At 44.6% G+C, this 72,089-nt stretch overlaps 1 pseudogene; it reads right to left on the minus strand.

Moving 5' to 3' along the window:
• Positions 1-27,566: 27,566 nt before the first annotated feature.
• LOC147683660 (28S ribosomal RNA) lies at positions 27,567-29,403 on the minus strand (annotated as a pseudogene).
• Between the last annotated feature and the right edge of the window lie 42,686 nt (positions 29,404-72,089).

A 72,089-nucleotide genomic window follows, 5' to 3' on the forward strand; every position in this document is an offset into this window, starting at 1 on the left:
GGATGGTACTTTCTTATGATGAGCCAAGATCACTGGTCGATGGTGACTGAACAACCAAAGTGGCTGCCGCAGCAGCACTCATGTTCTTGGACCTAAGTTGGCGTGGTGGCACTGAGCCCAATGAAGTGGAGGTGCTGCTTCCAGCTTGGTCCCCGGCGGACACCGCTGCTGCTGCAGGCGTAGTTTTTTTTCTCCCAAAAAAGGTGTCGGTGGGCACACCAGACTCCTTGGTAGGTGGTGCCACTTGCTTCTTCTGCTCCTTCTTACTGGCAGTGGCACTGGCAACTTTTTTCACTGAGGCGCTACGGCCAACTTTCTTTGGGGCCATCTTCTTGAGATGTCAAAACAGCAAGTCTCAGTTGCACGAGTTGCAGAGTTGTCTTGTCTGTGGCCACACGTGACGTTGTGCTGCACACACCGCTGCAGGAATTCTTCCTGGCACTGGTGGTTATCTTGTGCACCTAAAAACAATGGAAGCCAGAGGAACATCAGTTATACACCCCAAAAAGTCAAAAAACACTAAAAAATCATCACAATCCCATACCATCCATGCCCTCAATGATGTTTAAATTCAAGACACCCCACAGAAAGACTAGGCCCATGCACCATTGAGTACCCCTGGGCATAATGGTTGAAAGCAAGGCAAACTGGGTGCAGACCTGAGCACACTGTCTGGCTTCAAAATGGCCCCTTGACCCCCACCACATGGCCAGGCCCTGCCTGTACCAGGCCTCAAAATGGCCCCCACCCACACATGGCCAGGCCCCAACAACACCCCAAAAAGTCGAAAAACACTCAAAACGCACCACAATCCCATGCCATCCATGCCCTCACAGATGTTTAAATTCAAGACACCCCACAGAAAAACTAGGCCCATGCACCACTGAGTACCCCTGGCCATAATGGCTGAAAGCAAGGCAAACTGGGTGCAGGCCTGAGCACACTGCCTGGCTTCAAAATGGCCCCTTGACCCCCAACACATGGCCAGGACCTGCCTGTACCAGGCCTCAAAATGGCCCCCACCCACATGGCCAGGCCCCAACAACACCCCAAAAAGTCAAAAAAACACAAAAAAACACCACAATCCCATGCCATGCATGCCCTCAATGATGTTTAAATTCAAGACACCCCACAGAAAGACTAGGCCCATGCACCACTGAGTACCCCTGGGCATAATAGTTGAAAGCAAGGCAAACAGAGTGCAGGCCTGAGCACACTGCCTGGCTTCAAAATGGCCCCTTGACTCCCACCACATGGCCAGGCCCTGCCTATACCAGGCCTCAAAATGCCCCCCACCCACATGGCCAGGCCCCAACAATACCCCAAAAAGTCGAAAAACACTCAAAAATCACCACAATCCCATGCCATCCATGCCCTCAATGATGTTTAAATTCATGACACCCCACAGAAGGACTAGGCCCATGCAGCACTGAGTACCCCTGGGCATAATGGTTGAACGCAAGGCAAACTGGGTGCAGGCCTGAGCACCCTGCCTGGCTTCAAAATGACCCCTTTACCCCCACCACATGGCCAGGCCCTGCCGGTACCAGGCCTCAAAATGGCCCCCTACCACATGGCCAGGCCCCAACAACACCTCAAAAAGTCGAAAAACACTCAAAAATCACCACAATCCCATGCCATCCATGCCCTCAATGATGTTTAAATTCAAGACACCCCACAGAAAGACTAGGCCCATGCACCACTGAGTACCCCTGGGCATAATGGTTGAAAGCAAGGCAAACTGGGTGCAGGCCTGAGCACACTGACTGGCTTCAAAATGGCCCCTTGACCCCCACCACATGGCCAGGCCCTGCCTGTACCAGGCCTCAAAATGGCCCCCACCCACATGGCCAGGCCCCAACAACACCCCCAAAAGTCGAAAAACACTCAAAAATCACCACAATCCCATGCCATCCATGCCCTCAATGATGTTTAAATTCAAGACACCCCACAGAAAGACTAGGGCCATGCACTACTGAGTACCCCTGGGCATAATGGTTGATAGCAAGGCAAACTGGGTGCAGGCCTGAGCACACTGCCTGGCTTCAAAATGGCCCCTTGACCCCCACCACATGGCCAAGCCCTCCCTGTGCCAGGCCTCAAAATGGCCCCCACCCACATGGCCAGGCCCCAACAACACCCCAAAAAGTCGAAAAACTCTCAAAAATCACCACAATCCCATGCCATTCATGCCCTCAATGATGTTTAAATTCAAGACACCCCACAGAAAGACTAGCCCATGCACCACTGAGTACCCCTGGGCATAATGGTTGAAAGCAAGGCAAACTGGGTGCAGGCCTGAGCACACTGCCTGGCTTCAAAATGGCCCCTTGACCCCCACCACACGGCCAGGCCCTGCCTGTACCAGGCCTCAAAATGGCCCCCACCCACATGGCCAGGCCCCAACAACACCCCAAAAAGTCGAAAAACACTCAAAACGCACCACAATCCCATGCCATCCATGCCCTCACAGATGTTTAAATTCAAGACACCCCACAGAAAAACTAGGCCCATGTACCACTGAGTACCCCTGGCCATAATGGCTGAAAGCAAGGCAAACTGGGTGCAGGCCTGATCACACTGCCTGGCTTCAAAATGGCCCCTTGACCCCCAACACATGGCCAGGACCTGCCTGTACCAGGCCTCAAAATGGCCCCCATCCACATGGCCAGGCCCCAACAACACCCCAAAAAGTCTAAAAAACACAAAAAAAACACCACAATCCCATGCCATGCATGCCCTCAATGATGTTTAAATTCAAGACACCCCACAGAAAGACTAGGCCCATGCACCACTGAGTACCCCTGGGCATAATAGTTGAAAGCAAGGCAAACTGGGTGCAGGCCTGAGCACACTGACTGGCTTCAAAATGGCCCCTTGACCCCCACCAAATGGCCAGGCCCTGCCTGTACCAGGCCTCAAAATGGCCCCCACCCACATGGCCAGGCCCCAACAACGCTCCAAAAAGTCGAAAAACACTCACAAATCACCACAATCCCATGCTATCCATGCCCTCAATGATGTTTAAAGTCAAGACACGCCACAGAAAGACTAGGCCCATGCACCACTGATTACCCCTGGGCATAATGGTTGAAAGCAAGGCAAACTGGGTGCAGGCCTGAGCACACTGCCTGGCTTCAAAATGGCCCCTAGACCCCCACCACATGGCCAGGCGCTGCCTGTACCAGGCCTCAAAATGGCCCCAACCCACATGGCCAGGCCCCAACAACACCCCAAAAAGTAAAAAAACACTCAAAAATTACCACAATCCCATGCCATCCATGCCCTCAATGATGATTAAATTCAAGACACCCCACAGAAAGACTAGGCCCATGCACCACTCACTACACCTGGGCCTACTGGCTAGTGAGGCTTTACAGGCACCCCAATTATTTTTTTAAAATCAACATATAACAGTGAACTAAAATTCGATGACATAAATGAGAATTAAGTTTAAAAAAAATCACAGAAACAGTTGTATCATGCACCCATGACTAACCCTGGGCCTACTGGATACTGTGGCTACCCACCACAATATATATTTTGTTAAAGTTGTGAAAAAAGTTTTAGAACTGTAGTTGCCTCAACTGCAATGCCCCAAACAAACAACACCAACTTACTTGTAAAATCTCAAGTCCAAAAGTGATCCAAACTCCAAAGTCCAAAAAATCCTCAAATACAAATATTCAGCAGCAGTCACAAAAAGTAATCCTTCCAGCTCCACAGTCAAATGAAAAGTGACCAGGACATGGACAAAGCACTGGGAGGAGCCTGCTGGACAGGAACAGGAAGTTGGAGACTCTGGGGCACTTCCTTCCTCCCACCTCACCCCAAAAAATGGACTTCTGCACCATAAAGTACAGCCAAATGTCAATCTGAGGAGTTATTATGATCAAAATCATCATTTTCACAAGGTTTATGCTTCCTGCGGTGGATTTCTTGTGCAGAATTGCAATTTTTGCAATTTCGGGAACGCGAGCTGTTCAAATCTCCCGCCGGAAGTCAGCTGCGCGCCGCATCTACGTGTTCGGCATTGTTTACTCCAGCAATGCGTGATCGCGGGCCTTTATGACGTACTCGCGTTGTGTAACTCTCGCTGTGCAAGATGGCAAGCCGCGATAACCTAATTGCGTTCGAAAAACTCTCGCGCGATCACGCAGCAAGATCGAAAAGGGCGCAGCACACGCAAAACCGGGAGCAAAACAACTTGCCGGACTCAGAATCACGGTAAGTCAATGCCGCCCGCGCAATATTGTATTTTTCAAGCGCGACCAAGCAAAATAATTCGTAGCTTGCGAATTTGCGGATTATTGGGTAAATTCGCGCGATTCGTGGATCGCGAAATCGTCAAAAATCCGCAAATTCGCCCGCGAAACGGATTTTACACCAACGCTTAATGGTTCTCCCGGTAAAGGGACATCCCATCGCTGGCAGCAAAGAGAGGTAGATCGGAGAGTAATCAGGGTCAGCAAAAGAGACAGGTTTTAGCCGCCCTTCTGAAAGATGGTTGGGATGCTTCTGATGGCAAGAGGCAAGGAATTCCATAGGGCCGGCGTTAGCACCTTGAAGGAGTGCCCTTCGGCTCTGACTCTGAGAAAACGAGGAACTTGCATCTGGTAGAGATTGGCTGAGCATACATCATGCATTGGAATGTAGGGAAGGCAAAGCTCACTCAATATCGCAGGGCCCGAACCAGAAAAAAAATCTTATGAGTGAGACATAGAGCTTTGCATTGGATTCTCTGCTCTATGGGCAGCCAATGAAGACGGCGCTGAAGGCCGAAGACTGGGCAATGCCTGGGTAGGACAAACATTGCATGGGCTGCAGCGTTCTGAGTGCGCTGTAGCATTTTAATTACTTACTTGTTGGGGCCAAGAAGCAGCACATTGCGGTAGTCCATCCTAGCTGGGATAGTGGCTTGAACTATTAGGCGGCCAGTATGGTGTCAAACAGACTCAGCATGTGCTTGAGGCCTCTCAACTAGCTGAAAAAGGTTCCTGTAACAGACTTAGCATGCTCTTCAAAGGGGAGGGCATTATTAACAGTTTTCAGCAGAGTGGGTGCTCCGAGCTTTGGAGGCCACCAATTTCGGCCCCAAAGGTGGGAATCTCTGCCTAATACGAGGATCTCAGATTTTGAAGAGTTTAAATGGAGACAGTTCTCTTCCATCCAGGCAGGAACTGCAGCTAGGTCCTCCTGAAATATGGGGGCATCTTGATTGGGGTTATTGGTAAAAGAAATCACCAGCTGCGTGTCATCAGTGTATTACACCAGGGAGGTGTTACAGTCCCTGGCCAGCAGGGCCAGCTCCGGACTGTAAACATTGAACAAGGTGGGATACAGTGCTGACCCCTGGGGAATGCTGCAGTGCAGGGAATGAATATGGGAGTGAAAAGGGGGGGGCAATAACCTGGAAGGTCCTGTAATCCAAAAACGAAGTAAGCAGGGCGAGGGCTTTATCAGTGATACAGATCTCCTGCAGCCGAAAAAGAAAGATGTTATGGGAGACTGTAATAAAGGCAGCATTGAGTGCTGATGTTCTGCCATCATTCAGGGCGCTTCTGAGTTGCTCTGTTACCGCCAGTAGAACGGGCTCTGTACTATGCCGGGGTCTAAAGCAATTTTGCGAGGGGTCTAAAATGGATCTGGATTCCAGGTATTGAGTGAGGGTAGCGTTCACATGAGATTCAGTGATTTTAGAGAGGGAGCAGAGAGATCGGGCAGTAATTCTCTGATCTAGAGGCATCTAATGACTTTTTTAAATATAGATGACTTTCACATGTTTCCAAGATTGTGGGGTGTCTGCTGAGGATAAGGAAAGGTTAATGAGTTCCAGGTAGCTGGGTAGAAGGCAGTCTAGGAACTTAATGAAGAGATCAGGTTTAAGAGGGTCATCTGGAGATCCAGATTTTATCTTAGTGAGCACGCCCTGAAGACCATTCATCCATTCGGCAACACTCTCTGAGCAGGGCCCGAATGATGATGAGAAGGAACCGTATATATATCAACTTGTTAAGATTCATATTGTTTCCTAATATTAGAAGCCACTCTTATAAATTCGGTACAAAAGGGGGGGGTGATGGACGGAGCATCTGAACCAATCAAACACTCACACCCAGTCAACAGATCTGGGTTTAATCCATCACTGTTCTTTTACCCACTCTGCCACCCCAGTTCAGACATGGCCATATGCAAATCAGTCTGACCCTGTGCCTCATGGGAACAGTCCAGCCCGAACTGCCAAGCCATGCCTTCCCTGGACCGGAAACTAGCTTCCTAGGACCGGTTTCTGGCATTACAGCCGTCTTTAGCCAGGCTTGCTTGAATCCAGTGGCAAAGTGAGCAAGGGACTCACGTCTGAGCGTACCCTGCCAACTTATGGTGAACAAAGTGGTACAAAAGGGGGTGGTGATGGATGGAACATCTGAACCAATCAAACAATCACACCCAGTCAACAGATCTGGGTTTAATCCATCACCGTTCTTTTGCCCACCATGCCACCCCAGTTCAGACATGGCCATACTCAAATCAGTCTGACCCTGTGCCGCATGGGAACAGTCCAGCCCGAACTGCCAAGCCATGCCTTCCCTGGACCGGAAACAGTTGTTTTTACTCTTATAAATTCAGCAATGCATAACGAATATCTGGCGATCCTAGACTCTGCAAAAACACAACCCCTTCCTTATAGTGTCTCACATTTATCTTTCACAAAAGGGGGGCCAAAAATAAAAGCCTCTGAGCTGAATGCAAGGTGCAAAAAGTATAACATGACTAGGTCTTTGCTTAGAAACATTGTCACAAAAACATGGAGGCCGGTCTTGCTACCAAACCCCTGACAAAGTGGAAGCAAATTTAAAGTAGTGTGCATGGTTTATAATCCATTCTAAATAGGACTTCATGATGTTTGTTGCTTGTCCCCTCTCACTCACTTGCAGTTACTTTTATTCTTACTTAGTCATTCTCACTCAACTAATTCATACTCACTTACTGACACCCAATCTCACTCATTCTTACTTACTTCCTGTCACTGGCTTTTACTCACCTTTACTTACAAACACATATGCTCACACATAGGCATATAAGCTCACACAAACACAAAATGTCTCTCTGACACAAGCTCACTCTCACCCATAAGCATGCACGCAAAGTACATCTAAACACATTTTTTTTACTAACCCAGATGCCAGTAATGGTCCCTTTGCAGCTCTTGGTGCTCCATTTTTACTACATTTTGTTCACATGGACACCTCCAGATCACAAAAGATACCTATCACATGTGGAGACCCTCAGGATTCCATACTGTCTCCTGTCATCTTTAACCTTTATTTGGGGGCACGAGCAGCTTTAATAAAAAATAACAGCATCAAGATTCACTAGTATGAAGATGATACACAACACTACTTGAAAGTCCCCTCTGCTTCAGACATTCATTGCTTCAAATACTGCGTACACATCAGCCAGACCTGGATGTCCAGCTCCCACCTGAAGCTCAATGGAACCAATACAGAATTCCTCTTATTTGCAAGATCAACAAACAAGAATGCTACAGATCTAGCTCAATGACAAAAACCTTGGTGGCTTCAACCACAACTCTCACTTAACTCCAAATCACTTAGATTCACCCTAGATACCAATCCTCATTAAAATATTGAGGAAAAGCAAAGATGGCCTTTTACCCACTTTCTGTTCTAAAGAATGTCAAACTTTTCTTCCAGAAAGCTACTTCAGAACTGATTTTCAATGCCTTGTACTCTTGCATCTGGATGGTGAAAATGATCTTCTTAATGGCATCCCAGATTCCACACGGGCATCCCCTTAGGGGCATGCTACATGCTGCAAAATGTCTCATGTACAGCCTCAAGTAGTATGATCACATTACCTCCATCCTGGAGGAACTCCATTGGCTGACTTTCCAGCCAGCCCCATCTTCAAAAGCAGTTGCATCATTTACAAAGCCATGAGAATGACCAACCTTGCTTATCGTACAGACAAGCTTGCCATTCCTGCTGATTTTCAGCATACCCACAGCCAGTATACCATCAGGCTACAAGGAAAGTGTACTAAAAGCCTCCATGAGATTTTCAATATGAATCAAGCATATTACAACTGAGGCAGAATTGTTGACATTTCAATCCCATCACAAATTGATAGGTCGCATCAGCATGAAGGCCATCTGTCTATGAACCTCTTTGTTGATTCTAGAGGCAGATGTGACCAGAATGAAGGAAAGTGACTATTACTTCATTAAATTTACTTCATACACATCTTCCCGTAATAAAAGCAATGGTGTGTTGGAACCCCCTCAATCGCCAAATTAGTTTGGTAGGAGTCATATTCCTCTCCACCCTGCCAAGTGTTAGTTAAGAATGAGGGTTCAGTACCATCTTTAGACAATCTCCAAAGCCCTTCTATGGTTGCCAATACTTTATATGTGTGTCCAGAAGAATCATTTGCTACAGCTGGTCAGAATATTCCTCTGTATTGTCAGTCTCAGTCTAAGGCCAGGGCTTGTGAAAGACACACCTGGATTTAAAAGGTGGCAAGCCATTGGCGGGAACTTTGGCCCCTGACTTCCCCTAAATGATGTCCATTTTGCCCGTGCAATGACTACTTCTGGAACCTTAAATGCAAAACATTAGAAGGATGAGACCTTCACTGCTGGAAGTAGAGGTGGCCATGACTGAGCTTCACCGACATCTTCAGATCTCTGCAACAGATTATTGCAATCAGGCTTTGAGTTTCAGTACAGCAAGTGCATATGTGTTGAGAAGAATTGCTGGCGTAGTCAGTCAATTTTTTAAAAATTTAGACATAGGTCCTTAAATAAATAAAACATCTCTACATTTCATAAATACAATCCCTTATATAATCTATATAAAAATATAAAACATTGCATAAAATGTAACAAATGCAAAATACATTAATTTCCACACTCTTTTTACAACCGCGCTATGCAGAATAACTTTCATCATAAATTATCTAAAAGCTCAATTCTATACACTTTAAAAAACTTTTTACTGTAAGCATAAATCTTCAGATGGCGCATGCTATATAAAGAAAGCACATTTAGATGAACAGATCTACATCTTGTCCACGATTTTCAATGACATATATTAAGAAAATTGGACATAACAGCATTTCCGTACAGCAATGACCTTTGAACGATCTAATATTATATAGAAAATATCACATTTTGTGCTTAAATTACAGGTACACTTCCTTTAGAGTCAATCATAGCCCCTTTTATGTAGCTGTTGACATAGCAAGGATTGGTTCCAATCCTTAACTCCATGTGTGCCATTATACCCCATGAGTTACAACAGCAAAGTGCCTCTCAGACCATGGAACAATGGTTGTTTCATTAGTGGAGGGCTCCAAAAATTGTCTCCACTTATGAATAGTTAATGAACTTAAATTACTTGTAGAAACTTAATGAAAAAATGGATAGCTTTTACTCTATCCTACATTGATATGTGCAGCTCACGTATTTGAAACATAATCATTACTCATAAAACAGGTAGGTTGACGGTGTCAAACATTTATCTTTGAATGAAACAACAAAATGAAACAATGACACACATAACTACATTTTGGACAAAATCTATACTTTAATCAAGACAGAACACAAATGGAAATCTCATTAAAAAAAATTGTTGATGAATTCTACACAGTGGACATACTAGACGTTACATACATTTCGACAAAAAACATACTATGCAATAGATATGCCCTATTGGAATGATGTGCCGATTATTCTGTACAGTGAATCATGTGCGCCGTAATTTATTCCAAAGTCTGGACCTACCTGCTTTTTATACTCGATCTTATACTAATATGGGGTCCTAGATGAGGTCAGAGTGAAGGTATGAATGTTCATGACTGAGCCATCTGAAATGAGCTTAGATGTTTGGTGCTTTTACGCAATATTTCAACATAGTGACTCTTGGCCTCAGAAGATGAGTGCCGACGCGTTTTGATCTTCGTGGTTGGACCGGGGGAACTATGTTGATAAAAGGTCTTCCTCAGGGCTGAGGGAACTTGTGTAAGACAATGAGGGGTTCCTAATTGTGTATTGGGAACCACAGCTTTGACTGAACTAGGTCCATGAAGGAGATTTGGGGTTATGTTTCAAATACGTGAGCTGCACATATCAATGTAAGATAGGGTAAACGCCAACATTTTTTTCATTAAGATTCTACAAGTAATTAACCCTGGACAGAGCTGGCGGAGCGGCTCTATGTGGAAGTCTACAGAGTTGGAGACCAACTCTGTGGAGCCACACCGTGCTCCACTCTGCCGCCCTCCCTCCGCCCCCCTAGTAAGAATTACAAGAATAAACATTGTAAGTAAAATAATAAACACTTAACTTGCGTGCGGCATCCCCGGGCTGCCATCCTCCTCTTCCTCTTCGTTTCACGGTGATCTGCGCATGCGTGCGCTCCTGCACATATGCATTTCTTGCAAGGAATGAGCATGAGCAGGCACAAGCGCATGCACAGATCACTGTGAAACACAGAGGAAGAGGAGGATGGCAGCCCGGGGACGCTGCAGGTAAGGTAAGTGTTTATCATGTTACTCATACTGAATCTTTATTTAATTCATACTTGGGGGGTTTGAGACGCGGGTGGTCAACTCTGCTCCGCCGGGGAGAGTCGGATATTTGCCTACTCCATGTTCTTCACGGAAAGCGGAGTAGGCAAATTGCTGCATGCTCCACGTGCGGGGCGGAGTTCTCTGCCCATGGTTACAAGTAATTAAAGTTCATTAACTGTACATAACTGGAGACAATTTTTGGAACCCTCCACTGATGGAGCAACCATTGATCCATGGTCTGAGAGGCACTTTGCTGTTGTAATTTATTCTTGATTCCAGCCTCTTCAGTCCTAAATTGAATCACTTCCCTTTACGAGACCCCATTATGTCCCATGATATCATCCCAGTCTCCATTCTTACTGCGAGGATCTCATCATAGAAGACATGGGTAGGGACAATATGTTCTGAAAAAATTCCCTTCTTCAACGTCCCATCCACTTTTACCACGTACATATACCAATTTAGCTCGATATTGTAACTGAGGTGGTATCATGGCCGCTTAGGCTTGTAAAACAGGTCTATCTGCCATTTCTCCATAGTCTTTATTAAAAATGTTCAGGCCGCTAACTGAACCAAGAGCCCTTATTCTCAATGCTTCAAGATGGACATTCCATTTTGGGGATTTCTCAAACCGACACTTAATACTTGTATTCTTCTACTATTTCCAGCTTCATATAGCCCAAGAGCCAGCCAATTTTGTCATCTTGTTGCCAAAGCCCAGTACCTTTGTTCTCTCTATATTTACTATGAGTTTTTAATAGCTGCAATATTCATTTAACTTTCTATGCAGACCTAACTCTGTTTGATCTAAGATTACTAGATTGTCTGCATAAAGTTGGCATGCAATATCTTTCCCATCTAGCTTAGGGATGGCACCTCGAGCCACACCAAAAACAGACAAAAAATCAGCTATGAATAGGATAAAAAGTAAGGGGGACAAGACGCATCTTGTCTAAACCCAATTCAAATTAAAACCTTCTGCGACAAAGACCCTGCTGTGACCTGAGCCCAATCACAGCTATAAAGCATTTGGATTATAGCCAAAAGACATTTAGGTATGTCCCACCTGGTCAATGCCTCCGACAATCGATTCTGGTCACCAGATCGAACACCACATGACAGACAAGAAGCAGACCACTGACTTCCGCACAATCGACCAAAGCGAGAAACAGTGAACAACTGTAGAGTGGCCTTCCCTAAAACCCCCGTTTGGGAGGGACAATCTGATTTACTTCTGCCCATTCCATAAGTTTTTCCAGAATTATTTTTACAAAGACCTTTTCTCACATGTCCAATAGGTTAATCAACCTATAATTCTTTGGAGCTCTTAATTCTCCCTGTTTATTGATGGGTCTAATAATCGCTCCTCTCCAGTTTTCGGGAATCTGGCCTGAAGCAAGTATACCGACAAACAATTGGGAGAAGAACTCTGCCTACCAAATGGGCTTGTTCTTTGTAATCACTGTAGGTAGATTATTTGGACCAGCGGCTCTGCTCAGAGATACATTTGCTGTAATATATCTGACGCTACTTGCCGTAAAGAGGGACCTAATATCCTCATCAATACCTACCCAGTATGTGGTTCTCTTCATCACAGGGTCAACCCATTTCCCATATATTTCTCACAGATATTTCTTACAAGCATTTTACTGTCACCACACAGTTCAAAGTCCTCTGTATCTTACCAGAGCCTCTTGGACTAACTTCCTTTTGCTTCTATTACCACAAATAGGCTTCTCTAGTATTTCTCTTAATGCATTCTTTGTTGTATTCTAATAACCATTTTGTATATTTTCCTTAACTTCCAAAGGCTATTAAACACCTCTAAATCATACTTTAATATGAGTCTTCATTCCCCTTTTCTCATACTCACCTTTAATTGGCAGCATTCCTCATTAAACCAGTTCTTATCTTTACTCTGACTTCTTTTCTTTCGAAGCTCTCGGGGAATATTCCTATTTATTTTGACCCTTAAACATTGGACAAGTTGGCTAATTACTTTTGCAAACCATCCTATATTATTAGTATTGGAAATAAATGCTAATATTTGTTTTTGCGGAAAATCAGCCAATTATTTTATATTCTTCTCTGTCATGCCAGTGATAAGCCTGACCGGGATAATCCATGTGTACAGGAATTACTGTGTCTCTCAGTTTTTATTACCTCCTGCTATTCCAAGTTTTATATGAAAATTATCACTTCCTTTGCTCTTACCACATCAAAGCCACTAACTAATTCGAAATTCCATGCATGCAGAAAAATGCATCTATGGGATATGGTTGTTGGTCCATCTTACAAGTACAATTAGCTGGCCGGTCTGCCTCCGTCCTTCCATTTATACAAACTAAGCCCATAGAACCAAAAACATTTACCTAGAGCCATGTCTTGGGCTGCCAGACCAACCTTAGGGAAGCTGGCCCCATTTATCTTATACGAGGACAATTGCTCTTTGCACCATGGGTCAATCCTGTAGGGGTCTAATTTGTGATTAAAGTCTCCTATCAGGATGAACATAATCTCTCTGATATGAATTACTCAAAGAGGTATATCTTTTTTATCCTTTCCAGTTTTAACCTTTACTCCTGATCCCCACCCACTGCCTATATACATTTACTATGACTATACCATCATGCTGTGGGTTGGGATCCAAAATGCCACCACCCATTTGCATTTGCTGTCCAGGAGGACAACCTTCTTAGCAATTTTAGTGGATATCAGGGTTGATTGTCTCCAGGACGGTCATCCAAATGTTCTCCTCCTTTCTGAGATATACAGCTGGACATACCCTTCAGTCATTGGGGTTTCATCACACAGCCATGTTTCCTGTGAACACTCAAACTCATTGAGGCCAAATAATTTATTTTTTTACTTTCTAGTTTAAATATTCTACTATAACCATTAATATTCTAAGTAAGTATACCCAGGCTGCACGACGGCCCCACCTCCTAATCAATCTCAATTAACTAACCATTTTCCCCATATTCTGGCGATGCAAGGACCTTATGTCTATTTTTTTTTTTAGATGAATCCTTCCCTAAATCCTTAAATTTCAACGTGCGTTAAGGTGATTTCGAGATTTTTCTTGTCGTAAAAACTCTAGTCAATTAGACTGACCTGCCTTGACTGCCCCCCCCCCCCACCCCCCCACATCATTGCTCTAACAAGGTTTGACATGATTATTCCCTTCTGGCAGTTCAGTCCTTTGGACCAATCTAATTTGTTCTTTAAATATATCATGCTCTGCTTTAACAAGTGCTGACTTAACCAAACATGAGTACACCAAGACTGTTGTTACTTCATTCCCTATTCTATTTTTAGTAAAGACCCCTTCTCTGAGATATTTGGCCCCTATATCTCTTAAGCTTACACATTTGGAGAAGGAAAAAAGCAGCTGGGATCGATTTAGTATGTTTAACTTTCTTGCTTTATTCCCATCTTGCCAATGATGTAATGTTTAAAATATAACCACAGATCATTCCCATTTTATTTGACTTCCTATTTTTTTTTACTCCCCTTAGCCTCCGGCCTCCTTCTGCCGTTTGTCAGTTTCATTTCATTCCCTCTCCCCATTCGATTCCAAAGGTCTCCTTTTTTTCTATGCGCACCCATCTAGTTACTATTGCCATTATCACATTCTTACTCATAGGTTGTGTTCTTTGATTCCTTATTCTACCATGGGTCCTATTTGATCTCTTTCCTGCCTCCCCACTCTCTTAAATATTTTAGAATAAGAGGCCAATGCCAGGGAATTCTTTTTTCTGATTTTTTACCAAAACCTTTACTGGACTTTTATTCCTCTTTCTGTGACTAGATCTTTTTTTCTGCCTTTTTGCATTTACCCCCTTTGTAAATTCTCTCCTTAATCTCATTTGGGGGTATATGTTGCTAAGTCTCCCTGTTTCTTTATAAGCATTGTGTATGGAGATATAAATACACGTTGTCAGTCAGCAAGTGGGCTTCTTCACCCTCCCTCTCCGCTGGGGTAGACCTTCCATTGATTGTTTTTCTCCGCGAACAGGCCTAACTATATAGAGCATACCATCCCTGATTTGTTTCAGTTCACCTACAATGATTTGAAGCTGGTCTTTTAGGGCATTTAGAATGTCATTATTCATCACTGATACCTTCAACAGTCCTTGCAAGGTTTTTTTAATGATCACCTTTACTTCCAACATTGAGGCCGCTGGCATTGCTGTGATCTCGATATTAGATAGAGATACTTCCAATGGTTCATTTACTATAATTAGGGACAATTTTTCATTCTTTTATTCAACTCCTTTTGGTCTCCTACAGGATTACTGGGCCCTGGACTTCAAAGCTAACTATCTATCTATCCCCCTTCCCCCCCACCCCCACAGGATCTTGGTTCTTGAAGGGGGAGAAGCGCCAGGGTGATAAAGACAATCTCAGATCCAAAAATGATTCACTAATGTTTGATATATCTTAATGTCTTGGATGGGGTGACTCTAATTCCAGGGATACCAAACTGGCAGACATTAACTGCTTTTCTTCACACAGATGAGAATCAGATAGAAATTGGTTCCTTTTAAAATATTTACCCACAAAGTCTTTGATCGACTTAGTAACTGATGGTCCCCCTTTTGGAGGCTGGGACGGGAGTGGAAGTGATATGCTAGGTTGAGAGGTGTTTGCTGTGGCGACTGATGGCTGCAAAGCATTGCAAGGGGCGATTATGGTGGTAACTGCCTCTGTGGCTTGAGAGATTTTATTTCTGGCCCACAGTGTGTTTCAAATTCTTTTAGCCTCCCTTATGGTGGAGTAAGTTGCTACTCTGAAAGAAAATAATAGCAGTGAGACTAAAGACCTCAAATATCTGAAAAGCTTTCTATAGATCTTTCGGCAACTATGGATATCTTTTTGATGACCATGCACAGGTCTTAAAGTCTCACTAATTTATATAAGGAACAATTAAAAAGGATGGGGTTTAAAGTGCAGAATTATAATACAAATGTATCAATATGTATTATCCCTGACAACTAAAATTGACCAGTGTATAATCTGGCATTAGTACGGCCTCGCAGTGCTTTCTGGTAGCCGGGGGGTATGACTTAATATGTTCCGAATCTGAAGAATGTAAGAAAAAGAAGCATAATTTTAAATTAAGACTAGACACCCTATTAAATAAAATCATAATAATTTGCACTACCTGAATGTTTATACGCAAGTTTTTTTCTTTAAAAAAGGCAATTGGAAATGGAAGCAGAAAAGCAGGAATGACTGAAATAGAGAGAGATGGAGCTTCAAAGGGTTAAGTTTAGGATGGAAAAAGAACGAAAAAAGAAAGCACAATAAGCCGGATTTGATAGCCAGCACTTTATTTGTAAAAGAGTAAGTGCTAGGGCCCAAAGTTATGCTCAGAAAAACTGCATCCAGCACTGAATAGGAAGGTTGTGTAGTCTTGATTCAACCTCTGGTCCGATTTCAAGTTTGGCGGTGTAGGATGGGACTGCCGTGCCAGCAGCCCGCACCTGCAGCCCCGGACCCCAAACCCGTTGTTGGGCACCATGCCAGATTTCGAGTTTCCTTGTGTCTGGCGGCCTGTTTTTTAGTGTTCCCATGGCATTGCCTCTGAAAATGGGCACTACAAAGAGACACCAAAAACAGTTCATGCAAGGCCTGGACTGTCAAGTCCATGCCGTGCAAGAACTGGGGTGCGTGTACACAGGGCGCACATGTTGTACCTCCCTGCTTGCATCCCCATGCACATGGGCAGCTGGGGGACCTGTAGGGCCCTCTTTGTTTCAGGACCATCAGCCTTTTCATGGAGGAAAGACCTCCATGGCATCGCTGGCGGTCCTGAAAAAACCTAATATGCTTGGCAGTGCTGCAGTGGCACCACCAGCATATTACTCATGCCCTGACCGCCGCACCTCCGCCAGAGAAAAACGGTTCCATGCGGCAGTGGTGTTAGAATGGCAGTTCGACTGCCCAACTTATAATGGGAAGTTGGGCCACCGGTGTGGCATCGCTGGACAACCACCGTGAGTCTGGAAGTCCATGGACGGCCATACTCATAATGGGGCCCCTTGTGTCTCTTTTCTCCACCACGCGGCACTCCCTGCTCCTTTATCTCCTTCTTGCAGGTTCCTTCTTTCTCCCTGTTTTATAGATTTTCTTTCTTTCTCTCCCTTCTTCTTTCCTCCTGTGTGTTTCACACACACTTGCTGTGCTCAAAGTATCGATTCAGAAAAGGGGGTGGTGATGAACAGAGTGTCTGAATTGAGCAGACCACTCTTACCCAGTCCAAAGATCAGGGCTTGATCCATCACCGTTATTTATCTCACTGCCCCATCCCAGCTCAGAACCTGGCTATATGCAAATCAGTCTGTCCCTGGCCCAGTGCATCATGGGAACAGGGCAGACTAAACTACCAAGCCAATTCTTCACCAGAAAGGAAACAAGCTACCGGGGACCGGTTTCTGGCATTTCAGCCGTCTTCGGCCCGGCTTGCTTGAATCCTGATGGAGCAGTGAGAAAGGGACTCATGTCTGAGTATACCCTGCCACACCTATAGTGGCCAAAATCGATTCAGAAAAGGGGGTGGTGATGAACAGAGTGTCTGAATTGAGCAGACCACTCTTACCCAGTCCAAAGATCAGGGCTTGATCCATCACCGTTATTTATCTCACTGCCCCATCCCAGCTCAGAACCTGGCTATATGCAAATCAGTCTGTCCCTGGCCCAGTGCATCATGGGAACAGGGCAGACTAAACTACCAAGCCAATTCTTCACCAGAAAGGAAACAAGCTACCGGGGACCGGTTTCTGGCATTTCAGCCGTCTTCGGCCCGGCTTGCTTGAATCCTGATGGAGCAGTGAGAAAGGGACTCATGTCTGAGTATACCCTGCCACACCTATAGTGGCCAAAATCGATTCAGAAAAGGGGGTGGTGATGAACAGAGTGTCTGAATTGAGCAGACCACTCTTACCCAGTCCAAAGATCAGGGCTTGATCCATCACCGTTATTTATCTCACTGCCCCATCCCAGCTCAGAACCTGGCTATATGCAAATCAGTCTGTCCCTGGCCCAGTGCATCATGGGAACAGGGCAGACTAAACTACCAAGCCAATTCTTCACCAGAAAGGAAACAAGCTACCGGGGACCGGTTTCTGGCATTTCAGCCGTCTTCGGCCCGGCTTGCTTGAATCCTGATGGAGCAGTGAGAAAGGGACTCATGTCTGAGTATACCCTGCCACACCTATAGTGGCCAAAATCGATTCAGAAAAGGGGGTGGTGATGAACAGAGTGTCTGAATTGAGCAGACCACTCTTACCCAGTCCAAAGATCAGGGCTTGATCCATCACCGTTATTTATCTCACTGCCCCATCCCAGCTCAGAACCTGGCTATATGCAAATCAGTCTGTCCCTGGCCCAGTGCATCATGGGAACAGGGCAGACTAAACTACCAAGCCAATTCTTCACCAGAAAGGAAACAAGCTACCGGGGACCGGTTTCTGGCATTTCAGCCGTCTTCGGCCCGGCTTGCTTGAATCCTGATGGAGCAGTGAGAAAGGGACTCATGTCTGAGTATACCCTGCCACACCTATAGTGGCCAAAATCGATTCAGAAAAGGGGGTGGTGATGAACAGAGTGTCTGAATTGAGCAGACCACTCTTACCCAGTCCAAAGATCAGGGCTTGATCCATCACCGTTATTTATCTCACTGCCCCATCCCAGCTCAGAACCTGGCTATATGCAAATCAGTCTGTCCCTGGCCCAGTGCATCATGGGAACAGGGCAGACTAAACTACCAAGCCAATTCTTCACCAGAAAGGAAACAAGCTACCGGGGACCGGTTTCTGGCATTTCAGCCGTCTTCGGCCCGGCTTGCTTGAATCCTGATGGAGCAGTGAGAAAGGGACTCATGTCTGAGTATACCCTGCCACACCTATAGTGGCCAAAATCGATTCAGAAAAGGGGGTGGTGATGAACAGAGTGTCTGAATTGAGCAGACCACTCTTACCCAGTCCAAAGATCAGGGCTTGATCCATCACCGTTATTTATCTCACTGCCCCATCCCAGCTCAGAACCTGGCTATATGCAAATCAGTCTGTCCCTGGCCCAGTGCATCATGGTAACAGGGCAGACTAAACTACCAAGCCAATTCTTCACCAGAAAGGAAACAAGCTACCGGGGACCGGTTTCTGGCATTTCAGCCGTCTTCGGCCCGGCTTGCTTGAATCCTGATGGAGCAGTGAGAAAGGGACTCATGTCTGAGTATACCCTGCCACACATATAGTGGCCAAAATCGATTCAGAAAAGGGGGTGGTGATGAACAGAGTGTCTGAATTGAGCAGACCACTCTTACCCAGTCCAAAGATCAGGGCTTGATCCATCACCGTTATTTATCTCACTGCCCCATCCCAGCTCAGAACCTGGCTATATGCAAATCAGTCTGTCCCTGGCCCAGTGCATCATGGGAACAGGGCAGACTAAACTACCAAGCCAATTCTTCACCAGAAAGGAAACAAGCTACCGGGGACCGGTTTCTGGCATTACAGCCGTCTTCGGCCCGGTTTGCTTGAATCCTGATGGTGCAATGAGCAAGGGACTCATGTCTGCATACAGCCAGGTTCTGAAACTGGGATGGTGCAGTGAGCTAAAAAACGGTGTTGGATCTAGCCCTGATCTCTTGACTGGGTGAGAGCTTTCTGCTTAATTCAGAGACTCTGTCCCTCACCACCCCTTGCTGTAAATATTTTTGTCCACCCTAAGCGTGGAAGGGTATTCTCAGATGTGAGACCCTTGCTCATTGCACCATCAGGATTCAAGCAAACCGGGCCGAAGACGGCTGTAATGCCAGAAACCGGTCCCCGGGAGCTTGTTTCCTTCCCAGTGTAAGAATTGGCTTTTGTAGTTTGGTTTGCCCTGTTCCCATCATGCACTGGGACAGGAACAGACTAATTTGCATACAGCCAGGTTCTGAAACTGGGATGGTGCAGTGAGCTAAAAAACGGTGTTGGATCTAGCCCTGATCTCTTGACTGGGTGAGAGCTTTCTGCTTAATTCAGAGACTCTGTCCCTCACCACCCCTTGCTGTAAATATTTTTGTGCTCAAAGTATGGCAGGAAAAATGGAGGATTCCCCAAAATAAGTGCCTGTGTACCCCCACACCTCCTTGAAGCCACAAGCTCATTTAAGCACAGCTGATAGTTCAGTAGACTGCCTCATCCATTACAGGAATTTAGTATTTGGCCGCTTCAAAATTCAAATGTGGTCAGTTTGCTCAGCCTTTCATCCTCTCAAGTTTGATTAAAAAAATGTCACTGAGGGCCTGATCATGAGTCCGGTGAAGGGGTATGTTCGTGGGAGACTTTTAACCTTGTGGCTTCTCCTGATGAAGAGTGCCCTTCCCTTACATAAAAACTATACCACAACATACTGTACTTTTAAAACATTGTAGGGTCTATTTACTAATATTTAATGCTGTTTTTGTGTCACAAAAGTGACGCAAAACAATGCTAAATCTTTTTCACCAATTTACTTTCCAGCATAAAACGTGTTTATGCAAGAAAATCACTTGAAAGTAATGCAAAGCAGTGCATAGCGCTGCTTTGCATTACTTAAGGCCAAGAGGGCGTACCATGGGTGGTGCATGGGCGTTCCTATGCAACCGCCTAAGGTTTCTTTCACCTAAGCCCTATTTACTTAAAAATTAGACATGGTTCAACGTCAGAAATTAGCGCGCATTTCAGATAGATGTTACGAAGGATAAATGATTTGTTTCTCCTTTATTTTTTGACTTTGCTTGTGTGCTGCACGGATGTATGACATTACAATGCATGCTTTTACCACGCATGCTGTTACAACGCATAGCGCTTTGGGGTGCTGTGGATAGTAGGGAAGGTGTTGGATAGTAAATTAAAACTATTCCCTATCCTAGAGCGCCCCCCAGTGCAATGCGTTGAATGGTTTTCATTGTAAAACCTGCGTTGTAAAAGCACTGCGTTGTAAAAGTTTGGTTGTAAAGGATGTTTCCCATGCTGCACTGTACAATACACACACAAAGTGGGAAAATGTTTACAGTAAGTCTAAGCATAGTAGTTTGCACAGGAAGGGTACTCTTTCTGCACAAACCTTATACCAGACTCAAGGAGAAACCCTTGCACTATGGTGCAAAGGTGTATCATTGGGGCATGGTCGCACATTTCCGAGCCGGCATAAGAGAGAGGAGAGTGCCATATTTTTGTAAATATGATGCTCTCCTGCTCTCTCCTTCTCATGCAGTGCAGCACAGTACAGCATTTAGCAGCTGATGCACTGCGCTGCATGACAAACTGGTATATTCTGGCCATGTATACGTATTGCACAGTCCAGCACGCATACAAACCTCGAAAATTTTAGAGAAAGAAACATATTTCTTTAAGTTAACACCTGCCTCAAGAAGGCATTTTTTTAAAGAAAAGCTCTCTGGCTACAAAAGATATTAGATGAGCTTTGCATCAAAAAACATTGGTGGTAATTTGACATCATCCATGTACCCCACATGGGTCACAACCTTGAAGAAAAGCAGTGCAAATCGCTACTTTGCAACACTGGTAGGCAATTTTGCAGTGCAAAAAAAGTTTTGCTTCTGGAAAAGTAAATAAAGAATCAACACTTTACACTGGTTGGCATCACTTTGGTAACTTTGTATTGCCATAAGTGCATTTATATTATATCCAAGTACTGTGACAGGCTCAGTACCACCTGCCAAAAGCAGCTGAATCTTAGAGCTGGAAATGGGTCCTTAATAGGGAAGTCACGCACAACCGTTTGTGGTAGATACGTGCCCGCATGTTATTCCCCAATACTAGATAGCTACCTCCGAATGGCATTTTAATGGTTTATTGTTCTCACACAGTACCAATAATTATTGGTACGGAATCATCTTTCCCCTATTACTGTGATATTTGTGCTTGGTCTCTGAGTTGAGTGAATAAAATAAGTGGTTATTTTTGTAGTGGTAAGAAACCTATGCGCTTCACAAATAAACGTTATCATATAAAGATGCAGCCTGTGCGTTTTACAAAGGGTAATGTCTATGAAGAGATGAAAAAACAAAAATGTGTATATTGGTTAATGAATAACCTGCCTATCTATCGAAAGTCCTGGTCAAAATCGTGGGAGTATTTCTCCTGTGTTCTTCTGCGCGGAACACTTATTCTATCATGAATAATGCACTCCTAGAATGTACTTCGTGCAGAAATGCTGTGGGGGAGGTGCTGACGTCAAAGATTCACGCGCTTGATGTCGGGGATAAGGCTATTGCAATTTGCCACCCACCAATCGGGAAGCCTCTGAGCGCGAGGCCAAGGTAACTGCCGGCTGTTGCGTGTGACAATAGCGAATTTTCACATTCACAGATAAACTGGATTCTCAGCAAAAAAATGCTTTTCCGCGTAATGGATTTTCCCCCAGTGAAAGCTGTAGCAGGAAATATGCAACTGTATGTCATACGTCTGAAAAGTCACAAAAATGTCCTTCAGACATAAAATAGTTCTCAAAAACGAGCTGCAATAAAGAAAACAGCATTTTTAGAAGCAATAAAGTTTTTTTCCAAACGTTTACAAACATTTGGAACAGGCCATTAACTGTTGGCTAGTTGAGACAGAGTAATGTTAATGTAAATTCTGTATGTATTTTTACATCTAGTCCACTTTTTGTCATAGACCTGATCGTTGAGGGCTTAGCCTGTCATTTTTCCTGTCAATTTTGTATTATTCAGTTAGATAATATAACATCCATTATTGATAGTGTTTCAAAACTGTTAAAATCTGCAGCATAATCTTCTATTTAGAATATTTGTTGTTATTTAGAGCGCCACAGAACAGTTTAGTGTATGGTTGTGCATTGTATGATTAGCTAATGCCCCTTTGTAGAGATGTAGGGGCATATCAAAAAGGGGGCGTTGAAAATTATTGCAGCTTTTGTGGCCGTTTTCGGCTGAAAATCGACGATAATTCTAACGCCCTATTAGCTAGGACACGCTAACGTGTGAATTCATGCTTCTTTACCCTTTCCCTCAACACAGAGCTTTGCATCTCTAATGAGATGCAAAGTGGGCTTTCCTCCCCAGGACAACTGGAGAAATGTTGCAAAGCGACATTTCTCCTATTATCAAGCCTCACGCAAAGCAGCATAGCGACAAGAAAAGTAGTGATAACCTCTGTTATGGCTACTTTCCTTTCGCCTGCTTTGAAACTGACTTAGCCTTGATATCCTATGAAAGGTGGAAATCATGGCTAAGTATGTGAGGCCCTATCAGCAAGCTATAGCCAAAAGGTCTGTGATTATTGCTGGATTTCTAGCGATAATCACACAGTTAGGCAGCTTGCACTCTGAATTTTATCGCTGTGGAGATCAGCGTTGCTGGTAGCATGCGACGATAAAATTCAGAGTTGGGTGGCGATAATTATCCTAGTGCTAAGTGCGCTTAGCGATAATTATCGCCCCCTCTTGATGATATGCCCCGTATTTTGTTGGACTTGGCTCTTTTTGGCTAATGTTCCCTAAACCTTTTGCTTTCCCCCTAGACCTTTTTTCTAACATGGTGTTGCCAACTTAGATGCTTAGGGCATTTTGCCACTGCTGATCAGTGTCAAAGTGCATGTGCTCCCTGTATAAAGTGTAATGGTAATTGGTTGTCCATGATTGGTATGTTTGCCTTACTAGTAAAGTCCCTAGTAAAGTGCACTGTGTGTGCCCGGGCTGGTAATGCAACTGCTACTAGTGGGCCTGCAGCACTAATTGTGGCACCCACACAAGTAGCCTTAAAGATCCTTAAAGAGGGAACTCAGGCCTGCCATTGCAGTGCCTGCGCGCAGTTTGTAAAACTTCAATGTTTTTCTGACAAGTGCACTTACTTGCCAGACCTTACCCTTCCCTTTCAATGCACATCAGACACCCCTATGGTAGGTCCAAGTACCCCCTGGGCAGGGTGCAGTACATGTGAAAGGTAGGACATGTACAAATGGGTGGGGAGCCTGTGTAATATGTTTTCCAGCCTATCTTCCCAAAGGCTTAAGATGGAGAGGTGAAGTTTAGTGTGTCTGAACTCATAATGTAATAACACATCTTTTTATGAAGGTTGTTTTTGCACTGTGCGTTTAGAAGCCACTCTTTCAGAAGTGGCTGGGTTTTTGTGTTCTAACATTTCTGTGTGTCTCTGCCTGGTTGTGGATTGACTGTCTGGATGTGAAAGTGATGGGATCTGGGGAATGTCTTGACCCAGGGGAGGAGGTGAGACAGCAACACGCTGACCTGCATTTGGAGTGCAGGGGGAGGAGTAGCCCCAAGAGGTGAAGTGGCTTGGGTTGCTGCCATCAAACAATGGTCCCATCTTCTGCTGAGTGAATGAGAATCCAGACCCCCACTAATCAAAGGAAGAAGGTGTCACTGGCAGGGAGGCACCCAGAACTGGTTTGAACAGGGGTCAGTGCCCCCACCCTGAACACAAAGACTTCAAAGACATTTGGGTTATAACTATGAGAGCTGAAACCCCTGACCATTGGAGAAATGGCTTGATCAAGATTGAACAAGACTGAAGCTACTTCGTGGTCAAGAGGAACCTTTGCCAAGGAAGAAACAACTGAAGAGACTGAAGGAAAGGTCTGACCCTTGCTGTGTGTTGTGGGGCTGGTCTTCAGTTTGCTGCTTTGACTAAGGAGAGGCTGAAGGGACTTTGCTGTGTGCTGTGTTCCCCTGCTTGAAAGGAATTTGCTGTGTGCTCTGTCTGGAAGTAACTTATCCCCAAGGGCCCTAGGTGAGCTGCCTCCCTGTTGTGGAAGCTCAGGAATGCAAAAGTTTCCAGGAGAGTCTCAGCGACACTGTATGCATGTGCTTTTTGAAGACTGAGAGTCTCGTAAGAAGTGCCCTGTGATCGTGGGCACCTGGAGTCCAAGCAAGGTTGAGCAACACTGTGTGCGTGTGCTTTTTGCAGCCTGTGCCCTTCATGGGTATTGTCCTGTTATCATGTGCACCGGAATCCAAGTGAGTCTCTGCAACGCTGTATGCCTGAGCTTTGTGCAGCCTGAGACCTTCGTGAGGATTGCCTTGTTATCGTGTACACCTGGAATCCAAGTGAGTCTCAGCGACTCTGTGTGCGTGTGCTTTGTGCAGCCTCAGACCTTCGAGAGGATTGCCTTATTATCGTGCGCCCAGAGTTAAAGTGAGTCTCAGCGACACTGTGTGCCTGTGCTTTTCGCAGCTTGAGACCTTCATGAGAAGTGCCCAGTGATCGTGCACCCGAAGCTCAAGTGAGTCTCAGCAAAACTGTGTGCGTGTGCCCTGTGGCAGCCTGAGATCTTTTTAGCATCAGTGGCCCAGACCGGAAGCCCCGGAGGAGCTAAGCCACCGGCCCGAGCCCGCTGTTTCCAGAGTGGGACCTCGAGCCAACCTCGTAGAGGGAGGGTCCGAGTCCCACTGCCCAGAATTCACACAGATTGCATCAGAGGCCCAAGTCACTGGAAGAGGAGAGGAGAGCGAGGTAGCACCCCCCAGGTAATGTGTGTCGATGGCAGGGGGGTGCTGGCTAGGATGGAGATGCTCTCGGCCTCTCCCATTCCTGCAGCGCAAGCCTCTGCTTTGGCTCGTGTTGTGGCCAGTACTTGCCAAAGGAGTGGTAGAACCGGGGCCGGAGTGCGGACTGCACTTTTTGTTTACAGAGGTTGACAGAGGCTGACTGTGAGTCAGTACGAGTGGGGGGAGACCACCAAAGGCACTGTGAACGGTGTTGGAGTATATTACGAATTGCATTATTTCTGAATAACGAACTACCTGAATCTCGTATTACACATTTCATTGTTTCTGCATAACAAACTACCTGATTGGTGTATTAGGCATTGCATTATTTCTGCATAACGGACTACCTGAGTGTTGCATTACGCTTTGCATTATGTTTACTTTGCAAAGTGCCTGATTCTAGTGTTACGCATTGTATTATTTTTATAAAGCAAAATGCCTGATTCTAGAATTACGAACTGCATAGCATTGCATTAGGACTGCAGTGAAACTTTTATAAGTGCTCATTAATATCGAAAGAACTTACAAGGGGCTGGGTGGCCTAACAACCGGCCAGGAGGAATATTACAAATACGCATATGTTGGATTTATATCTTATTGTCTTATCGTATATCATTTTATATCAATTTACACTTGTTTTTATGAAACTTGTGTGGAGTCCATTTGCGATGCCATCATTGGGTTGCTGTGAGCATGATTGCAAATATTATACACATTTGCCTTGAATATAAGCCTGGCTGCTCGTGACAAGCTACCAAAGGGGTGAGCGGGGGCTATCTCAAAAGGTGTCCTTCCTTTCCCTGAAGTGGAACTGAGGGTCCCTGGTTGGTCTAAGGTACCTACCTCAGCCAACCAGAGATTCCGGGTCTAACGTATTTGTAAACTCCAGAATTGTACTTGTTTAATGGTGACTTAGTTCAAGGGGTCTGTGTACCTCGCATAATTCTCAGTAGCATAGTCACATGGAATAAACTAAGAATTCTGTGAGATCACATTTGAATTAAGCAAGAAGAAGAATTCTGCGTTTAGCGCAATTTCTTAGCACAAAAATGCCCCTTGTGACCAAAATTGATGCAAGGTTGCATTTTGTGTTATGAAGTAGAGGTAAATGCAACAGAACACAAATAGCTAGCATGAGTGGTGGCTCAGACTGGCTTAATGTGCTCTTGGGATAGGATTTACCTCCAACTTACTATTGCCAATTAGCTCTATTTTCTAAGCTTCCCCATGATTTTACTCCGGCGAAATCGAAATTCTGCCCAGCCATGCTTGATTTTTCTTCACTGTGAAGCTGATAAATCCATATTTGGATATTAATTAAATCAATTTGCCTCAATCAGAAGGTTGGTCTGTTAAGGGAGATTTGGAGAGATCCCAGGGCAAATTAATGAACCATTGAAAATAATTTAAAAATAATTATCAGTAATAATTAGTCCTATTGTGTGTGATTCTTTTTCACTAAAGTTAAAAACTAAATTGATATGTTAAATGGTACAGTTAGAATCCTAAACTAATGTGCTTACAGTGCAATGATACTGAAGGCATTATAAGGTTTAAGGGGTAAACAAGCGAGGTACTTTCACTCACTGGACTTCACAATAGTTAACATTTGAGCAAAAGATAAATGGCTCAGGAAAACAGAATATAAGTTTGCAATATGGAAGAAGAGAATTGTAATTGCATATAGCCATACAGTCTGCCATTGCAGGCTATACCAGGCATTGAAGGCCCACTCCAGCACTAAAAGCACTATCCTTTGGCTCAGGCCTTTACGTAGGGAGTGGGGAGTGGTGTGGCTTAAACACTAAAGATGGTGGACAGCCGCCTGCTTGGAAGGACTGAACCTGGAACTGCAGGCTGGAAGCCATACCTCCACACCTGGGAGGCCTGGAGGAGTCAGTCCTGCTGGATGACAGGGTCCTCCCCACATAGCGACAGCGAGGACCTGCCCTGAACACCATGGGGCAGTCAGAAAAAGGGTGACTTGACCACTTATGTGGGTGGGCCGTTCCTTTAGAAGCAGGTGGAGAACTACACCTTTATACCTGGGTAACTCTTTGCTTGTTCCCTAGGAGGGTCGACCTAATCGCTCGTCATCCCTCACTACTCACGGGCCTACAAAGGGGCTCACCACTGACAGCTCTGCCAACAAGTAGCTGGAGTGAATCTAGGAGTGTCTTTTTCTGTTTATTTTATCCAATTCTCCCTTCCCTTGGGGCTTTAGTCTTGTTTGGCTGTATTTCACATTCAGTCATTCAGGAGTAAATTCTTAAGGGCAGAAGAGAACAGTCTTCTTGTCTCTCAAGTTGAACAGCCTGGATGTTCAGGTGAGTGAAGGCTATAACACCGTGTTACCCCTTCTGCGTCCCTCCCACCGGCCTGGCGGCAGAGGGACCCACCCATGGGTGTGGTGGAGGAGGGCGTCCACGGGCACCCATGCATAGATAGACAAAAGCTTGGCTCAAAGGATGATTTTCAATAGATTGCAGCGAGGTAGCTGCTCTGCTACTTACGAAAACCTGACCCAGAATCAGGTCGTCTACGAATGATTTAACACAGGGTACTCCATGAACAGGCAGTGCACTAAGTGCGATGGAGGTGACCCCCTTCCGTCCACGCTACGGTCCCCAAGCAAGCAGCTCTACGCACCGCCCCCCCCAGAGAGGCCAGCTATCCCAGGCCAACCGAGGCTCCACGGCACTGCAGTATCATTACGGTTTAGGGGGGATTCTGACGTAAAGGCGTTCAGTCATAATCCCACAGATGGTAGCTTCGCCCATTGGCTCCTCAGCCTAGCACATACACCAAATGTCTGAACCTGCGGTTCCTCTCGTACTGAGCAGGATTACTATTGCAACAGCACATCATCAGTAGAGTAAAACTAACCTGTCTCACAACGGTCTAAACTCAGCTCACGTTCCCTATTAGTGGGTGAACAATCCAACGCTTGGTGAATTCTGCTTCACAATAATAGGAAGAGCCGACATCAAGGATCAAAAAGCGACGTTGCTATGAACGCTTGGCCACCTCAAGCCAGTTATTAAGCATGGGCGTAAAATCCGTTCCGCTCGCGGATTTTGCGGATATTCGGCAAATTCACAATCCGCGAGATTCGCGAATTTCCCGCAAAATCCATGAGCGGAACGGATTGGGTCAAAAGTTGAAGCTGACTTTTGTAACTATTTTAGAATGCGCTGGCAAGCTGCCAGCAAGCTGCCAGAGCTATTCTAAAATAGTTACAAAAGTCAGCTTCGACAGGAAGTACTAATAGATAAAGTAAAGCAGGTGCTTGAGTTGAAGCTCAAATTTAGTTACACAATCATTAATCACCCCAAACTTGGGGTGATTAATGATTGTGTAACTTAATTTGGCCTTCAACTCGAGCACCTGCTTTACTTTATCTATTAGTGCTTCCTGTTGAAGCTGACTTTGTAGCTATTTTAGAATGGCGCTGGCAGCTTGCCGGCACCATTCTAAGTGAGGCTGAGGGCAGAAGGGCACAAAGTGGGACAGAGGGCAGAAGGGGACAAAAAACGAGTGGGGCAGAGAGCAGAAGGGCACAGAAACGAGTGGGGCGGAGGGCAGAAATGAGTGGGGCAGAGGGCAGAAGACCACAAAAACGAGTGGGGCAGAGGGCAGAAGACCACAAAAACGAGTTGGGCAGAGGGCAGAAGAGCACAAAAACAAGTGGGGCAGAGGGCAAAAGGGCACAAACACGAGTGGGGCAGAGAAAATAAAAAATCCGCAAATTCGCACAAATTCGCGAATTTCGCGGATCGCAAAATCGCACATTCGCGAATTGCAAATTCGCAAAATTCGCCCATGCTTACCAGTTATTCCTGTGGTAACTTTTCTGACTCCTCCTGCTTGAAACCCAAAAAGTCAGAAGGCTCGTGAGGCCCCGTTTTCACGGTCTGTTTTCATTCTGAAAATCGAGATCATGCGAGCTTTTGCCCTTCTGCTCCGTAGGAGGTTTTTGTCCTCCCTGAGCCCACCTTAGGACACCTGCGTTGTTGTTTGACAGGTGTACCGCCCCAGTCAAACTCCCCACCTGCAAGTCAAACTCTTAGGAGCGGGTCGCGTCTGGCGGGCACCGGGTGCTTGGAGCCAGAAGCGAGAGCCCCACGGGGCTCACCCCCCACCACACCGGGTAAGTGAAAAAACGATAAGAGTAGTGGTATTTCATTGGCAGCCCAAGGACGCCCCACTTATCCTACACCTCTCATGTCTTTTCACAGTGCTAGACTAGAGTCAAGCTCAACTGGATTTCTTTCCCCGCTGATTCTGCCAAGCCCATTCCATTGGCTGTGGTTTTGCTAGATAATAGGTAGGGACAGTGGGACTCTCGTTCATCCATTCATGCGCGTCACTAATTAGATGACAAGGCATTTGGCTATTTCTGTACCACCTCATGGTGGCTCATTGTGGATTATTATGCTGCCCATCAGCGTCAATTCGGTTTTGCTTCCAACAATACAACATTCTTTCGCTCTGGAGTACAGCCACACTGAACGCTGTCCTCACTGGAACTGGGATCACGTATAGGCTAGAGATAGTACACCCTGAAGTAAAATTCCATCAATTTTAATATTGTCTACGAACAGTCATGAGAAATTTAAATATGATTAGCAGGACGTCAATGATCAATGTGTGATAATTATGTGTATGCGATTATTTGGGACCTATTCATTATTCAAGACTTTTCAATAAGTATGATGTACACAACTATATCTAAATTGTTATAAGCACACATTTATAAAAAAAGATTCATCTACAAATTGCGCGTCTAAATGGAAAAAGCACATCTACAAAAATTCACATCTATAAAATTCACATCTATACTAAATCTTGTGTCAACTATAAACCTATATGTTAAAACAATACGCTTTATAAGGGTGACATGTGTGCTGCAAGAAAGTGTACATCTCAGAAACCCCACGCTGGGCCTCAGGCACGGGGAGGACCACCGGAGATCTCGGGCCTGGGGGAGGACTCGCGAGACCCATGGAGCCTGTCCCAGGCACTTTGCCACGCCGAGGCCAAAACCCCGGACAGAGGAGAGGTGTTGTCTGAGCATAGCCCGTCTGGTCACCAGCAGAGAACCGCCAGCCAGGGAGTGGTGTACCGGCATACCCTGCCCCTAGTATTCCAGAGGAAGGCTACCCCTCTTTCTGGGAACCCGTGCACACCGAGTAATGTAGGGGACCCAGGGCGCGGAGGCGCCTGACCTCTGGAGCCCTCGCTGGGATTGGGGAGGCAAATGGCCCCTCATTGGGACTTCCAGGGAAGCCCGGCCATCTGGTCGCCCCATTGCAAAGCATTGCATGCGGCCAGATGGCTGAGGAGAAAGGTGCGACCAGATGGCCGGGACCGAAATAACACCAATCTGCCTGCCCCGAGCCTTCGCTGGAGGGCTCCCACCTGCACTTGCAGGGCTTGGGGGCTGCAGGGCTCAGGAGGGATCTGAAATCCTACTCTGGGCCTCAGGCATGGGGAGGCCCGCAAGTGCTCCTGAGGTCCAGCCACCTGAGGGAGGACTGCCCTGGACCCATAGAGCCTTGCAGGTCTCTGGGGCTCTGCACCAGGGACCTTTGTCCCGGGCTGATGGACTCTTAGCAGTCCGCAGGACAGGGGCTACCAAACTCAAGCCCTGGGGCCGGTCCCTGCCTTCGAACCTAGCCAGGCCGGGGAGATCAGGGAGCCTGCCCAGGCATGAGGGACCCCTGTCCCGGGCACACAGACCCTCAGGAAGTGCCCTCATTTTCCACACATTTTTTCCCAAATTCTGCGTAGTGTGCGTAGTGGCGCTACGCAAACTACGCCCAGCCCTTGTATACTTACCTTGCGTAAATTTCATTCCATCATGTCTGACTTGACCTGCCAATCATAATCCTTTCATCAGATGTATACAATGTGTTGAGATCCTCTTTAAATGTGTTTTACTCTTCAATCATGTCTGAATGGGAAGTGGAACTGCAAATGGACACATAATGTATTATTTAGAGAACTTACATAAGCATGTGTTTTAAAACTTCCAAATAATGGCCCCCCACTCCCCCTCCAGACTGCACCCACCCTACTGAAGTTTAGAGATTTCCTTAAAACCTGGATTTTCTACTGACAATTCCCAGCAGCAGCCCCCACCCTAAGCATCTAGATACCCTCACGGGTGACAAGCAGAACTCTACAAATCACTGATTGATTGATTGATTTTTATATGAACGGGAAGCAAGACCATACAGCTTTCCATGAAAGAGGATGCCCACGACAGATTGCATTTTTGCCTTCCGTAAATATGTAGCAATTGGGGCATATCTTAAAGCATGATCCCTTACACCCTTCCTGTAATACCAGAAGTAAACACTTCTTCTACACATTACACTCACACAGTGTAGTATGGAAATATGAATGTAGGTATATGCAATGTCAGTGAATGCCACTTTTTGCATGACCACTGTTGGTTTTGGCCTTTTTTGCAGGGTTGTCCCCCAAACCTTTTGCTTCTTCCTCATTTTTTTCCTGACCTGTTTCTGCTGGCCTCAGGACTCTGGGCACTTTACCACTGGTAATCAGTGCTAAAGTGCATGTGCTCTCTGTGTAAACGGGTATTATGATTGGGTACCCCTGACTGGCACATTTGATTTACTGGTAAGTCCGTAGTAAAGTGCACTGAGTGTGCCAGGGTCTGTACATCAAATTCCACTAGTGGGTCTGCAGCAGAGCTGATCTGAATCCCCTGGGATGCATTTAGAGTAGTGAGAGCAGGTGTTGTACAACCTGAATAGGCCCTGTCTCCTGTGCACAATGCTGTCTCTACCTCCTGCCAAGAGTCTGGGCCAGGGAGGTCAGAACTGGTTTGGACTGAGCAGAGAGACATTTTGCCACTAGAGAATAAAGAAAAATGTGGTATAAATATTGGGGCCCAGACCTCTGAACTTTAGAATACTTCTGGACTCAAGAGGAACCTCTGCCATGGAGAAGAGCTAGAGAATCTGAAGGAGTACTGCACCATTGCAGTGCAGATGCTTTGCTGAGTTGGCCTGCAGTGGCTGCTTCTGCCAATGAGAGAAAAGTAGACTGGACTTTGCTGTGTATCCTGCTTGTGAAGTTTCTCCAAAGGCTTGTGTGTGCTTGACTCCTGTTAAGAAGTCTCAGGGACACAAACAACTTCCTGCAACTCTGCTAGTGCTGCTGGGCTCTGCCATCTGTGAGTCTTCCCTTTGCCTGAGGTGCTTGCCTCCGGTCAAAGGGTCTCAGAACACCTCGCACCTGGGCACCAAATATACTACAACGCTGGGGCCACAGTAGGAAACCAATGCATCACCCCCCACACAATAAGCAACCAACATATAATATCACCTTCCCTACTTGTAAAGAGCTGATGCATCACCTTTCCTGCGGGCCGTTTGTGCTTGTGATTTTTGACGCATCCCAGGTACTTTGTGTTAAAAGTGATGCATCCATTGTTTGCTATGGACCGAACTATGTTACCTTTTAAAAGTCATATTTCTACAAATGTATAGTGGATTTTTTTCATTTTGGTCTTGCTTTATTTGGATGAAGATTTCCTATCTTTCCATACTGGTGTGCTGTCCATTTTTAGTGTTTTAACTGTGTTACTGTACGTGTGCACAAATGGTTTACACATTGCCTCTGAGAAAAACCTGTCTGCTTGTGTCAATCTGCCAAGAGGGTAAACAGGGGTTGTCTAAGGCATAAACCCCTTAACCTAACTAGAAGCAAGGGTCCCTACGTAGATAAAGGTGCAAATCATTGCCAACTAGAGACCCCCATTTATAACAACCACCCTAAATTATTTGGACTGATGCTGCTGGTTTTCAACTCTGAGGGTGCACTGACATCTGCTAACCCAACCTTAGTGCCAGAGATCTGATCCTTAAAACACATATGCCTGAATGGCTTACTAACAATTACCATATGTTAACTTAGTTATAAGTCCCCAGTTTATGGACCCAGAGGTACCCAGAACCTGTAAATTAAAGTGTATATCGTGGACTGCAGTACTTATTCTGCCATCACAAGTGTGACAAAGCAAAGCAATACCCCCAACCTGCCGTTTTGATTGGCAGAGCAGTTTTCAAACTGCTAACTCAACTTTGCCATTCAACCTAATGACAAAGTCCAGACCTTCCCTTCTAATATATCTAGGTGACCCCTAAGGTAGGCCTATCGAGCCCCAAGGTGGGGTTCTATATGTTTAACAGCAAGACCTGTGTTTTAATATGTTCTGAAAGAAAAAACTCAAGTTGTCTTTTTTGCTTTAGAAGATGAGTAGCTCCATTGGCAAATACAGAGTTATAGGCTGACAACTCAGCTATGCCTACTTCTGAAAAGGATATTTTGTCTCTACCCTCACTTTTGCTGAATTCGTTTTTGCCTGCCTTAGGCTATTGCACACTTTAAAATGCTAAAGTGCTTGTGCTCTCTCCTTAAAACATTTTAGAAATAGCTTACAAAAAATATATTTTATTTACTTGTAAGTTCAAATAAAGAGGTGATTAATGTGCTCAGGGCGTGTAAATAAAAGGCTTCTAGTGGAACTGCAGCACTGATTGTGCCACGCACTCAAAGCAGCTCTGCAAACATCTCAGGCCTGCCACTGCAGCCTGTTGGTGCAGTTTTAAACTGCCATTTTGACCTGAAAATAAATCTTTTGCTAGGCCCAAACCTTACCCTTTTATACATGTCTCCTCTTGAGTACTCCCTGGGCAGCCCAGAGGGCAGAGTGCTGTATATTGCAAAGGTAGGACATGCACCTAAGTTTTCACATGTTCTGGTAGTGAAAAACTCTTACATTTATTTATCACTTCTGCAAGGCCTACCTTGCCTATAGGATAAAATTGGATTTAACTTATTACATATAATAAGCTGTAGTTGCCAAATAGGTGCAGGTAATCCCTTCGACTTGGTATCTTTAGAATAATAATGATAAATACTAATTTATGATGATGCTGGATTTTAAAATACAATTTAGAAACCCCCACATTTAGAAGTTGGCGTTTTCCTGCCTCCAGCATGTACCTGAAACACATGACTGGGTATATCTGAAAGTTGAGCTTTTTGTATTCCTACTAGACAGCCACACATAAAAGAAAGCTGAGGTGTACATGGATGGGCCCTCACTGGCAGAATGGAGTGAGTTGCTGAGCACAGCCTACCTTACACTTAAATACGCTGTGTCTTACCTCCACACAAATACCAGCAAACCCCCTGTAGTTAGTCTGGTGCCAGGGCATGGAAATCAGGATGAGTCGGGACTTCATAAGGAATAGCTAGAATCTTCTCCACAAACTTCACCCGGCCAAACCTGGTGACTGTATTCGACCTGCGCTCCATCGTGGCCAGCTTGAAAGTGTGACTTTAACTTGGTACAGCGCTACCAGAAATCACAAATTGGTGTTTTGTGGATTCTGCTGCAATTTCCACTAAAATCTTTAACAAATCATATCTACTGATCGGGCTTTTGCTGTTGTGGTCTTGCTTTATTAATTAAAGTTTGCTCTATTTTTCTAACTTGATGTGGGATTCTTTTTGTGTGGTATTTTTCACTTTATTAATAATTTATCACGTATTAAAGTGTTGCACAAATACTATACAAGTTGCCTTTAAGTTAAGCCTGACTGCTCTGTGCCAAGCTACCAGAGGGATAAGCACAGGGGTTGGCTTCTGCCTCACCCTGACATGGATTGTGGTTGCTACTTGACCATTGCTCACACCACAGTCAATAAACCACCCGATTTCTTACAGACTACTAAGGTCAGTGCATCATGTTATCGCAAGATTCATTACATTAAACCAGACTTGTTGCTCAAGTCAAATTTAATTTAACTTTTAAGCAAATATTGACTTCAGAAGGTTGCCACATTGTTGCCCAGGTTTTCCAGTGATTGTTTATTGTTGCTGGCTATGAGACAGCGGGAAACAGTAGCCGAACCAGTTTTGCTGTGGGCGTGCAACCATCAGGTAGTCACATCTCTATGAGGGGCTACTAAGCTCTACACACCAAGCAAGAGGGTTTGCCATCTGGAAGTGGGTAGAATATTTCATTCTGGGATCACTAGATCCCACTCTTTGCCGGAAGTCATCATCAGCAAAGATGGGACTTAGTATCCCGTTGGCTAGAATTGACCACATCCCAGGGGGCAAGTTTTAGGCATAAAAGTGGTACCCCTGAAACCCAGACCTAAGAGCACTGGAGAGAGGACCAAAGAAGGACTACCCTGTTGTTCCTTGAACCTGGCAAAAAGAGGCTTCACCATAGACTGGAGTGCACCTACAAATTCTTGGGTTTCTGAAGGGAGGACTGTGGCTGTGGTGCTTTGCACAAGGAAGAGTTATCCCGCACCTCAGATGAAAGATGTGACTCAAAGATTCAGTTGGCTAACTTTCTGTTACAGCTCCAAGGCCATAAATGTTGAAGGAGCCTGCTTTGCCAATTTAGTAGTCACAATGACTTGATCACCACTGACTGCTAAAGTGCAGCCTGGGAAACTGTGTCTCAACACTCAAAAGGTGCACCTGATGCTGCTGGAGCTGGGAGAGTCATTGGAGTTCAATTTGGTAATCCAAGATGCACATTAGTCTCAGTTAAAAGAAACCAGTGGTTTTGCTATAACCAGAAACCAGCTGGTTTTTAGCTGGACTTCAACTGTACTTTGAGGGGCACCGACCTCAGCGGCCAAAGTTGCCCCAACATGCCCCAACATGTTCGTGGATCAAGCGGGCCCAGAAAGATGCCATCAACTACGTCAGCAAGCTTCAGCATCTTCAACATCCTAGCATCTTTTGTGTCCATTAATATCTATGTTGGTTCACTCATAGAGCCTAGAACTGGACTGGAGACTGATTTGACTGCCAGTTAACTGTCCTGCCAAGACTTATTGGCCTCTGCGACAGGATCCCTGCCAGAGATGGTTGCCAAAGTGGGCCAGTATCACAAAAACACATTTTTACAAAAGTTTCCAAACATGTTCAAAGTAACTACTAACAGCAGTGATTGTCAATGCTTGTTTGCGATTTGAATTAAAAGCAGTGATTTATTATTTGCTTATTAATGTTTATCACCGCAACCCTCAAGTTGATTTTGTTCATTTTCCTGTATAAAATTCGTAAAAATAAGAGCTATGTTTATTGACTGGTGTTGGATTTTATTTGTTGTGTGCTTCTTTTGTAGAGTATCTCTGATTTCTCTATCTGGTTACTTAAGTGTTGTAGGAACAGATAGGGACCAGTACGTTTGGGACATATGCTGTGTTTGCAAAGAAAATAATCCTTTCTGGAAGAAGAAATCTCACACACATAATGGCTTCATTCTTCATCATCGGTATCCTCTCCCTACCTGGTAGGTGAATACCACCAAGGCGGACTCAACCTCCTCGAAGACTTAAATGGAAGGAGGGAGTTCTTGGATAAGACTAACTGGATAAAGGTGGGATCCAGATTTCGTTAAAAATACCTTGGCGTAGCCAGGTTATTACCTTTATACAGAGGTACGTTGATTATATGTAAAAAACAAATATGGATGGGGATTGTGAGGTCTGGGGCATTCTTCGAGGCTGAAGAAGTAAATGTGACTTCTAACAGTCTCTAGAATAAGAAACATTATTTTAAAAAGTTAAGGTGAAAATTACATAGATTTCACTTTCACAATTATTTTGTTGTGATATGCTGTGATATTGCACTTGAATGCCTACAATTCAAATTGTATAAAAGCTTTAATACGTTGTGTTAACAAATCTCCTTCTTTCATGTATTCTGTTGCAATGAAGGAATTGCCTGTCTTTACCTACTTCTCTGATCTAGGAGTCTATCGAACAGTAGAACCTGAACCAGGCAGTAATAATCTTGGTTAAAAGGTAGTTTAGAACTTCATTTAAAAAAAAAAAAAATTCTCATTCTAGAGTCTGTTAAAAGTCAAATTTATTTAGCCCTGAAGAATTTCCCAGAATTTTTTGGCTACAATCATTGGGCAGACACATGATGACAGATGAGGAACGGGTTTGAGCCATTGTCATCCCTTTACCCGTTCACTATTGTTTTTGGAGATACCAGGTGTACCTCAGAATTAAAGTAATAACCTAGCAATAAAATCTGAATCCCGTTTTTATCCAGTTAGACATAGAATATGCCCAAAAACTCTTTGGTTTCTGTCAGTTCCTACAACAGTCTTCCGACCCAGATCGGAATCGACCCCTAAGTAGTAATTTTCATTTTGGACCACCAAATATAGTACTTTGAGTTATCAAATACATTTTTAAATTAAAGCTGATATGATGCTAACGTTGGATTTAAAGTAACTATTAATGTAAAGGTGACTTCAAAAAGTCACCAGGTTCTCACCCCAAGTTTCTAGTACTGTTTCTGAATAACACAGCAGTTGTTACCTGATACAGCCTGTTACTCTCCAGCCAGGATGTGTGAAGTGCTCCCAGGACCAAGATGCCTAATGGTAGAAGGAGGTGTGACCTCCTCCTGACAGGATGGCCAGGGGTCTTTAGCTACAGATGGTCAAGCTTCATAGCCGTAGCTGTCTCTAATAGGCATATGTGATTCAAACTGTAGCATGCACTTTCCTTTTTGTAGGTAGACAGGTTAGCCATCTTTTCAGAGGCAGAAAACCCACCCCTAATTTTCAAGGAGGTGTGGCTCATTATACCGGACACTGCTCAGGGGTCTGCCCATAGCTCTGACCAATAGAAGACACTATCTGACATCTTGGATTTGGGTAGAGAGCAGTAGCAGTCGGTCGTGGGAGTGCTGCTGGGCAGTGACATTGGGTGGGGGAGGAGCATGGTGGGGGGTAGCAAACTACAGAATACGGGCAACTACAGGTAAGTAAACATATAAATGAATAAAACTAATTTTGTTGCGGGCACTGCAGCGCCAAATGCGATGCACTGCCCGCAACTAAATTTGTTTATTTATTTATATGTTTACTTACCTGTATTTGTCCGAATTCTGTAGTTTACGGCCCCCCACCGTGCCCCTGCCCCTCCCCACGTCACTGCCCGGCAGCACTCCCACCACCGACCGCTACTGGTAGAGAGATGCACTGTTGGATTGTTTAATGCCAATCCCCCAAGAATTGATGTAAGAGTGGGTAGATACTCCCCATGGGAATTTTTCCCTCATTCATGAGAAAGTCCTCCTCACCCACTGTTAGGCCTGTCAGCCTTAGGCTGATGTACCCTCAGACTGTTTGCCTGCTTGCCTCTTCTTTTTCCTGATTTTTTTGTTGGACATAGGACTTTGAAAACTTTACTGCTGCTTATCAGTGCTAATGTGCACATGCTTCACCCTAAACTTGGTAACCTTGGTTTAGCCACAAATGTATATTTAATTGACTTGTACATCCCCGGTAGAGTAGTGTAACATATAGCCAGGGCCTGCCATTGAAATGCTACTAGTGGGCCTGCAGCACTGAATTTGCCACCCACTCAAGTGGCCCTTCAAACATTCTCAGGCTTGCCACTGTAGGGCTTGTGTGTGCAGTGCATTGCCATTTTGACTTGATTATAAAACCCCCTTGCCAAACCTTAAACTCCCTTTTGTGTTACTCATAAGTAACGGTGGGCGGCCAGCTACGCTCCGTCTGCGGAGTGTGCGTAGTGCCGCCTACTCCGCATTTTGCGGAGCTGGCGGAGCCAGGCGGCACTACGCACGCTCCGCAGACGGAGCGTAGCTGGCCGCCACCCGCCTCCCTCCCGCCCTCCCTAAATACTTTAAAATAAAGGAACGCAATAATTTTAAAAGCACTTACCTTGCCGCCGCTGGCCGCCGCGTTCCCCGGGGCTCGTTATCTTCCGTATTTTGCAGTAATGCGCATGCGCGGACGGCCGCGCATGCGCATTTTCACGAGAAAATGCGCATGCGCGGCCGCCCGCGCATGCGCATTACTGCAAAATACAGAAGACGGAAGATAACGAGCCCCGGGGAACGCGGCGGCCAGCGGCGGCAAGGTAAGTGCTTTTAAAATTATTGCGTTCCTTTATTTTAAAGTATTTAGGGAGGGCGGGAGGGAGGCGGGTGGCGGGGCTGGCGGCCAGTGGTTTTGCGGAGTGGGGCTACGCGGAGTGCGGAGGTGGGTGTAGTTTCTCGCCCACTTCGCGTAGCTCCGCGAAGCCCCACTCCGCGAACTCCGCCCAGGCTTACTCATAAGTCACCCCTAAGGTAGGCCCTCGGTAGCCCATAGGACAGGTTGCTGTGTAAGTAAAAGAAAAGATATGTATATTTAAGCTTTGCATGTCCTGGTAGTGAAAAACACCTACTTTTGCTTTCACAACTATGAGGCCTACCCCTCTCATAAGTTACCATTGGGAATTCCGTATTGCACTTTTTAGCTGTAATTCCTGATTGAGAAGGTGTAGCTATGTCATGTCTTATATCTTTGGAATGGTAATGAGAAATCCTCTTTACTGGTAAAGTTGGATTTGACATTACGATTTTGGAAATGCCACTTTTGGAAAGTAGCATTTCTTTGTCCTTAAAGCTCTTTGGGATATATTTACAAAAGAATAGCGGAGTGCAGTGTTAAACCAAAAAAGCTAACGCAGCAATCTGCCATTCTGAAAATTTAGGGATGCACCATATTTACAACAATACGGTGAATCCCTGTGTTTTCCCGAGTGCTGGCCCTAAACTCAGTTGCCTTTTGCCAATGCAGGTACCCTTGCACCATAGTGCAAGAGTGCCTGCATTGAAGGGTTGCTTGTTTATGTGCAGGAAGTTGTCCCTTCCTGAGCATAAAAAATCCAGAATGGTAATTTGTAACTTCTATTAGTGCTGCAGTATCTCTAACAGAATATCGACCTACAGAAATATTGTGACAAAAATATAGTTGTCAAAAATATAGACCTCCTATCTTCATAATGGTAAGTACAAAAATATCGAGAAAAAATATTGTTGTGAAAAATATTGATGTATATAATATCTTTCTTCTATAATGTAAAACTAATTAAATAATACATTAAACTTTTAAACCATTATTTAGAAATATTTGCAAATATTAAAAATTAAAAGTATCAAATGTAATTTAAAAAAATTAAACAAACATATATAGAATGTCATATACATATGTGTTTACTTAAAAACAATTAATACATAATAATTGTAATTAATTTTCAAATGTTATAAATATTTTAAAAAGTACAAATAATTATATATATATATATACATACACTGGAACATAAAAATGTGTAAATAAAAATATATATATTATAAATTAAAATATTAAAATATTTTATATTTTTAAACCTACATTTTGCAATAAATTGAGGGCAACAGTAGAGAAAGTGCCGGAGATCGGAGGGGAAAACATTAATATTACCACTCGAGCAAATGCAACAGTAGGGAAAGTGTTGGATAATGGAGAGGTAAAATTTACTATTTCACTCCAGCGAATGCAACAGTAGGGAAAGTGTTGGATAGCGGATAGGTAAAAAATATTATTCCCACTTCAGGAAATACAACAGTAGAGAAAGTACTGGAGATCGGAGGCGTACAAATTTCTATTCCCACTCCAGCAAGTGCAACAGTAGGGAAAGTGTTGGATAGTGGAGAGGTAAAATTAACTATTCCCACTCCAGCGAATGCAACAGTAGGGAAAGTGTTGGATAGCGGATAGGTAACATTTACTATTCCCATTCCAGCGAATGCAACAGTAGGGAACGTGTTGGATAGCGGATAGGTAAAAAAAACTATTCCCACTTCAGGAAATGCAAAAGTACGGAAAGTGATGGATAGGGGATAGGTAAAAATTACTATTGCAACTCCAGCGAGTGCAACACTAGGGAAAGTGTTGGATAGCAGAGAGGTAAAAATTAGTAATCCCACTCGAGTGAATACAATAGTAGGAAAAGTTTTGGATAGAGGAGGGGAATAATTTACTATTCCCACACTATTGAGTGCAACAGTAGGGAAAGTGTTGGATAGCGGAGGGGAAAAATTACTATTCCCACTTCAATGAGTGCAACATTAGGGAATATGTTGGAGAGCAAAGGAATAAAACTTACTATTCCACTCCAGCTAGTGCAACAGTGGGGTAAGTGTTGGATAGAGAGGGGTATAATTCAATATTACCACTCCTGGGAATGCAGCAGTAGGAAAAGTGTTGGATAGCAGAGGGGTAAAAATTACTATTCCCACTGAAGAAAATTTGAATTTAAAAACAAACAAAATATCAACTATGATATAAACGATAATAAAAATTAAAAAAACAAACATATATAAAAACATAAAAAAATTACAAAACATAAAAACATAACATAAAAATTACATAAAAGGATTATTTTTTAAACATTTAAAAATAATTTACTAACAAATATGTTGTAATAAAAATTATTTATAATCAAAAACTTTATGTATTTTATAAATATGTAATGTTTTCTCCTACCTTAAAATACCACACAATTTACAACACACATCAAATTAAAAAAAAGTGTACCTCCATAATTAACACTGTCAATTATCGAATAAACAAATATTACTAATAAAAAAAATTAAAACAGATACAAACTTATATACTAACCAAAAAGTTACGCCTATATAACCAAAATCCACAAACAAAATAAAAAAGAAATAATTACCAAAAATATTTATCAAGTAATAAATTAATATTAATGATCAAGTAAATTTAACTAAATTACTTTCCAACCTCCACACAAATAAACACCAAAACACACACCTCAAAATAATTACACAATTTCCATGAATAATTTTACATTAATACGTTTATATCAATTAACAACAAATCATTAATTAATTTACAAAATGTTGCTTCTCACCATTTACCACTATAAACCCTACAACTCACACATCAAATTAAATACACAATTGCCATATTTGTATAGTAATGAAATAATTAGCATTAATTAACAAATAATGAATTATTTAAAAATAAATTACCTCCCACCCTATTCCCCTATAAACCCCATCACACATTTCTAAAAACATGATACAATTAACATAATGAATTAACAAATAATTAATTAATTAACAATTAAGAAGCAATGTATAAATAATTATTAAGAAATTAATTCTCACAGTTAACACTATCAACTAAAATTAAATAAACAGTATGTAAAACATTAAGAAAAAATATTACAATTAAATGACTTCCCACCCTACTACCCTATCAACCCACAACCCATTCCTAAAAGAAACATACAATTAACATATTTAACAATTAATTAATAACAAATAACTATCAATTAATAATAAATTAATAATAAAATCATTCACATAATTAACAGTATATATTAATAAATAAATAAATAAATATTATTTAATAGCATATAATAATAATTGAATTATAATTAAATTACTTCCCATCCTATTCCCCTATAAACCCACAATCAGCTCCTAAAAAATGACACTATTAAAATATTTACCAATTAATTAAGTAATAAAAATTAACGGCCAATTAATAATTAATGAATTATAAATAAATTCCCACAATTAACACTATACAATCTAAATTAATTAAATACTAATAAATAAAAAATTATATTGAATTTATTATAAATAAATTACTTCCCATCCTATTCCCCTATAAACCCACAACCAGCCATGCAGCTAAAACGCAAAATTATTTTAAAATAAAACTAATAACTACTAAAAAATTAACACATATATTAAAAAAAAGTAATACTTAGACAAAAAATAGAGCACATACTTTTAAAATACATACTAAAATGCATAACACTAATAAAAAAACAATATTTTTAACAACTATATTTTTGCACACAATATTATTGACTTCGATATTTAAAAAAAACTGTATTTCATACTTTACACTCTATATTCTTGACCACAATATTCTTGCTGTCAATATTTCTGTGTCTGGATATTTTAAGGTCGATATCATTGCAAGTCGACATTTCCAACTTGATATTCTGACTCTATACCAGTGCTGCTTTGTGCAGCACACATAGAAGTTGCGAATCGTAATTTTCTAAATTATTGTTTATGCACCATGCAACTCACATAGAAACTGAAAAAAACAAGGAGAAATAAAACATTTTTCCTCATTTTGCCATGTCAAGACCAGGCGTTCCCTTAATTTTGGCACTGCATTCTATTTCAATGATAAATGTATACTGGCATTTAAATGTCAAAAAGGTTTCAGTATACAGTGCAATAGCATTATCCAAAAACAACTGCATTGTAAAATAGCATAAATAACTGTATTTCAGCACTTAATTATGCTTAATTAGGTAATCTATTGTCTTTTTTCATCTCTCTTGCCTCTCAATCTGTACAACTACTGGCCTGGCACTCATGATTGACAATAGAAACAATCATACAAAGAAGGTCTTTTTTCTGTATTTTTCTGTATTTAAAATTAAATACAGACAGGAAAAAAATAGATTTCTGTTTGTATTTATCTGTAAAAATCAGTAAAAACAGAAAACTTGAGCCCTGTTTACAGGGCGGTTGGAGCTATATTAAGTGGCTTAACGCCGTCTTGTAAATAAGGCATCCCTAACATTGTGGCAGGCGGTGCACTTTGCACCGCCCGCCACAATGTTAGGGAGGCATGTTGTGCACTGTCATGCATAACATGGCAGGCACCGCGCCCCTTGAGTCCTTAGGGGCCTGCAATGGGGTCCCCTAGCAGACTCCGCATGCCTTTCCGTGGCATCAATGCCGCCATGGAAATGCATTCCTAAATGCACATTGTAATATGGCTGGGAGTGTCAAACAGACACCGCCACCATATTGAGGCCTTTTCCGCCCGGTCGCAAGTCGACCGGGGCGGAAATGCGGTGGATGATCTTTCCATCCGCCACAGACCCCCTAGCCATAATATTATGGCAGTGGGTCTTTTCAACAGGGATTGTGGGTCGATTGCCCCCGCTGGGCCGGCGGTGACCACCGCCGGCTCGGCAGGGGCAATCCGCCCGCCATCCTAATGGGGCCCTTAGTGTGTATGTTACCCTGACTAGGATTGTCTTTCCTGCTTGAACAGGGTACATACCTTTGCCAGCCAGAATACTAATTTCTAACTCCCACAAACTTAAAGTTGGCATAAAAGTGGCATCCCTGGGAGCAGCATCTGAACAAATAGGAAAAAATAGAAGAATAAATGTACTTATGGAACATGTGAACCTTAGAAAGAATGGCTGCACCAAGAAAGACTGCACCTGGTGAACCAATACAGGACTTCAGAAAGAGTGTACTTGAGTGCACTCCTTCTCCCAACAGGTCTTCAACTTATGAGCTAAAGCTAAAAAAGAATGTTTTTTGTCACAAAATCAGAGGCTCACATAATACCACTTCTTTGCCAATTTGTAAATAGCCTTGAACTCCTGTTGAGAACCATGGCTCTCACCAAACTGCTGGAGTTCATTATCAGTTGACATCGAACCCAACACCCGACCCATGCTGCAAAGGACCCCTTCTCCCCCAAAAACCTGTCAGTGAGAGATAAAAACCCAGAAAGTTTCTAAGGGTGAAGGAAAATATTTTCCAGGCCCCTGCATCAGACTCACTCTCAACTGTTGTTGGCTTGAAACTTTGGCTTTTGGCTAGACCATTGCATTCAAGGCTCATAGACTAATGGTACAAGTGAAAAGCAGTGTTTTATAAAAACATATTGACTGAATTGCAGTGATTTATGGAATCTTCACAATAATAATATCTCCAGTTCCCTTCATCAGATTTTTGTTATTTTGGTCTCTATTTACGGATACAAATATATACTATTTCTATAAATTGGTGTTAAGTTTTTATTGTTCCCCAATACCCACATATTGACTGTTTTGGTACTGATAAATACTTTGCACTTGCTTTACTTTGAGTTAAGCTTGACTGCTTTGTGCCACAGCTACCCAGGACAGAGCTAAGGTTTAATTTAAAGAAACCTAACTGAACCCGATATGGAACAGGGACATTACTAAGGGGCCCATTAGCATGGTGGTCGGAAAACTACCCCAACCACCATGGTAGCAGAAAACAACCGCCGGCCGATACTGCAGCAAAACCGGCGGTACAATTAAGATCCACCGCCCCAAAAAAACGACCACCACAGAACGAGTTAAAGAAAAAACGCCTGTAGCGGGCGGAGAAGGCTAACAACCATCCGCAGCAGTCAGATTTGTGGTGGAAAATGACCAAACCGCCGCCAGGAAACCGGAGATACAGCACGGAAAATTAGGATATCCCCGATGTGACCATGGTACATTCCGCTGTTTCCGACCACCGCGGTCACAAACAGTGATGAATGTGAGAGCCGGCGGAAGAGCTGTAGCATAGCCACTACTGCGGACGCTCCGTGGGAAATATGGGGGGCAACAGAAAAAACTCAACAAGGCCACAAAGTGCACACAGCAAACCAGTCATGCAGCCAAAAACACAGAACACAACGCAATGACACAACCACATGGCAAATACAAAAATACAAATCTCAGAATAACCCACACAACACGCCTGACAGCAACACCCCATTTGGACACACCCACTAAGCTGAGTATAAAACCAGACTCTTCACTGACCACAATCCTTTGCAACACTCCGCAACTGAAAGGCCCAACCCCTGAGAACAAAGGAGAGGCAAATCATCTCACCATCACAACACACACACCACACACATCACCACCAACACCACACCTGCACCCATAACCCCTTTGCACATCACACATCATGGCACCACAGAAAATGCCCAAATTCACAGAGAGTGAGTTGTCAGTCATGGTAGATGAGATAATAAGAGTAGAGCCACAATTGTTTGGTAAGCTGGTCCAACAGACACCATTAGCCACCAGAACACAAATGTGGACAAGGATAGTTGACAGGGTCAATGCAGTAGGGACCACCCTGCGCAACAAACAAGAAATGATGAAGTGGTGGCATGACCTGAAGAGTGTTGTAAAAAAGAAGAGGAACAAGAACCATGAGCTGGCTTAGAGGAGTGGTGGTGGCCCTCCCATTCCAACAAGAACATTCATGCATGGGAGGAGAAGGTGATTGCCATACTGCATCCAGAGAGTCTCACAGGAATAACCAGGGGAGGGCAGGCTGGCAAGTGCCAACAAATGTATACCAATACACTGCTTTGTACTGTCTTGCACAACTACAAAGCGACATCTCGGAGGCCCAAGTACATACATCTTCACCACAATACCCTTTCATTTAAACTATTTTTTTATTGTCACTGCAAAAGTAAATTAGACAGTTCACATTATTATTATACCTTGTATATTAATCAAACAATAAGTTTTATCACCATTGCATTGTACATGTTCAAGAGGGCACCACAATACCCAACACAGGACTCATAGATGTAACATTCTGAAACCCCCCAAAGGTAGCCAACATTTACAGGGTTGTATGTGTCCAGGCAACCAGCACTACAACTCCCACCATGCACCCCTGAGCAGGATGGAGCACTTTCCCCACCCAGCAGTATGTGGCATCCATTAGATAACTGAAAACAAACTAACAGGTAGGTAGCCATCTTCCCAGGGAGGGCTGTTTGGGGGTGGGAGGTCTGCAATACAACTTCCCTCATGCACTCCTGTCCCACCCATGAGCAGGATGGAGCACTCCCCCACCCAGAGGCATGTGACAGCCATTAGATCACTACAAACAAACTAACAGGTAGGTAGCCATCATCCCAGGGAGGGCTGTTTGGGGATGGTAGGCCTGCAATACAACACTCACCATATACCCCTGTCCCACACCTGAGCAGGATGGCACACTCCCCCCCACCCAAAAGCATGTGGTAGCCATTAGATCACTACACACAAACTAACAGGTAGGTAGCCATCTTCCCAGGGAGGGCCGGGTGTGGGAGACCTGCACAACAACTCACACCAGCTCCCCTGTCCCACACCGGAGCAGGATGGAGCCCCCCCCCCCCCCCACCCAGAGGCAGGTGCCAGAAGTCCACATAAATGTGCCAACAGGACTGGTAATTAGACAGTGCATGCACCCCAGAACACCTCCAGAAGAGCATGGAGACAGATGGCAACACAATGCCTCTCATCACACAAACATTGACACAGATACAATCTCAATATACAGTGTGCAGACAGATAAGCATATTAAACTGTCACAGAAACAGGAGTGTGACTCACCAAATCCAAATGTTGCAGCAAATCAGGGCACCAACATGCACAACAACGAATGCTCTCTGTAATCTCCATGGGGGCTGACATGAAGGACCAAATGAAAAGTAAACAAGCATGGTCTGTTGAATAAATAAATCAAAGCACAGGACAGGACAAAGGAATGCATGAGATGACAATGGCTAGTTCATGCGCATATATAACGACTGCCAGGCAGAGCAATCAGCAAAGACTCTTCACTTCAAGGTGCATATCCGCCAGTTGCCAGATTACAACCTTTCATCATAATAATAAAATATGCATGTGGGGCATGGTATCCATTGACATGTCACCCCATGGAAAAATAATGTATGTACCCCACATCATGTCATGATGTACATCATTGTGCAGACATACAATGTGTGAAATGGTTAATTGTGTGTCGCATTACCTGTAAATAAGAGACAGTAAACAGCAAGCTTGAGGTGTGCACGTCAATGACCATCTTCCCTCTGTCCCACAGGTGACCAAGAACTGACTGCCGATAATGACAACACCAACCTGCAGAGCCAGTCTCCTCCCCGGTATATGGACTCTCTGATGCAGTCTCCCTAGATTCTGACGATTTTGAGCAGGAAGCCGGCCCATCTGGTATGCCAGGGTGTACCTGGTCCCAGGACACCACAGCCACCCTTGCCCCCTCAGTAAAAACAACTCTGAGCCCTGCTGGAATGACCCATGCAGCCACCGCCACCACTAGTGCTGGCTGCAACACCCGCCCTGCCACAGAGGATGTCCACTTCACCCCAACAAATGCGGAGGGCAGGGAGAGTAGGGGTGTGCATACAGTGGTGAGCCAACGGAGCCGCAACAGCAGGGCAGGGGCGAGGCCAAGGGAGACACGAAGACAACAAGAGCATGGGACTGAAGCCCTGGCAAACATCAGCAGAACCATTGGGGCCTACGAACAGGTCCAGGGACAAACGGACCATGCCCACCAAGTTGCACGTGAGCTCTAACAGGTGCTGAGGTCCATGGACCTTCCCATGGTCCAGATCATGGACGTTTTGGGACAGCTGGTGGCGGAACTGAGGATCAGACCTGCGGCACAAACAACATCTCCACCTCCCTCCGGTGTCCCGCAGGATGCCAGTTCCCCATCCTCCCCTGCGGCCACGGAGAGGGGTGATTTCTCAGACCCCACTGGCCCTGCAGCTGTGGCCCCCTGCCAAAAAACCAAGGGGCCGTTGGAAGAAATCCTTTTGATCAAGTCGAGGCTAAGCACCTGCCATACACCATCCAAGGGGCCGGCCATGATGGCACACCTCTTCACCTTGCCATTGACTTTGTCAACTATCCTTTCTCACACTGCAATGCTAATGACATCCATCTGTTGGACTGGGTCACCACAACAGTGTGGTGAGGAATCAATTGTCTCATCTACCATCACTGAAAACTCATTGCTTGACCTTTCACGTTTATGTACATATTGATTCCCCTGTCGACTATATAGCCCTTGTAAATAAACACTTCTTACACACAAATGGCTGTAATTCACTATTAGGACATGCCACACACATCAGGGCTTGTCTTACCTTATACTTACAATGCACCCTGCCCTTGGGCCTACCATAGGGGTGGCTAATATGAAGACAAGGGAAGGTTTAGGAACTGGCAAGTGGGTGCACTTGCCTAGGCAGCATGACAGTACCAGGCTCCACGCAGTTTCTGCAATGGCAGACCTTAGACACATTTGGATTACATTCCCAGGGCACACTCAGTGCACTGTACTAGGGTCTGATAAGTAAACCAAATATCCAATCAGGGAACCACTAATCAATACATCAATTTACAGTAGGGAACACTCACACTGTGGCACTGGACAGCAGTGGCACAGTGCCCAAAGCATCTAACACCAGCAAAAACACATGAGGCACAGCAAAAATGGAAGGGAGACCCACACCAATGGTGCCAGGTCTAACACACATTGCCAATGGCTTGTCTCACTTTTTCTAGCTTTTACAGGGGTGACAGGGACTTCAATTATTCCTGACTCTGATACTTGTGGGTACAATGATGGTGGTTTTAGATGAGGTACCGTTATCATTATCATTCTTTGTTCCTGTTAGCTATATTGTACACGTGTCAGGTTTGGGGGCACTGCCAGCACATAGTGGGATTCTATCCAAAGAATTGCAGGCAGGATGGCCAGGGTCATCATGTGTGTGTTTTCTTACTTTATGTGTGCACAGCAGTGTAGGTGTATATTCATCTTGTGATGGTCAGTCATCCTAGTCACTTGGCTTGCTTTCAATGTGCGCACTTGGGTGGCATGAAGTGTGCAGTGTGAAGGGGGGAATTTGTCTGGAGTGTTGTTGTTGTGCAGACATTGGTTCTGGTATCCCTGTGTGTGTGTGATATTTGTGGATACCCGCAGAGAGTGTGAGTGTCTGTCTGTGTATTGACTGGACATTATTGGCACCCTTCTGTATGTCTGACACTTGTGTGTATGCCCCTGCTATGTAAACTACACACATGTGTCACCCAGGAGTGGAGTGCCTGTTCGTGTGATTGTTCAGCCCTGTGATTGTGATTGTGTGCACATGTGTGTGTTATAGGTTGTGCACTGTGCAGTGTGTTGGTCTGTCCTTGCAGTTCTGGCTGACTCCTACTTGTTGTTTTGGCAATTGTGAGTATGCAGAGTATGTGACTGGCAAGTCAGTGTTGTATTTTGTTAATCATCCATGTGTCTTGATTCTGTTTGTGGTCACTAGGCATAGCTCAAGCACTGACATTGTGTGTGTGATTTTATCATGCATTGCTGTCAAATGGTGCTTTATTGCCTCCAGTGTCGCATGTGGTGTGTGGTGTCATACCATTCCCTATCTGTGCTTCAGATGCCTACCCATTGTGAGTCTGCAATCCATCTATTTGTGTAAAGTACACTCCAAGCATGTCCACTACTGACCTACACAACACTTCACTTTCATGTCAGCTGTCCCCTTGTACTCCTCCCCTTCACTTCATTTGTGACACTGTGTCTTGCAGTGCAGATCTTTACACGGGAGCAATGTGCCACTCAGGACATTTTCCCAATTGGTTATATGTGAGTTTCATGTCCTGTTTGGCAATCATGGTTGCTCATATGCAGTTCAAATGTTTGTGCTGCACAGTCCTCTGGTCAGGTTGTTTCCAATTTGGTGTCCCAGACTTGTGCATCTGTGGGTGTTGGGTTAGCTGTATGTGTGTTTGCTGAAGGACTGCTTAACTTCCTGGGCGTGGTGTTGTCGGTGTGCTGTTTTGATGGTTGTTGTGTGTGTTCATGGTGTGTCACTCATATCTATGTGGGACTGGTATGTTTTGTGTGCATACACTGATTGTTGTGCATGCAGTGCTGTGAGTGTATGTTGCCTTGTCCTTGCCTGGTGTCCATCCCCTGATGCTCTGCTGTGTTTGCTATGTAATTTATTGGCGTGCGCATCTGTTGTGTGTTTGATGAGACTGTGTGCAGTGTTTGGGCTGTGTTGTCTCTTGCAGATGACAGCTGCTCTGTGTGTGGTGTTCTATTTGCATGTCAGTGTGTGTGTTTTGTTGGTGTGGTGTGTTTCATTCAGATGCGTGTTGTCAGTGTGGTGTGCCTTACTTGTGTATCTTACAAAAAACAATTTGATGGACAGAATGTAGATCAATGTCTTACATTCACCCCAGTACAAAGATCTGGGCCTAAATCCATCGTTTTTTGCACTGCACTCCACACCACCCTGGGTTAGATAATGGCTTTATGCAAATCAGCTCTGACCCTGTGCCCCATGGGAACAGTCCAGTCTGAACTACAACAGCCATATCTTTCCCAGACCGGAATCAAGCATCCGAGGACCGGACCGGTTTCGAGGTAACACCTCTCATCAGCCCGGCTAGCTTGACTCCAGTGGTGTGGAGGCTCTGGGACCCACGTCTGAGCTACCCCAGTACACTCAGGGAGAAAATTACAAAAAACAATTTGATGGACAGAATGTAGATCAATGTCTTACATTCACCCCAGTACAAGGATCTGGGCCTAAATCCATCGTTTTTTGCACTCCACACCACCCTGGGTTAGATAATGGCTTTATGCAGATGACAGCTGCTCTGTGTGTGGTGTTCTATTTGCATGTCAGTGTGTGTGTTTTGTTGGTGTGGTGTGTTTCATTCAGATGTGTGTTGTCAGTGTGGTGTGCCTTACTTGTGTATCTGTCATATGAACTTAGGTCTATTCTAGTTCCTGTGCTTGTGTTCGGTGTGTCCTTGGTGTTTCCCCTCTCATATTTGAGTTGTTTCTTGTCATTCTTGTGCATGTGCAGGCATTTGGTACACTGTGACATCATGTTGACTTGATAGGCGGTGTGGTACGTCTGTCTGTGTGTGATTGTAGGCCCATTTTTCCCAGTTTGTGTCCATGATTGTTTTGTGATGTGCATTTCTTGTCTGTGTCATAGTATGTTGTCTGCACATTGTTCCTGACTGATGAGGTTGTGCACTCCTGTTCTGTCTGTGCTCTCATTGACTTTCCACAGTTTGGCTGCACGAGTCATGTTTGGTCTTGTTGTGCTTCTGCGTGTGGTTTGTTGAGTTATGTGTTTGGCTGTTGTTGTTGTGCAGACATTGGTTCTGGCATCCCTGTGTGTGAGTGTGTGCTATTTGTAGATACCCCCAAGGAGTGTGAGTGTTTGTCTGTGTATTTACTGGACATTATTGGCACCCTTCTGTGTGTCTGACACTTGTGTTGTGTGCTGCAGGTGTGAGGGGGGGTGGGGTATGTCTGAAGATTCCTACTTGTGTTTGACAGTCATGGAGTGTGTCAATGGGCCCTGTGTGTAGTGCTGCTGACATACTCCTGTCAAGTAGTTGGATACATATGTGTGGCTGTTCGCAGTTTGACTTCAGGGCCTTCCTTTGATCTCTGTGCCTATACATGGTTTACCTTTCTGTCTCCCTGAGTTGTTGCACTGAGGTGACTGGGGTTTGACTTCGTTCACTGTGCCAGCCATGTGTGATTCGATGGGCTGAGGGTGTTGTTATCTGTTCCTTGTCTTGCATGTGATGTACACATGCTTGGTGGTTATCTCCTTGGCCTTCCATTTGTCTGCACCTCACTTTAGCTTTGCTTTATGTTGTCCTCCGTTGCTGTTGGCATGTGGTCTGTGTATGTGGCTGTGTGTCAGTGTGGGGTATGTCTGTGTGACTTGGCAGGCTGTGTGTCTAATGGAGTGATTGTTCATTATCTGTGTGTGTTCATGTGTTACTTGGAATCAGTTTTCTTGCCATGTATGGTGTTGTGGTGGTGTGTGGATTGTCCTGGGCCTGTGCTTCTGTGTTGTGTGTTCGTCTGCAGCCACTCCTGCTGTGGCTGTCTCCCTAGTTGTTTGGTGTGTGGAGCAGGGTGTGGATTCACCTGACTTGTTGCACATGGCATATCCCTTCATGTTTTGGGGGGCCTAGTGTGTGGAGGGTGGAGGTGTGGCCCTGTGGTACACTGCCTATGTCTGGCGCTGGCCCTGTCTTCTGCATTGAGCGCATGTTTTTCCGCCTCTTCAATGCTGCAGTGACTTGACCAGGACATTACTTAATGATTGCAGTAGATGGGTGACCTGGATGCGGAGGGGTGCTTTTGTGACAGGTAGGACATTTATGGGTACACTTGTAGATGTGTTCCAGTCCCAAACAGGGTGTCTGGTGTCGATAGGAACACTATATCATCCCTGGCGTTGTGTGTTGTGGTTGTGTGTGAGATTGTCTTATTGCGTAACTGCGGCTGGGTCAGCGATGGTCGATGAGTTGCTGGTAATGTATCAGGTACAGCACCGGGAAGACGTGTAGGGCTGGATACACTGCGGTCAGGACCGGGTAGAGGGGACTAGGACTCTGGTTTCGTGCTCCGCTTTCATGCTTTCGCCGTCTCTGGTTGGGCTGTGTCTCTGCAGGGGTGCGACTGGATGTTTGGGGCATCCTGATTTGTGCAGCGTACTGAACATCTTCCGCACAACCTCGGTGGCGGGTGCACTTTGATGGCGGTTCGCATCGCTCTGCGGCGGACAGGAAATGGGCTATGTTTGGCCATACTAATATGGCGGACATGTGAACTGCTGCTGGCATGCAGAAAAAAGCATTTTCCGCCACCACCAGCACTGCGGTGGTGCCTCTGCCCGCTATACTAGTAGACCCCTTAATGAGGTCTCACAACCACCACAACTAATAATACACTTTATCACATTGACTGTTAATGCATTGTGATAAAGTGTTCCTTAAAACTCTGTATATTCATCCCTCAATTGGATGACGGTTGGGGCACTCCTGATGGATAGAGCAATGTCATTCTGACTCATGGGTGCTCAGTTGGAGCAGGTTTCTAGCCTTGTTTTTCTTGCACTTTTTTATCTTCACTCTTATGGTGTCCTAGCTGAGAGCCATTTGAGGAGGTGGTGAACTTGTGAGTCTGATGGGCAGAGGTATTTGTTGTGATGGCTTTATAGATAATGCATCAGGTTTTGAAGATGTGAAGGGCTGAAAAGGGGAGTCACTGGAGTTCCAGTCAAGAGATAGAATTGGGGTCATAGGGGTCGATTACGATGGCGGGCAGAAAACCATTCCGTTCAACGTGGTAGCAGAAATTAACTGTCCGCAGGTACAGCGGGAAAACCGTCAGTCAGATTAGGATGAACCGCCCAAAAAATCTGACCGCGGCAGGCGGATTACACAAAAGACCGCTGGGAGAGTGCAAAGCAGGTGAAAATCCATCCGCGGTCGTCGGGTTTGCTGCAGTAAAACCCAAAACAGCTGCACAGCCAGCAGATTGACAGCACGTGAAATTAGGATACCATTTCGGTGACAGCGGAATGTCAGCTGTTTCTGACCGCCGTGATCGCAACTATAGATAAATGGGAGGGACGGCAGAAGGGCTGTTGTATTCCGACGGTTGCGGTAGCTCCGGAACAGTAATGGCGGTTGACAAAGAATTACTCAACAAGGCTACCAAGTGTGGCCATTAATTAGGCTCAGCCTAAAAAAACACCTAACACACCCCAATGACACATCCACATGGCAACTAAAAAATACAAATCCCAGGTCAACCCACACAACACACCTGACAGGAATACTCCATTTTGGCCCACCCACATAGCTGAGTATAAAACCAGCCCCTTCCCTGACCAGAATCCTTTTTACTTCTGCACTACTGAAGAAACAAACCCCACAGAACACAGGAAATGCAAATCTGCAGACATCACACTATCACAACAACACACACACCACAAACATCACCACCACCACCTTCACACCTGCACCTTTAACCCATGTGCCCATCACACCCAATGTCACAGAAGATAATGCCCAAATTCACTGACAATGAGTTGTCAGTGATGGTAGATGAGGTAATCAGAGTAGAACCACATTTGTTTGGAAGCCTGATCCAACAGAACCCACAAGCCACTAAATATCAAATGTGGGCAAGGATAGTCAACAAGGTCAATGAGATAGGGACCATCCAAAACTCCCAGAAGGAGATGAGGAAACAGTGAAATGACCTCAAGAGCAAGGTGAAAGAGAGGAATAATAACCTTGAGCTCGCTCAGATGACTGGCGGTGACCCTCCCTTTCCACTACGGACAATCACATGGGAGGAGAAGGTGCTTGCCACACAGCATCCAGAGAGTCTCACAGGAATAGCCGGGGGAGTGGAGGCTGGGAAGTACCTACAAATGTCTACCATTACACTGGTTTGTACTGTCTTGCACAACTAGAAAGCTACACTTCCCAGACCAAAATGCATTCATGTGCACCACACTCTCTCCAACACATGTCTCACAGATCCAACATTCACTCCTGATTTACCCCAAAGGTATCTAGCAATATTTCCATGGGGGCATGTGTGCAGGGAGCTAGCACTACAACTCCCACCAGCACTCCCCACAACCATGTGGCAGCCATTACATTTCACTCATCAAGCTAACAGGTAGGTAGCTATCTTAACAGGGAGAGGGGTTTGTGGGTGGGAAGACTACACTACAACTTCCACCAGGCCCCCTTTTCCCAAAGCTCAGCAGGATGGAGCACTCCCCACATACACAACAATGCAGCAGCCATTGCATGTCACTCATCAAACTAACAGGTAGGTAGCCATGTTAACAGGGAACAGGGAGGGGGATTTGTAGGTGGGAAGACTGCACTACAACTCCCACCAGGCCCGCTTGTCCCAAAGCTCAGCAGGATGGAGCACTCTCCCCACCAACAACCATGTGGCAGAAATTGCATTGTTCCCCTTCACCTAACAGTTAGGTAGCGTCTTAACAGGGAGGGGGGTTGTGGGTGGGAAAACTGCACTACAACTCCCACCAGGCCCCCTTGTCCCAAAGCTCAGCAGGATGGAGTATTCCCCCCAGCCAGAAGCATATGGCAGCCATTGCATATCCCTCATCATACTCAAGCATGCAAGCATTGCAACTTCCAGTGTGCAGACAGGAAAAGCATATGTAACTGTCACATAAATGTAAGTTTGACTCACCAAATCACATGTTGAAGAAATTCAGGGCACAATCATGCACAGCACTGAATGCTATGTGTAAGTGCCATGGGGGCAGAGCATCAATGCCCATATGAACACAAAATATGCATGGTCAGTTGTAAAAAGTAAAGTACATGATATGGCAAAGGTATGCATACCATTACAATGGCTAGTTCATGCTCAGTTGTCAAATATTCCATGCAGAGTGAACAAAAAAGACGCTTCACATAAAGTTGTTGTGCTGCTAGTTGTTAGATGACGACATGTCCTTGTAATCACACAATCTGTACATGGAACATGTTATCTATTGACATGTCACACCATGGGAAAGTAATGCATGTACCTCAACATCATGTCATGATGCTCAGTACCTTGCAGCCATACAGAGTGATATCAATGTAAACTGTGTGGTGTATATCATGTAACATCCAAATGTCTAACACCAAGCTTGTGGAGTGCACTTCAATGACCATTTAGCCTCTGTCCAACAGGAGATCAACAATTGACTGTGCAGATGACAACAAAGACCTACAGAGCCAGTCCCCCCCGCAACATGGACTATCGGATGCAGACTCCCTACGTTTATCGGATGCGGAGCCCGACCAGGGCCTATCACGACTGCCAGGGCGCAGGACATCCCATGCCCCCACTGTACCCACCACCACCACCAGCACCTTAGCAACAACAACCACACTGACCCCTTCTGAAACTACCTTTGCAGCCTCAACCACCACCACCACCAGTGCTGCCTGGAACACTTTCCCTGCCTCAGAGGATACCAGCACCACCCCACAATCTGAGGAGGGCAGAGAGAGTCTGCAGGTGCATTGAGCGGCAATGCCACAGGTCCAGGCCAGCAGGGCACGGCAGGTGGGAGGGCAACTGGGGGACAAAATCGACAGAACACTGATGCCGAAGCCCTGGCCAACATCGCTGGAGTCCCTGGGGCATACGGGCCAGGATATGGAAGAATTGCGTGAGCTCTGCCTGCGGCTGAAGTTCATGAACATGCCTATGGGCCAAATCGAAGACCTCATGGGCCAGTTGGTGGGTGTTCTGAGGGACAGTCATGCGGCCCAAAGGACATCTCAACTTCTTTCCAGTGGCCCGCAGGATGATACTCCCACCACCTCACTGCGGCCACATAGAGGGGTGAGCTGGAACAGGATGTCATCCTGTTCCAGCTCACCCCTCTATGTGGCTGCAGCTGGTTGACTATCCTTACCCACACTGCCATGTTGATGGCAGGTGTTTGTTGGACCGTGTCACCACATCAAAGTGGTAACTACTCTATTGTCTCGACTACCATCACTGGCAACTCATTGATTCACTTTGCACCATTTTCTTAAACATCACTTGTCTGTCACAAACACTCTCAGTAAATAAACACTCTTTACACACCTATGTTACTGTGTCTGCTCCATGTTTATCACAGGATGTACAATGTTGACTCTGATTCCAATGTACCAGAAGCTTGGATTATTTCCAGGCATTGAGAGGCTGAAGGGACCTAGAAAGACACAAGAGGACGACATTTACTTGTCAGGTGATTATTATTATTATTATTATTGCATTTATTGAGCGCACAGCTACCCGGAGGTTTCCCGGCGCTTGCCTTGGGAACCCGTCCTGGCTTTTCCCTGTGAGATAGCCCCTACAGGGCATCCCCAAGGTGAAAGCCAGGCATCCCGCCGCAGGGGGCCGTTGTGGAGATTAAGCAAGCTTAATGCCCAGAGTTGCAGAGTGAGAACCCATGATTAGAGCAGGCACCGAAGCGAGAATTATCGAGTCCGTGGACATTTGAGCTCAAGACCCTGCCGCGTCGGGAATTGAACCCTAGTCCCGGGTCTGACCCCAGCTTCCGGGTCTGCCTGCTCTACACCGTGAGCCACACTTCTCCACATTCTCCGCATCACAGCCAGTAAACAACACTAGTCATCAAGGTACACAAACAAGCACACATCACAATGAGAAACAATATCAATTTCGAAATGCTTTATTCGGTATATAATAATATAACCATATAGCAGACAAAATAAAATTATACATTGTAATACATGTAGGAAGAAAAAACCGTGTACTATTTTGATTTTGGCCTTTCAAAATTGTACAAGGGCTTGAGGTTATTCTCCACTGACAAATAAATTTAAAATCATTTTAAACAGCTGTACAAAAATCACATTATGATAATTCATAGCGACCTAGGGATAATTATTTGTAATAATTCCTAATGGTACAATTTAAGGCTCGTGGAAAATATAGGTCTTACAATATTCCAAGAATAAAAAAAATGCAATTAAAGTGACCTGTGCTAGTAACAATATACACTTATTTCATTTACTAATTTTTTTTTGCAGTGGATCAAATAACTCATGGTCATACAATAATTGATTTCCTTGCTGATACACATTTTAAAATATATGTGGCTACATAAATACAAATATCCGTACTATTCAATTCGAACATTATCCACAGTGCATCTTTAGTTGTTCTTTTATTATATTTTAAAAAGATGGGCTTTAAATACAGTTTCCTTAAAAAAATATAAAATTGACAAAAAAGCATAAAATGGCAACAGCTCTGTTTGGATATCCCATCACTGGGCAAGGTAAAATACTATTCCATCCAGTGTAAGGGAAGGACACTAGGTGGTGCACAGTACCTAATCTCAACCTTGTCAAAATAAAACGGTGAGAGCTTCTTGTAACGGCTGTCAAATATTGTTGAAAGCCTTCTTTAACATTGTGTTCCTGATAAAAGACATAAGTGCGTTGGTTTGCATATTCGACAGCCCTGACCTTTTCTTCATGTTTTAAAAAGGATTCCTTCAATTCTTTCTTTGAAATGGGGACACCCAAATCCATATCTAAAAAGGGGTCCAAATCAAAAACTAACTTATACCTGAACCGGATGTGTCTAAGCCAAGGTAGACGCATACAATGTTCTAGTTTTAAACAATCCTTAATTACACATTGGGTAAATTTGGTTTCAGGTTTGGACCATATGGACCGCCATAAGGACAGTGGGCGCAGGGCAGCTAGATCCCTGATGTAAGGTAAGCCTACTTCCCCATGAGTGATCTAAATAGAGGCAGAGACAGGGTTACACAGCAAGCGGTTTAGAAAAATATTTTCCTGTTGTTGAATCAACTTGCAGCTATTGGTGTGATGTCCCCACACACCTGCCCCATACAGTGCAGATGACAAGCACCTCATATTATAAATGTGGATCATTTCTTTTATTCTGCGGTTCCCCAACTTGGCGGCAAATCTAAAAACACTATTAGTGTTCCTGACCATTTTTAACTGGACACTCTCTTGTTCACTGGTCCATCCCCCGTCACCAGAAAAAGTAATGCCAAAGTATAAAAATTTCTTTACGGATTCTAACCTAACATTATCCAAAAAGAAGGTCCTATTTTGTTTAGTCTTCTTCCCGCATGTCATTGTAAAAGTTTTATCTTTGTTGATTAACAATTTCCGTTTGCTATGAAAGTCTGAACGTTGTCAATGAGACATTGCAGGCCATTTTAGGTGCGAGATAAAAGGACCGCATCATCTGCATATAGCAGAATTGGGATAGGCTTACCATCAATTAAAGGTGCATCGACAGCGGGAGTTCTAAGTATTGTATCTATCTGATTAATGAATAAGGAAAACAAAAGTGGAGCTAAAACGCAGCCTTGCCTTATGCCTCGGTTGACTTTAAAATACGGTGTGCACTCTCCAGCAATCCCAAAGCGTACCTTACATGTCAGCGTTTCATACAGTCTGGCTAGAAAATATATAACCTCTTTTGGTGCTTCCATTTCTAATAAAACAGGCCATAAAAGTGAATGCTCAACCAAATCAAATGCAGAACTTAAATCGGCAAAACTTAAAAAAAGATTTCCTTCCTTGACTGTTGTAAATGTATTAATAATAAGGTCAAGGTTAACGCATTGCTCCATTGTGCCAATCCCCCTCCTGAATCCATACTGTACTGGTGATAAAATAGATTCCTCTTCCACCCATGTTTCTAATCTATCTAGGAGGACTCTACTTAGTACTTTAATCACCAACTTAGCGCATATTGTAAAGATAATGCCTCCTCACGCCCGTGCGGGCCCATTCACTATTCTTTTATCTTATGCGCACATACGTCCAATTTTGAAGAGAACACTCATGCGACTACACTAGTTTTAACGCTTAATTTTGCATGCTGAAATACACGGTTAAAAATATCTCCCAATAATATTATTTTTATATATGTCACACTTTGTAGAGAAAGAGAGAGTTGACACTGCCATTCACTACGGGGTCTGAAAAGTATTGCTATCCTTTAGTTGCCACAAAATCGATCATGATTTTAAAATGAATGTAGTATACTCCGTCTTGTGTGTGGTTCCCCCCCTAACCCTTGTATTATGTTTTTTTATGTTGGTATATTATATTTTACAGGTACATTGTGACCACATTGAAAAGAAACAGGTTGAAAAATTCCCTTTTTCTCACACTGTTTACAATAAGACAAATGATTGTTGTAAACTCTTGTCTTTGTCACTAATCACAGTTGGTCCTGAAGAAAGCCCATAAATCCTAACCTGGCAGACTGGGCTGAAACGTGTCGGCCATTTTTATTCACTAACTATTAGTGCGTTGGAATTCCTAACATATTCACAGAACGCCCATTTATCAACATCCCATGATGGGCTACCCGAATCCAGACCCAATAAAGTTAAATATCTGGCTGTCCTGGTATTTTAAAACGAGCACTGTCCACATCACTAAATTACTTCTGTTTTTAACCATGGGTAAGACCCTCCAGGTGGAGGCTGCATAACCAAACTAAACCTATGATTATGCACACACGTGTATAAAGAGCGGAGAACCAACATATACCGCTACCTCGACTTTACAAACACGTGCATGAAGGTTTTTTATCGGAGACACCCCATATTTCTTCTGCATACCCAGGTTATGCAGGACAAGTGATCCTTTCCCCCATGATTAGTTGAGTTTAAAAAAAGGAAACTGAAGGGATCAGAATTTCCTCCTCCCCCATTTGATTGATCTATGCTTATGGATATCAGAGTCCATGAGGTTTTCACATGCTCATTTGTGACATTTGAGTATGGGCTGAAAGTCCGTTCCGTTCGTGGAATTTGCGGATTTTTGGCAATTTTGCGGTCCGTGAATCGCGCTAATTTTCCCAAAAATCCGCAATTCGCAAGCTGGCGGATTTCTTTGCTTGATCGCGCTTGAAAAATACAATATCGCGTCCACGGCATTGACTTACTGTGATTCTGAGTTCGAAGAGTGGTTTTCCTCCCTGTTTGCATGTGCTGCGCCATTTTGGATCTTGCTGCGTGAACGCGCAAGAGTTTTTCGGCCGCGAGCATGTCATCGCGGCCCGCCATCTTGCACAGCGAGAGTTTGTCAACGCGAGTACGTCATAAGGGCCCGCGATCACGCATCGCAAGAGTAAACAATTGCGAACACGTAGATGCGGCGCGCACCTGACTTCCGGCGGGAGATTTGAACAGCTCGTGTTCCCCAACTTGCAAAAATTGCAATTCTGCACAAGAAATCCACCACAGGCAGCATAAACCTTCTGAAAATGATGATTTTGATCAGAAAACTCGTCAGATTGACATTTGGCTTCACTTTTTTGTGCAAGGAGTCCATTTTTGGGGGTGGGAGGAAGGAAATACCCCAGAGTCTCCTACTTCCTGTTCCTGTCCAGCAGGCTCCTCCCAGTGCTTTGTCCATGTCCTGGTCACTTTTCATTTGGATCTGGAGCTGGAAGGATTACTTTTTGTGGCTGCTGCTGGATATTTGGATTTGAGGACTTTTTGGACTTTGGATCACTTTTAGATGTGAGATTTTGTAAGTAAGTTGGTGTTTGATTGGGGCATTGCAGTTGCTTCAACTGAAATTTTAAAACTTTGTTTACAATTTTTAAAAAAATATATGGTGGGTAGCCACAGTATTCAGTAGGCCCAGGGTTAGTCATGGGTGCATGATACAACTGTTTCTGTGAGTTTTGTTGAACTTAAATCTCATTTATGGCATGACATTTTAGCTCACTGTTATATGTGGATTTTTTTTTAATTTTGGGGTGCCTGTAAAGCCACACTAGCCAGTAGGCCCAGGGGTAGTGATTGGTGCATGGACCAAGTCTTTCTGTGGGGTGTCTTGAATTTAATCATACTTGAGGGCATGGATTGCTTTGGATTGTGGTGATTTTGGTGTGTTTTTTGACTTTTTGGGGTGTTGTTGGGGCCTGGCCATGTGGGTGGGGGGATTTTTAGGGCTGGTCCAGGCAGGACCTGGCCATGTTGCTGAGGGTCAAGGGTCCATTTTGAAGCCAGGCAGTGTGCTCAGGCCTGCACCCAGCTTCCCTTGCTTTCATCCATTATGCCCGGGGATACTCAGTGGTGCATGGACCAAGTCTTTCTCTGGGGTGTCTTGAATTTAAACATCATTGTGGGCAAGGATGGCATTGGATTGTGGAGATTCTTGTGTGTTTTTCGACTTTTTGGGGTGTGGTTGGGGTCTGGCCATGTGGGTGGGGGCCATTTTGAGGCCTGGTCCAGGCAGGGCCTGGCCATGTGGCTGGGGTCAAGGAGCCATTTTGAAGCCAGGCAGTGTGCTTTGTGCCATAGGCCTGCACCCAGTCTGCTCTGCTTTTATCCATTATGCCCAGGGGTACTCAGTGGTGCATGGACCAAGCCTTTCTGTGGGCTGTCTTTAATTTAAACATCATTGAGGGCATTGATGGCATTGGATTGTGGTGATTTTTGTGTGTTTTTCGACTTTTTGGGGTATTGTTGGGCCTGGCCATGTGGGTGGGGGCCATTTTGAGGCCTGGTCCAGGCAGGGCCTGGCCATGTGGCTGGGGGTCAAGGGGCCATTTTGAAGCCAGGCAGTGTGCTTTGTGCCATAGGTCTGCACCCAGTCTGCCCTGGTTTCATCAATTATGCCCAGGGGTACTCAGTGGTGCATGGACCAAGTCTTTCTGTGGGGTGTCTTGAATTTAAACATCATTGAGGGCATGGATGGCATTCGATTGTGGTGATTTTTGTGTGTTTTTCGACATTTTGGGGTGTTGTTGGGGCCTGGCCATGTGGGTGGGGGCCATTTTGAAGCCTGATCCAGGCAGGGCCTGGCCATGTGGGTGGGGGTCAAGGGGCCATTTTGAAGCAAGGCAGTGTGCTTTGGGCCATAGGCCTGCACCCAGTCTGCCCTGCTTTCATCCATTATGCCCAGGGGTACTCAGTGGTGCATGGACCAAGTCTTTCTGTGGGGTGTCTTGAATTTAAACATCATTGAGGGCATGGATGGCATTGGATTGTGGTGATTTTTGTGTGTTTTTCGACATTTTGAGGTGTTGTTGGGGCCTGGCCATGTTGGTTGGGACCATTTGGAGGCCTGGTCCAGGCAGGGCCTGGCTATGTGGCTTGGGGTCAAGGGGCTATTTTGAAGCCAGGCAGTGTGTTTTGTGCCATAGGCCTGCACCCAGTCTGACTTGCTTTCATCCTTTATACCCAGGGATACTAAGTGGTGCATGGACCATGGCTTTCTGTGGGGGGTCTTGAATTTAAACATAATTTAGGGCATGGATGGCATTGGATTGTGGTGATTGTTATGTGTTTTTCGACTTTTTGGGGTGGTGTTTAACTGATGTTCCTCTGGCTTCCTTTGCTTTTAGGTGCACAAGAGAACCACCAGTGCCAGAGAAGAAGTCCTGCAGCAGTGTGTGCAGCACAACTTCATGTGACGTCACAGGTGGCCACAGACAACTCTGCAACTCGTGCAACTGCGGCCTTCTGTTCTGACATCTGAAGAAGATGGGCCCAAAGAAAGGTGGCCGTAGTTCCTCTACCAAGACAGTTGCCAGTGCCACTGCCAGTAAGAAGAAGCAGAAGTGGCGCCACTTACCAAGGAGACTGGTGTGCCCACAGACACTTTTTTTGGGCAAAAAAAACAACGCCTGCAGCAGCGGGGTCCGCCGGGGACCAAGTTGGGAGCAGCTCCTCCTCTTCATTGGGCTCAGCGCCACCACGCAAGGTTAGGTCCAAGGCCATGAGTGCTGCAGAGGCAGCCACTTTCATTGCTCAATCACCATCGACCAGTGATGTTGGCTCATCGCAAGAACGTAGCATCCAATCAACGCAGGGTGTAACTCATTTGACGAGTGTTCAACAACCACAGCCGCAACGACAGCCAGAGGTGCAACTAGTACAAGCACAAGCACAAGTTCATGCGCAAGTACATGTGCAAGGAGAGGCGCGAGTAGAGGCGCAAGGAGAGGTGCAAGGAGAGGCGCTAGGAGAGGCGAAGGGAGAAGCGCATGGAGAGGCGCAAGTAGAGGCGCATGGAGAGGCGCAACTAGAGGCGCATGGAGCAGCACAACTGCCCACAATGCTTGTTCCTCCAGAAGTAGGGACACATCAGGAAATCGAGATTCAAGTGGAGGTATCATCCGAGGAAGCCTCTCCTCCTGATGATGATCTATTGTCTTCCAGATCCCCAGCAATAAAAAGGTCAAGGAGGGCTACTACAAGTTCTACTTCAAGCCCCCTTCCTTCTGATGATCTTGATGTTGATTGGAACCCACCAATGCAGTCTGAGAGTGAGGCACGCCATGAGCCGACAAAGGTAGCTAAGCCTAAAAGGAAGGTTCCCGCAAGGCTTTCACTTATGGGTGATGACACCGAACAAGAAGTGATGTATTCTGCTGCTGATGAACAGTCTGATGACGACCCAGTCATCACTCCAGCCCCAGTGGGTATGCAGCAGAGACACATTTTTAACCTATCCCGAATTGCTGCTGAGCGGGATGTGTGCGGAGTGGCACTGGTACCACCACCAACGCAGTTAACTACAACACCAAAACGACTTACAGCTCCCATATTTTCTCGTCAGACTCAGAAGCGCCGGCAGGGACATCCATCCAGCTTGACCTCCTTTACCTCAAGTAGTGGTGCTGTAAGTGCACAACAGAGTCAAATTCAGCCACGCCCATCCTTCACTTCATCTGGCATTGAAACTGAAAGTAGCACCTCCACCACCAGCAGACATCTCCAGTCCCCAGTTTGGAACTTCTTTAGTGTTAGCAAAAAGGCGAAAAACTTGGTTGTTTGTTCGATTTGTAAAATAGTAGTTAGTCGGGGTAAGCTTGGTACCAACTATGGTACCGGAGGCCAGAGAGGCCATCTCCAAAAACACCACACTGTCTAGTGGGAGGCGCACCTAATGAAGATCCTGGAAGCCAAAAGTAGAACAAATCCAAATGTATCCATTCACATTGCATCTGATGATGACAAGGGGCTGATAGTGCAGGGGGGGAGTCAAGAACCGACCAATATTTTTTCTGGTACACCCAGTACCCCTGGCAGCAGCACTGCAGTGGTAGCGCCCACACCCTCTACCTCTGCAACATGTAGGAGGCACACTAAGAGTCTGGGAGAGACAGCAATGCAAAAAAGGACATCAATGAGCCTAACTGGGTTGAAGAAGTCTGCATCATCATCATCACGTAAAATGGTCCAGACCACCATTAGAAGCATGTTTTGGTCGGAGGCGCCATTTGAACACAACCACCCAATTGCTCGTCTGTATAATGCAAAGCTGGCTAAAATGTTAGCGCTGGACCTTCTCCCTTTTTCTTTCGTGGAAGGGGTGGGTATTCTAGAATTTGTGGCAACAGTCTGCCCTAAATGGAAGGTTCCTAGCCGGTCCTATTTTGCCAGAGTTGCGGTTCCAGCACTATATTAAGATGTGCTGGAGGTGATTAGGGCAGCTTTGCAGAAGAGTGCTGTTCACACTATCCACCTGACAACAGACATGTGGACCAGTTGCCAAGCCCTTGATTACATGTGCTTCACTGCACACTGGGTCTCTTTTGCAGGGGTTACAGACAAGTTACGTGCAGGTGTTGACACGGACACAGTTTTTCAAGCTAATCGGAAACATGCAGCAGTAGCCATGTTTGCCATGGAGTAATCTCATACTGCACTAAACATTTTGGATGAGTTTCAGAGTAAGGTCTATGAATAGCTGCATCCGAGAAAGTGCATGATTGGTTATGTTTCCACAGATAATGGCAATCATATAGTTAAGGCCATGCATGAGAGTGGCTATTTCAGAGTGCCGTGTTTGGCGCAAAGTATTGACATTGTTGTGCTAGATTTCGTGGAAAAAGAAAAAACAGTCAGCAAGTTACTGACCACCTGCCGAAGAATCTGCACACATTTCAGCCATTCTTTAAAGGCCCGGAAGAAGCTGAGGAGCATGCAAAGTGAACGTAGACTGCCAGTCAAAGGACTCATCCAGGAGGTGGTAACACGTTGGAACTCAACCTTCTACATGCTTGAGCGTCTGTCTGAGCAGTGGATGGTAATCAATGATTATGTCTTTGAACTGGGTTGTACTATGAAAGACATGAGGCTAGAGTTGGAGGAATGGAAGCTAGTTAAAAGCCTGACAGACATGCTTCGTCCTTTTGAGGTCTTCACGCGTGAAGTCAGCAGGGAGGACTGTACTTTGGGCAAAGCTATCCCATTGTTATGCATGCTAGAGCACCAACTGAAGGCGGTGTCTTCAACGTTCCGAGATGATGCTGAAAAGCAAGACGCATATCAGTTGGCGGAGACATTATTAAGCCGCCTAGTTGACAATGAAAGGCTTAAAAAAATACATACAGAACAATATTACATTTGTGCCACTATTCTGGATCCACAATACAAAAAGGCACTGGCCAGCAAAGCATTCATTCCTTTTGATGAAGCAGATGTTGCAAAGTACAATCATTGGCTAGCTCTGTCAGCCACCTGGGTCAAAAAAGAGCGGCAGAAAATTGAAGGATCCGGCAGAAGTACTACTGAATCAGCAGGCCATCAGGCGTAAAGGTCCACTTCTAAATCTGTGGCTGAAGGCAATCACTTTCCCTCACAGCCGTATCATCATCCTCCTCACCTGCACCAGGCCCAGCCATAATATTGTCGGAAGCGGATTGGCTAACTCATCAAACATTTGGTCGTTCCAGTGATGCAAAGGCCAGAGATGGTACGCAAAGTGGAGCACCCCTGGAGAACCTTGAGTGGATGGTGCAGGCCTTTCTGGATGACACAACAGAGGTCTTCGTTAATCAGAACCCATTGCTGTATTGCTATACGAAAAGGCCTCTATGGCCACTGGTCACCAACCTGGCTCTAAATTATTTGTCTTGCCCACTTGCAAGTGTGTCTTCTGAAAGTGTTTTCAGTGCTGCTGGTGCCATTGTAACTTCAAAAAGGACCCGCCTCTCACCCAAAAATGTGGAGAGGTTAACAGTGATCAAGATGAATCAGCAATTCATACCACCCGATTACAAAATACGTGAATGCACGCAGGAAGAAGAAGAGGACACCGACTTAGGTGACAGAAGTTCTTTTCTGTTAGCTGACCTATTCCCATCTCAATTCCCAGAGTTTGAGAACAAGCTCTATTTCCCAGACACCGAGGCCTGAGAATGACTTCCTTTTTTTTCGTCCTTATTCACTTTTATTCCTGTGTATCTTACTTTGTTTTGCAAGTTTTACCACAACAAAACTCTAATCACCTAATCACAACAAGTCCATCAGCAGCACTGTCTTCATCTTATTTTCTTATTGATTTGAAGGTGCCGCAGTCTGCATTCCTGAGGTTCACAAGTTCCCCTATCCATTTCCCTCAAAGCGGATGGCTGGATTACGCAGAATCAAGAAACTTAGTCTTCATAGACGAGTCCCCTCAAGTGGGACTGGAATTACTACTGACTACATGCTGATTGTTACTTCTGAAATTGACAGGAGAGGCTCCCCTGTGGGCCTTCACTTTCAGAAAAAGATGCGGACAAAAAGTGGAACAGGTAATGGATAATGAGAAGATGGCATGCAGTGGACAGCAATTGCTGTCTGGCTCTGATGAAAGCAATTGCTGTTTGTTTGTTGTGCATGAAATGAATCATATGTCTTCTGTTATTATTTAATCTGTTACACCTTAAATGTAACTCAAGTCTACTGTGCTTTTTTTACCTTGTTTATTTCAAATTGTACTTCAACTGCAGGGGACTCACTATTTGCCAATATACCATGATGATTGATGATGAGTGTTGATGATCAAAGTTAAATAATATATCTTTTTTCTTTACAGTCACTCACTGGGATAGATGGATCATCATCGTTGGTTTACAGAAGAACTATGGCCAATTTGTGAGTGGCAAACAGCTAAACCAGTCAACAACAACTTCTACAGCAGAACTACATGTCTGTCTAGTCGTGGTATGGAGTGGTCTAGCCAGTGTAGTGTTGTTATGCCAGGCAGAGTCCAGACAGCAGTTCATGTAAAATTGGGGCTATGTGGCTTGCTGCATACAATTATATAAGCTTTGTCTGTCTGTTTCAAAGAGTCTAGGTATGCTACATGAGGTTGCTTCACTCAGTGGTGCCTGCCTTGATAGTCTGCATGGTCCTGGCCTGCTGGGTGCTAATTACTAAGCATGGTCCAAAAATTCCGTTCCGCTCGCGAAATTTGAGGATTTTCGGCAATTTCGCAATCGGCGAATCTCGCCAAATTGGCGAAAATTCGCAAATTGGCGAGTGGGCCGACTTTTTTTTTTTAGGACAGCTCAGTGTAGGGTTGAGGGCTATGTTTGAGGGGAATTGGGTCTTTTTTAGGGTTTAGGGCTGTTTTGGGGGTTCAGTGCGGTTTACTAGGGTTTTTGGGTTTCATTTGGTAGGGTTCCCAGAGTCTAGGACTCAAGGCCTGATGCAGGCTCATTTATAATGATGTTGGTGAGGTTTTAGGGGGGTTTGGCGTCTTTTGGTATAGAATTGGCCGAATTTTGGCCTTTTTCGGTGTTTTGCGGGCTCGTGTGTGTGGGTGAAAAGTCGTACACCTTCTAGTGGATCGATTTTCTTCTGCCTTGCTGAGATTCTTGAGAATCGCTGGAACAAGTGTCCTGGTAAGTTTCAAGAGGATTGAAGTAGTGGAAGTGCTGAAAAGAACAATTTTTTGTCAAAGCGCGATTTGCGATGTTATCCAATGGGTGGTTTGGGGGCGCAAAGAGAAAGTGTGTTTGGGGTGTTCCAGTTGAGCTAGAGGAACGGGGATTCTGTGAGTGGTAGAGAGGGGTAATTGGTGGTTGTGCAGGAAATTTGGGAGGAATCGATTGATGGGAAGGGTGTGTTTAGGCAAAGTCGAGAAAGGAAAACTCCTGCCATAGGCGCCGATGTTAATTTTCGATTATTGCGTGTTTTCAGGGTGCGATTGGAGTGTGTTGTTGGTGGTTCTTAGTGGATTTGCTTAGCTGGGATGAGAGTTGGAATGTCTAGTTTTGATTGCAAGTGGTTTGAAGAAAATCCATAGTGGAAAAGGGGTGTTTTGGGCACAGTTTCAGAGTGCATTTTGGCACGATTTTAAGGCCTATGCGAGGTCGTGGTAATGCACGTTTTTGGGAGGTTAATATGAGGTGTTCTAGATTTTTGGGAGTGGGTTTAGGGGTCTGGGAGCACTGCTGGGAAGGTCTAATTTTGTGTTAAAATACCAGTTTGGTCCTAGGTTGAGGGGAAAGGGGAATTTGGCCCTGTTTTGAGGTGCAATTTTACCATTAGCTTACATTGGCGGCCTACAAGGTCGCAGTATTGCATGTTTTTGGGGGGCTATTTGGGGGTGTTCTAGATTATTGGGAGTGGGTTTAGGGGTCTGGGAGCACTGCTGGGAAGGTCTAAGTTTGTGTTAAAATAGAAGTTTGGTCCTAGGTTGAGGGGAAAGGGGAAATTGGCCCTGTTTCTGAGGTGCATTTTTGCTAATGGCTTACATTGGCGGCCGGCAAGGTAGCAGTATTGCATGTTTTTGGGGGGCTATTTGGGGGTGTTCTAGATTTTGGGGTGGGTTAGGGGTCTGGGAGCACTACTGGGAAGGTCTACTTTTGTGTTAAAATAGCGTTTTGGTCCTAGGTTGAGGGGAAAGGGGAATTTGGCCCTGTTTCTGAGGTGCAATTTTGCCATTGGCTTACATCGGCGGCCTACAAGGTAGCAGTATTGAATGTTTTTGGGGGGCTATTTGGGGGTGTTCTAGATTTTTAGGAGTGGGTTTAGGGATCTGGGAGCACTGCTGGGAACATCTAATTTTGTGTGAAAATAGCAGTTTGGTCGTAGGTTGAGGGGAAAGGAGAAATTGGCCCTGTTTCTGAGGTGCATTTTTGCCATAGGTGCCCATGTTAATTAATTTCGATTATTGCGTGTTTTCAGGGTGCGATTGGATTGTGCTGTAGGTGGTTCTTAATGGATTTGCTTAGCTGGGATGAGAGTTGAGAATGTCTAGTTTTGATTGCAAGTGGTTTGAACAAAATCCATGGTGGAAAAGGGGTGTTTTGGGTCTAATTTCAGAGTACGTTTTGGCACAATTTCAAGGCCTGTGCGAGGTCGCGGTAATGCACGTTTTTGGGAGGGTAATGTGGGGTGTTGTAGATTTTTGGGAGTGGGTTTAGGGGTCTGGGAGCAATGCTTGGAAGGTCAATTTTGTGTGAAAATAGCAGTTTGGTCGTAGGTTGAGGGGAAAGGGGAATTTGGGCCTGTTTCTGAGGTGCATTTTTGCCATTGGCTTACATTGGCGGCCTGCAAGGTAGCATTATAGCATTTTTTGAGGGGGCTATTTGGGGGTGTTCTAGATTTTTTGTAATGGGTTTAGGGGTCTGGGAGGCACGGTGGGAAGGTCTAATTTAGATGAAAAATAGTAGTTTGTCTGTAAGTTGAGGGGAAAGGGGATTTGGCCCTGTTTCTAAGGTGCATTTCGGCCCATAGGCTAACATTGTCGGTAATGCGTTATTGCAGATGTCACTGGAGACAACTCTTCTGGCACTTTAGGCAGATGTAGTGTAGGAAAAGCACTATACATTTACCCAATGAGGTAGCACTTACTGGATAAGCCAGTAGAAAGTACTCCAGTAATAGTTATGCAAATCACCCAAAAATCCGCGAGTTTGCGGGAAAATCCGCAAATTCGCATTTTTGTTTGCGATTTTGTGCAAATTCGCGGACCCAAGATCCGCAAAATTCACCCATACTTACTAATTACTATCCTTGAAAAGGAGACTCAGAGTACGCACTTTCAAAATGATGCTTGTATGTAATACTGTTGCATCTGAAACTGAAAGTGTTATTTATGCACTACACAGCGTACCTTATATTTTTTTCTCTGTGGTGTTTTAATATCACTTCCTGTTTTTCCATCAACAATTACAGGCCTGCTTTTACCCTGTGCAATGGGAAAAACGATTAACTCAGGCTTACCATCAGCCATCCGCAATTCCGCATCAGGCAGGCAGTCGACAGTTTGTCTGGTCACCAAGATTGATCAGAGGAGCGTCAGATGGAATGTAGGAGTACCGCGAATAGGAGGAATGGCTGGATGTATGCAACTTCCCAAATTCAACAGGACAACTACAACATCCAGTTACAGTATCCTCTTCACTTCTCCTTATCTTTTAAATAATGTTATTGTTGTGAAGTTCTATGAGTGTGACTCTGTGCATTTGTTTGCTCTCTGCTTCAAATTCATCCCTCTAGCCATTGTATTTGTTTTTCTTTGCTATTTTTAAAACTAATTTAATGTACTTAAAGTGTTGTTTATTCTCTATGAGGTCAGATAGGCAAGTAAAATTGCGTAATCACCGCAGCCCTGTACTGTCACATTGTTTCTTCATAGTTAGTAAGTTGTAGAAAGTATTACTTAGTTTAAGTAACCTAACCATCTATTTAGCAAACAACTTCATGCATGCAGTAGTGCATGCACTTCCTTTATGTCCCTTAAAAGATTTATGGATATCTTCATATCCAAAGATTTGTTTATCTTCATTTGTTGTTTGTCCATGCTGTGTTTTTTTTTCCTCTCTCCACAAAACTTTCCCCAAAAACCCCATTCCCATCCAATTTTCAAACCCTAAACCTCTTCCCCCGGGCTGTGTGGTTTTCATTGAGTTGTGACTAAATGACAACAATAATTCAACACACTTGCTGTGGAGGATAAGGTGCAAGAAACCTCCTCAAATCAATTTTAAGGCAGCTAGATGAATCCTAGGATATTGTAATTCTGCTTAAAAAAACAACAATGAGTATTTTAAAATACATTCTGAATTTCATGCCCACCATTGATTGGATCCATTGTCAACATCATCCTCCTACATGTCAAGAAGACTTGTCACGCTGCTGTGTCACTGTTCTTGTTGTAGCCATAATCATCCATGCAAAATTTTTTCCCATACTTCCCCATACTTATCTTCAGCATTGCTTAGGCTACAAATTTACTGTTCCTTCTAATACTCCTCTCAGGCCACTCAATGACTCATTTTTTCATATGCTGCTA

This window comes from Lissotriton vulgaris, chromosome 11 (assembly GCF_964263255.1).
Source record: "Lissotriton vulgaris chromosome 11, aLisVul1.2, whole genome shotgun sequence".
NCBI lineage: Eukaryota > Metazoa > Chordata > Amphibia > Caudata > Salamandridae > Lissotriton > Lissotriton vulgaris.